Genomic DNA, 72,089 nt, shown 5'->3' with positions numbered 1-72,089 from the left:
TGTTCTTGGCAGCACTACAAATGATGCATATATGATCAGCAAAAAGCATGGAAAAGATGCAAAGGATAATGACATATTTTACTATTATGTTTGTTTTTCTTCTATTTTGTTCATTATATACAAAATTAAAGGTGGGAGCCCCAGCCAGAAAGCAATAGCTTGGTACAAAGTAAAACATAAAGACTATCCAAATAGCTGGCTAAAATAAACCAGGAAAACAAGGAGAAGATGAGCTGCAACAACACAGAAGAGAGGCGTAGGTAAATAAAATAAAATAAAATAAAATAAAATAAAATAAAATAAAATAAAATAAAATAAAATAAAATAAAATAAAATAAAATAAAATAAAATAAAATAAAATAAAATAGGAAGGAAGGAAGGAAGGAAGGAAGGAAGGAAGGAAGGAAGGAAGGAAGGAAGGAAGGAAGGAAGGAAGGAAGGAAGGAAGTTCTTATCTTTCCATGGCTGTCATAAGTGATGACAAAGATTGTGAAAATGGATTTGAAAAAAAAATAAAATAAAAGAAAGTTTGTATTTCAGTGGTTAATTCTCATGTCAGCCTCAAGAGAAATTCCTAACAAAAGTCTCTAGAATACTGTAACTTCACTGCAGTCCTGCTGGTTCCCTCCTTCATTTGGCTGCTCAGGTGTCTCTGCTATAGCAACACTACCTGCTGAACACACTTTCAAGTCATGTCTAGGAATTGAAGCCAGGTTCATGTGTAGGATGAGAATTTCACCTCCTGTGTGGCATCTGCTAGATGGTGGCTCCTGGTCACGGTTACAAGGCTGCACATCACAGATTCTGAATACTGTATGGCATAACTTGACAGTGGAGATAAGTAGGGTTAGGTAGAGATAGTAAAATATTACCTATCATCTACTCTGTAGTAGATTAAAAATACAATAAATAGTCTACAATAGCATCATATAAATTACTGTAGCCTGAAAGAGCAAAGATGGAGCATTTCAGATCACACAGAATCACAGAATCACGGAATTTTCTAGGTTGGAAGAGACCTCAAGCATACAGGTACACTGAGATTTACGGAAAGGGCTTTGCCTCAAGTTTTGGTTTAGTTTCCACTTTGATTAATAGCAGCTCTCTTCTACCATCAGTCCTACAGAAAGCTGATGAAAGCATATATACAGCCTATTTGTGCAGGGTCAAAAATTTTCTGGTCCACCTGAAGTAGAGGCCTATCTTTGTTCTGAATGCTAATGAACAACAGATTTTGGTGCTGGCCATTCCTGTGAGAGTTGAGAAGTCCTGCAGGCTCACTGGGCAGCTGATGACAAGGAGGAGCTAGGAAGGAGCTTTTCCTGAAAGTAACTTGAAGAATGAGCTTCTTGGGGTCTCCTCTTTCTATTCAGATGCCAGTTTGAGTAATGACCCCAAAACAGAGTAGCCATATTATATCTTTAACCAAGCACTATTTACCAGTCTTCTAGCCAGAATTTTGAAGTTGTTAGGGAAACAGAATTTTCATCCTTAAAAACAAAACCTCCATGAAGCCTACAAAATTCTCTTCTACTTTTAGAAAAAAAAATGGTTTTAAAAGGGGGGGAAATAGGAAAAATTGTAGTTTCTGAACAGATAGAGAGAGAGAATATAAACTCTGTTAAAATATGTTCTATTACAAAAAAAAAAAAAAAATAGAGGAAAAATATCCAACAGTTCTGACTTATTGTTTCAGTGATTATTTTATACTTCTCTTTCCAAGAATGTTTTTCTCTCTGTGAATTCACCTAACCACCTCTATGGGTTGTGAAGGAGGATTTTGTGTATGCAGGAGCCTCATACAGCACTGTTCATGTCAGTGAGCTTTAGAGTTTTGATTCCAAGGAATTATCTTGATAGCCATGCTTTTGATAAAGGCCTAAAGACAGCTTTTTGCACAAATTAATTAAAAAAAAAAAAAAAAAAAAAAGAAAAGAAAGAAAAGAAGCTGAAAACAAGCATTGCTTTGCCTTATTTCTTTGAGCCCCTGCAAAATAACAGCTTCAAGAGTTATCATTCGGATGAATCCAGGAAATACACAGCACAGTAAGCACTCAGGTACTTTTCACTGTCTACACTTCTACTTTGCCTTCTGAGTTTCTCTCACTATTTCAAAGCATGAGTGCCATCCAGCATATTAAATAGGGAGTGAAAATAATGCAATCACACTATTTTTAATGCTTTTTGTGTCTTGTAGAATCATTTTAATCTGTCTTTTGTTATTCATTCCCCTCAACTGGATTATGTTACTCTGAAATTCTGCACACTCCCCTCTGTATTCAAACCCAGCCTATCCCAATGTAGAGAAAGAAAGAAGAGACTTGGGATTTCTGGCTCTGACTTTCTACATGACCTTGGACAACTCAGCACACAGTTGACTGATTTATTTTTCCCACCATCACAATTTTTAAAGACTTTTTTTTTCTCTGATGTGTTGATATCATGAACTGAAATTACATTATTGTCAGAAAGCCTGTCACAGGAATTTGGCAAAGCAGCAGAAATGCATGAGACTGAAGTGCTATAAAAAACCCTTAAAACAGCATTGGGGGCTATTCCAGTTTAGGGAAGATTGCTCTACCAGTGCTCGTCACATCCCTACTATGCATATAAGGAGGGAACATTGTTCTCCAGATTTGACAAAGTCACAAACCATAAATTCTATAACATAAACAGATAAAATGTTGAAGCTTTTTAAAACTCCTTTCTCAATATAGATTGCACTTATAGCTTTCTTTTATCAGCTCAGCACTTTCCACATACACACACAAAATTAAGGTGATTGTTAAAGACTTATAGGTTAAAACCATAAATAAAAAAAAGTCAATAGATAACAGTAATGTATCCCATCTCTTTCTTTTATCAGCCAAGTGTGAAACACTGGAACAGCCATTGAACATAGGTTTAATTGAATCACAGTTGCTTAAGCAGTCTCAGGAGGTGATAAGTGAAAAAGTGTTATGCATGAAAGAAATAGGTTTCTGCAAGCCAGAAAAGCAATATGGCATGAATGTAGTAATAAATTGTTGGTTATCTACTAACACCAAATTGCTATCAATGAAAATTATCTGTGAACATTTTAACAAGGAAGAGTAAACAGAAGATTTTACAACAGGCACGATTTTTTTATTATTATTATTTTTTTTTTTTTTTAACTAGTGTCAGATTACCTGGAGATCTGGTCAAATTATTTACTGAAGATGATAATTCAGTGAATCCAATTTATTTCATCTTGAATAAACATTTCCTGGCAGATTGCTGGTTAGATGTTTTTATGGCTGCTTTCCAAATCTTCGGGTTATGAACTTTGCTTTTTTGTAAATTTATTTTTCTTCTGCAAAAAATTTTGCAAATTTTAAAAGTATTGAAATTCAAAACTCAAGCTAGTACATTTGCTTTCCTAAATCATATGGTACTCTTTATGTAAAGTCACTGAATCTGACTAAAAGTTTATAAGCTTACCTGCAAAAATCTTTTCTATACTTTTAGGTATTTTATTCTTTGACTTAGTTTCTGGATTAAATCCTGACCTCTCTAAAGCTAGTTATTACAGCAAGAGCAAGGCATCATATTAAATATCTTACAAATAATTTAGAAATGCAATTGAATAAAACAGGAACAACACTTAGAAATAACCAGAAAAGGATGGCAGCAGGTAAATTTGGCAATACTCCACATTTGTGATCTCACATTGCCTTTTTTCCACCAAAATATGAAGCATTAAGGTTCCAGCATATCTGACCAAGAGTATCAGAAGTATCTAAAGTGGCCAAAGTGTCAGAAGTAATTCAGTTCTGATGAAATTGAATGGGAAACCATTCCAAAAATATCCCTGTGATCCCCAGGATGCTGTAGAAATACTATACAAATCAGAACAGGACTTCTCCTTTGACCTGGAGACAGACAGAATTTATTTTCTTTCTTTCTTTCTTTCTTTCTTTCTTTCTTTCTTTCTTTCTTTCTTTCTTTCTTTCTTTCTTTCTTTCTTTCTTTCTTTCTTTCTTTCTTTCTTTCTTTCTTTCTCTTTCTTTCTTTCTTTCTTTCTTTCTTTCTTTCTTTCTTTCTTTCTTTCTTTCTTTCTTTCTCTTTCTTTCTTTCTTTCTTTCTTTCTTTCTTTCTTTCTTTCTTTCTTTCTTTCTTTCTTTCTTTCTTTCTTTCTTTCTTTCTTCTTTAGTTTCCTTTGTAAAAAAATGTTTTAATCTCTCTTTTTATTCTGTATCTTGAGACTCACTTTATCTTTTTTTAACTTATCTAGGTGGTAGTATAAAATTATAAGAGTTTCCAGCATAAAAATGTATATTTACTATTCAGACTTACAAAGTACATACTTGCATAATGGAACATTTTATAACAAAACTGTAAATTAAATATAATACTCCTCCATGTTACTTGGACCCACCTCTCAGTATTCATAATCAGAGCGAATATATTAGGTCTTTGGGGAACATGAGATAAAAACTGTGCCTGTTTTCACATTTATGTATTTAAACAGAGCTTGTATTTACGTTCAGTTTAATGATGAATAGCTAGCTGTTAGAACCTCATGTGTAAAAATATAACATTTCTGAATGTGTGTATGTTAGCAATAAAGTAGTCTCTCCATCACATGTGGAAAAAGCAAGACAAAGCAAAATCATAGGCATGATTCTTGCTAACACAGGTTATTTCCCTCCATCCCATCTCTCTTCCCCAGGTATACTTTGTTGTATTCGATGAAACACAGGTACTTCCAGAAGGCCACCTGGTCCTTCTGGAACCAGCCTCTGTGATCAACCAGCCTCTGCAAGGCAAGGATGGCAATGCTTCCCTTAAAGCACTCTGATCACATGTTTCAAGAGTGATAAGATGAATATTTAAATAATAAAATAAAATTTTCATTCTTGATCTGTACAATTTCTTTTATCTATGGGTGGTTTTGTGTGCTCAGCTAACAAGGGACTTGAATGATCTTTTCAATATAGAAAGTATTAATAAGAGATACAAATCATTCTGTTGTGAGAAAACTAATTCTTTTTAAATGCCAACATGGAAGGACAATACCCTCAATACCCTTCACCAAATACAGAAAACTAAACAGGAAACCAAATTCAAAAGTTGAAAGTAAACACCTATTAAGTACTAATTAACTTATCAATTAAGATTAATCAGCCAGCTGCAGAGCAAAGCCAACTACCCTGTGTATGAAATTATTATGAGTGTGAGGAAAAAAAAAATATGAGGAATCTGGTGCACAAAGGTGGATCTCAGTTTTGAAATAACCGGGCGCTGGGGAATGCTCTGCAGGCAGTTGTGGAGCTGCCTCTTCTTTTCAAAGGAATGACCCTTTCAAAGAATGACTTGCTTTTGACTGCTTATAGTAGAATACAAATATCAGAGCATGGCAAAATGGTAACCATTTCCACTTGAGGTTTATAACCCAGATGATTATAATATAGGAGAAAAGATCATGCTTATTTTATAAATATATATTCATATATTTATGAATCTCATATGAAGGTAAAAAGGAGATAAATATGAAAAGCAAGACCACTAGGCTTTGAAGGTACTTTGTGTATATATGTTGAAAAAAAATCTTTTTTTCCAAACAAATCTAGGACTCAGGCTAATGCATCTCTCGGCCCATAAGCAGTATTTACTAATTTCAGGGCTTTTTCAACCATTTACCACCTGTCTGGTAATTTGTTTCACCCAGTTTTGCCATCTAACAGTTAAACACCTGCTCTCAGTGGTCCCTATGAAGGTTCCCTATGAAGGGAGAGAGACTGATCAGCCACATCTCCTCTTGGAAATGCTGTTTCTAGGAATTGTCAAGGAGCATACCAATGATTCCTTCTTAACATAATCACTAAGGAAAGGCTGGATGGTTACACATACATGTATGCCTTACTTTTAGGTGATGGGAGCACCATGAGGTAACCTCCAACAATAGGCAAGTTTAGGGTCAGAAATGTCATCCAGCCGTATACTACTTGTATGGAGAGAAAGGTTCCTGCACCTCTGGATCATCTGTAGTCCAAAAGGTTTGTTACATTCCTGAACCGAGATGCAGGAGTTATTGCAACAACAACTTTGGACATGTAGGTGGTCTGAATATGAATTTGCTTAGTTTATTATGCTCTGGGAAAAGTTAAAGCTTCTCTTGTTTTTCTTTCACTGCCTTCTCCTACATACACTGTTTCAGTTTAAGGCTAGAATATTAAAATGGTACAGTGTAATTAAAATTATACACATGTTTTAAAGAACTAACATATTCAGTGTGAAAAGAATGGAGATCAGACAAGCTAAAGTGTCAGAGTATGTTATTACTTTTCATTAAAATTCAGGTTTCTGAGAAATGACACATTTTGAACATTGATTCAATTGATTTATTTCCATCACTTGTTGGTGCCAATTAATTGCTGGCTGCATTAATGAGAAATTAGATCATTTTAATAGAAAGATCTAAACCCAGCGTTCCATTACACTGTTAGAAGCCCTTCCAGTAGTCCTGTACTTAACTGTTAGAACACTAAAAAAAATCTTAATGGGAATATTATCACTGACTTCAAACAAGGCCAGCTGGTACTCAGTTGTAACAGAACTGGCCTCAGAACAAGAAAGTATCTTTTCATGATTGTGCTTAACAGAAATTCTTTTTTTTTTTTTTTTTTTTTCCTTCCTTTGACTATCCCAGTTCTTGAAGATCTGCGGTTTTGTTACGGTTGTACTGTAAGTTTTGTGGACCCCACCAGGGTGGTTTAATTAAACATAAAGGATACATTTAAAGATTAACTTTTGTTGTTCTACTAAAGGTGCTTCAATATTTAACTCAATTTTCAAAATAAAGGTAATTGTTCATAACTGCCATTGTTGATTTATAGTGTTCCTTGGTTGGATGGGTTTAGAAGAAGGAGATGCAGAAATGGGTACTAAATTCATTAAGGAAAAGAAAGTCACATTCAAAGGTGAATACAGAAGGGCCTTCTTTGTCTCTCTTAGCTCTTTTTTGCCTTCTTTGGAGAAGGGATACACTTACCTGCTGATTCCAGATGTTATTGGAGGCTGGAGGCCTGTCTTTTCATTTCATCTGAAATGAAGTGGGAAGAACCCCAGCCCTAACTACTACCTGTATGAGTTAAAACCTCCATCAAAGTCGTCAGGCTGCACAGTGTGGGTTCTTCACAGTGCACGTGAGGAAATACAGCTCTTTCAGGGCTGGGTGGTGAAGACGCACAACATACAGCTCTGTTATACAAGACAATGAAAGTATTCTTCATAACAACCTGTGGCAGAACAGTTTGATTTCAATTCATTCAACAGAGTTTAAAATGCGTAGAGTAGTCCCTCTTCTTTGTGACAGTAAGACAAAAGTCCAGATTTCCAGTCTCCTTCCCACCACCCCAACCTCCAGCCTACAGGGACAGCTGCAGGGAGGAGCCAGCCAGATTCCTCTTGCTGTTTTGTTTGGATTTACTTGGGATTTTTTGGTAGCTGATCATCCTCATTCCTCCCAGCCCATGAACAATTATACTGCCCAGTTTTTATATTCCTCCCACACACACTCCTCCCTGGATATTTTCTTTCTCTTTTCATATACATGTATTTCCTCGTGACAGTTATTGAGTCTTCCCACCATTACCTCCTGACAAAAATGAGCCATCACACAGGACCACTCCCATATTTTAGCCTTTGCCATCTCTGTGCAAGCTGGAGGTCTGCTCAAGGAAGAACCTTGCCAAGTGGGAGCTAGCCTGGTGTGGCTTCTTGGCACTGACAATGTACAACAACAGTAAAAAGCAGCTACTGCTTAAGGGGAAAATCTACTCTTTTGGGTCACCTTTTGGACCAGTTCTTTTTCAGTTGTGTGGGACATACAATTAGGTATGCTATTTTGAAAAATGCAGGGTAATTATAATTTTTGTGCGTAGACTGATTTTGAAGCATGCTGAGAATAAAATCATGATTATTCCCATAAATCAAACATTTTGCTGGCTGAGAGGACTTTAGGTTTAAGTATGCTCTGTTTGGGAAATGCTGGTATAAATACTAATAACTGTACAAGAGTAGATAACAGAAAAAAAAATAGAAACCTTACTGTTCAGTTTTCCAATTAAGTTAGTTGATTTATTCTGAAAACTTTAAAGTTTAATAATTCTTGTCAGTTCACAATCCTATTACACATTAGTAGGTAGATTATATCTGAAATAAATTTAAGTAGTGAAAATACAGCATTCATACATCACCGTATCTAAGAAATCGCATTTCCAACCAGTTGAAGACAGAAAGCACATGAAGATATTGAAAAGGTTAAATGCTCTTGTTTAACTTTAGTAATACCACCTAATTTTAAAGTCTACAACTTTGGGGAAAAAAAAAAAAAAAAAAGGAAAAAAAAAAAAGAAAAAAGAAAAAAGAAAAGAAAAAAAATTCTTTTAACGCCATGCATGCAGATCTATGTTAGTCACAATATCTGTGTACTGTAGATATTGTGTACTGTAACATGGTGTTTTGTTCTAAATCATGTTTCTCTAGTGATGATTGAAATAATAGCTAAGAAAGAGGTTCTTAGGCTGGGCTTATTATTTGATTGCTAAGCAATAATACTTTCTTGCAGTGATTGTAAGAGAGGAAATATTCACAAAATCAATGTTCTTAGAGCACAGCAGAAACAGCTCATTGATTCTAAGATATCTCAATGTTTCACCCTCAGCTATTGTGTAACAACTCTGGAGTAGTCCTGCACTTGTGAATTCAAATGGAACAGCCAGAAACTACTTATTTTGGTCTGACTCTTTGACAGGCTCAGCACATGTTCAGGTGAAGGCCAGCTCCTGCAGGGAAGGCAGAAAAAAGGGCATGCTCAGGGAGCCTGGACAGGGCCACCTCCTCAGCACAGGCCACTCAAGCAGATGAGCCATATTCCTAAATACAACCATACCTTGAAGTGGCCTAAAAAGGTGTGGGATTAGAAAATGATTAACTTGGACAAGGAGGAAACTGCCAAACATCTTGCTTCTGGGACTTGATCCCACAAGGAAATAGGAAAGAAAAAGATGTTTGGATAAGGCATATCCCAACCCTTGTAGGGCACTGCGGACCATCGGGATAGAGCTCCAGCTCACTGCTGGTTGCTCTTGAAGATAATCAGGGGTGCCTTCGCTCAGCCCTTGGAGAAGCAGCTGCTCTCAGTGGGTTACTGGAAAGGCTTTATTGTCACTACTTGAATCAATGCCATGAAGCCTGGCATGGCTCACCAGGGCTGGCTCCTACCATGGCTGCAGCAGCCTGCTTGCTTCAATTTGCACTTAATTCTCACTGAAACTTAGTTAGCAAGATTATTTTGATTTTAATGAAGGCATTTCTTTTCTAATTTGGTTCAAGTAGCTGAATTAAATCATGGATGCGGTGAAACACCCAGGGAACCCTTTAGGAAGAATGAGTACGTGAGAACCTCTGCTGCCCACCCTCCCCACATGCACGTGTGTACACACACACACACGTTATTTATGACTTTGTTTCCACCTGCGCTGACATAGCTGGGAATTTACAACGACATTGAAAATGTTACAAGCAGTAACCTCATGAATTCCACATTTTACTGAGCTGCATTATTATGGAACATTTGTCACCCAGCCAAATGCTATGTCAGCCCCATAATTGATTTACAGCAACATCTGTAAGAACATTTGAAGAAGAGGGGGCAACTAATGTGCACACTTGAATTTTGTCTTTCAGTGAAACTAATGATGGTAGGAGATTCACAAACAGAAAACACTAGAAATAAACAACGTTTAAAAATGTATATGCTAGACATTACAAGAAATAAAAAAAAAATGCTTTACTTTTCAGACAGAAGAATAACCACAGCCATTCTAGGCATGTTTTAACTTAGCTATATAAAACACCTGGCCCTAAAAATGTGCAGACCTTTTTTTTTTTTTCCTGAGGAAAATTTGAAGCTTAAACAGGAAGCCCACATAGGCTCAAAACTCCTTTGTGAAAGACCTCATTAAAAGAAAATATAAAAAAATAAAATAAAAAATCCACCAAATTTATATAATAGTTACTTTGTAATTGCTATGAACCATATGAACAAATCTCTGCTTTTCCATTTAAGAATGTTTTGTGAGGAGGAAAGAGGTCCAACACTACTGGAAAGATGGAAAGGTTGGGTTGGAGGGAGGAGTGCCTTTCCCAGATCACTCTTCCCAGCCTCTGTGCCTAAAATAATTTTTCTGTTTGCTTATCAAACATATCTTCTGCGAGACAGTAAAGAAAACAGGGAAGACAGCTGATGATATTTAGAAAAGCTGGGTATGATTTCCATCATCCTGCAATACAGTAATACTTAAGAAAAAATAAAGTTGATCAAATGTCATAGACTTCAGAAAGTTTGCTCAGAATCCTTGTAGGAGTGAGACCTGTGTGATACAGCCTCTTGTTTGCACTTCACTTTAATGGGAGTGCTGATGTGGGCAGTGCTCATGCAGCTCTTGAATGCTGCTAAATGTTGCTGGTGGTGTGCTGCAGCAAGACAAGCAGGGGTGGTGATGTGTTCAGAGAGGCCACTTGGTGCTGGGAGTAAAACCATGCTGGGTTACACAGGAAGATCAGAGACTACCTTTCTGTAATTCTCCAGATATATGGAGACTGAAAAAAACCTAATCACACAGAAAAATATTAAGCCTGACCCTATGGCCATAGAAACTTGTTGAGTCAGAACTGGAAGAAATCAGGACAAGAAACAGGACAAGAAACATGCTCTGTCAGCAAAGAGAATCAATCCGCAGGGACCTGCAGAAGTCAGATCAAATGGATTTGGAAAGAGGGATGTGTGGTGGGAAGAAGACAAGTGACAGCTCTGCCCACAGGAGCACTGCACCTGCGCTGTGCTGTGCTGATAACCTGCAGGGCTCTGTGTTCTGTATTCTGGTTCTGCACAGAAAGGTGAGAGCTTCTTGGGAATTTGAAAATAAAAATGAAAATTATTTTGCAATAGCAAGTAATTTCAAAGTAAAAAGTCAAAGCATTTCCATTTTCCGAGACATTTTTCTTGCTCTGAATTAAGCAATTTAGCAAAAAGAATTCTGTGGCTCAGTGCCACAGAGTTTCTCTTTTCAATTTCATCCCTTTTTTTAAAGAAAAAAAAATAAAACTTACTTTTTTGAGTGAAAATGCTATTACTTATAAAACTGCTAGGGTGTGCTGGTAGGTGAAAGAAGCAGAGCTGTTACAAGCTACAGAGCAGTAAACAAACACATTTTTAAAATGTTGCACTTCAGAACCTTCGTTCACATTAAAGCATAATTTTATTCATTAAGTTAATACAGCTTTCTGATTAGTCATATTTTCCATCATTGCCATCATTTTACTACTCTACCTACTGTGTGGTCACAGTTATGTGAAATTTAATTCATCCTAAGTACTATTTTACACATAGGCTTTGTCCTTGTGCCAAAATCCGCGAGCAGATTAACTTTTCCCTGCTTACAGCAAATACCTGCGAAGCCGCTGCAAGTGCCCCTGATACTTTCCATTCTTCAGCTTACACAGAGGGCTGTGTGAGCTAATTATGATGAGGGCCATGTTTCCCCTTTCCTGAGGGAAGGTTAATAGCAGAAAGAAGTTTACACTAATAAAGAATACGATCAGTGCGTGGCAGAAGCCAGGCTCTGGGCAGTTGGCTGCCATAGCACTGATGCTCTCTAAACGCTGCTGGCATACAAACCCACAGCAGGTAGCAGTACAAGTACAGCTTGTTTTAAGCCAGCAGAGGAACTAGCTTCAGTTATAAGAGCTGGCTTGTTTATATGTCTTCTACCACTTACCCAAGCAGTAGCTTCTTCATAGCTGCACTAGTGACCCCCAGCTGTACCCTGCTACTGAACAAAAGCCTCCTTGGGAGATGCGTTACCATTATTATGCGATACCAGTGGACTAAGTTCTTTTTTGTGCTAGCTCTCTGGTTTTCAGCTTTGTCAGTCAATAGTCCACAATATCCTTCTGCTTGTAGTCAGGTAAGCCATGAGCAGAGTGAGGGAACTCTTGATACAAAATAAAAGAATAAGTTTTCCTGGTTATTTGTGAGAGTGTGAAATCAAAATGAGATTGAAAAGCAGTATCAAAAACTCCTAACCAGTCTCGAAAAAAAGTGTGTATCTCTCTTCATACGCAATTCTCCCTACCATCTGGAGGGCCCTTTGTCACCAGCAATTCTGCCATATGTGGACTGAGCATCAGAAAAGTTTCTCACCAAGTATCTCCATCTCAAACGTATTCTGTGTCCTGCAGAAAATGATATAGTTGCCCTGTTCAATAGCTGACAGGGCAGCTCTAACTTCTCAATAAATATATTAAACTTTGTTACAAGGGAGTAAATGGTAAAATCTGCATAAATTATCCCCTTGGAATAAAAGGATTATTCAAAACCACTTCATGATACAACAGGAACATCAGTCTTCCTCTCCTACATTCACTTGAGGGTATCTGTAGATCTGACTTACAGCACCGTGGCATGCTAACACATTGGCAGCAGGGCAGAATTAGATACTACTGTCACATGTGAGCACTTCTACAAAAAAAGAGCATGAAACCCCACCACTGTTGATGAATGGAAGATGGAACCCTTAATTCTCCATGTTATAGTAATGCAAACTGGAAGACAGAGGCATAAACTAAAGCTCAACATCAATGCCCATTCCTCCATTACAGTCTTTTTCAGTAGTTTCTAAAATAAGCAGACTGGACACCAGGATTAGAGCCAAAGGTAATTTCTTTAACTATATAGGAACTTATGCTTTTGCATGCTTTGGCTTCAAATGAAGTCAAAGCCTCACTGTTTGAGGAGACGTTCAGTTGGACTCAATGATCTTTCTAGGTCCCTTCCAAATGAAACCATTCTTTCTATTCTATATTGCTCGAAATGGCTGTACGATCAACACCTGAATTTTGATTATCTAGCAGTGGACCCAGAACATAAATCACAGCTTCTACATGCATATCAACAAAGGAAGAGCTGACAATATTTAAGGTGTATTATACATTGCTATGGCAAACAAGGGGCTCTTCAGACCATGCTGCATACAAGTCTTTTAAAGTAAGGGCATCAGAGCCTACATGATCTCAAAGCTTGATTTATATTCAGGTGATCCGATTACCTCGGTCAAGCAAGTAAAATCCTAATTTCCAGTGTGAAAATTTCACATTTGAAATTTGCAGGGCTTAAAGTTATTAATCATCCATTTCAGAGCATGTTTTATACAGGTTTTCAGACTGCAAACTCCTGCATTGCATTTGTTGGTAAAGAGTCCACAGTCAACAATCAAGCAAGCACTTTGAAGTGACTGTACCAATGTCTCAAGAAAACTGAAGTACTGTAACTGAAGTCCAGAACCTAGAATAATTTGTGCTTCTGTTCTCTGTTGTGTGGGAAATAAAATCCTGGAGTCGAGTCACAATGCCTAAATTTGTTTTACAAGCAGTGAACTTAAATTACTACCGATTTTACTTTCAGGTCCTGTCATCCCATGACATTCTTTAGTCACATTGACCATCAGTCAGTGGACCCCACGGAGCACATGACTCTGGGAAACTATGCACTGCACCAGCAATATTTAGTCTTGAACACACACACACACACACACACAGAGGAAATAACAAATGGATCGTATTTCTTTTGGACCAGAAAAGGGGAATGTAGATGCAGTAAAACATAATTCTCCAGATGACACGCCCTTTGGTACATAGCTGCCTTTGGCATTTTAGAGCATGGAGAATGAGTGGAACTAAATACACAAGAAGTAGGGTAAAGAACAAGGAAATGCATGCATTATGTTATAAATATTTTATATTCTGTCTCTTCAGTTATGCATTTACTGCATATTCAGACAAAAAGCTTTCTAAAGCTGTGACCTAGCCTGCCTCCCCATGCTTCCTCTCGTCTCCTCAGCACTGCTGACTTCTTGCCTTGAACTACACTGTGCTCTGCAAACCGAATACATTTGTCCTAGCTTGCAACCACAGTGACAGGGCAAGACAAGAAAATGGAAACAGAGTAGTGTGGGTTATCAAAGAGGGTCCCTAAAGGACATGGGAGCAGTACCAAACTGCAGAATAAAAGGCAGCCTGGGAAATTGGAGACACCCTACATCTTTCAGTAAGATAGGATAGGGCCATATCCTGTGGCAGTGGAACAATTGAGTCCTAATCCTAAGGCACAACCACCCTCATAAGCACTTTTTGCCACACATAACTGCACAAAGACACTATATGGCTTTAGTTCCCAGGTGTAATGCTTCCACAAAATATAATAAAGGAAGGTATCTGGTAAGCGCCTCTTCTAAGTAGAACCGTATATACAGGAAGTGCACCTCATAATACACAGATTTCCTCTCTTCACTAAAGTGAGGCTCTCCCCACCACTTTTCAGATAAAGAAATGTCATACAGCTACTAAACAAAAATATTAAATTAGTCAGACACATTCTCTGCGGTGAGAGTCTGCATAGCTTCCGAACCGAAGACTGGATGCTACAATTTTGAACATATAAAACCTTAAGAAACTCTACAGTAATTCAGGACACAATGCTGTGGCTTAGATTTTATTTTTTTTTTTCTGTAGTCAAGTCTAAATGGATCGTGACAGTGCCACAATGAAAATTAGTTAGGCCCAAACTTTCTGCTGAACAATATGGCTGCTTTTCTAATTGTGGCCTCATTAGACTAGTTTAGTTAGGAAATGCTTGCTCCAGAGAGATTTCAGTAAACAGATCAGTCCAGTTCTCTCTTTAAAGTGTTTATTCAGAGCTTGCAGAAATCTATACCTCATCAATTGTTTGTATGAGTTTGTTGGGTAGAACATTTTGTGTAATATATTAAGAGCATACTGCCCCTAAAGAGCATTTTACAAGTATTAATGTGAGCCTATAACAAAATTTCAGTTGCTGCTGCTGAAAAAGCTGCAAAATGTCTATCCTGCCATTCAGCAACACTTGTTTCTCATTCTAAGGCTCTTCTAAGATTCAGTGTAAGCTTTATTCATTGTTGGCTGCAATTTATTTTCCCATCACATCAGCTTATGATTTAGTTTTCAGCTGTGTAAACATCAATCTACCAGCTCCCTAACCTCTGGATCTTCAGAGGAAAGAGAATGAAGGTAACACTTGCAAGTTTTTAAAAACATATGTTTGGTTATATCAACAGTTTTTAAAAGAACTAGTAAGTCATCACAGCTATCTTGCAGTTTACAATTACCACCGTATTTAAGCACAATAAACATGAAAACTCAAACTAGCAAAAGGACTTATGAACATTCATTTCTGAGTATTTAAGGCATCAAATAAAATTGCAGTCATTTGTATTTTTAGGTTGCTAAAAGCAACCTGCTGATGGGAAGGGTCTAAAATTCAGGCATTGACCCTGAACCTCTACTTGGGTACAGGGATCCACGTCCCTGGAAGATTAGGATCTTTATACTCTTGGACAGAAAGTCCAAAAATAAAGTATTTAAGGGTGAAAATGAAAGGGATAAATAAGTGACGCTGCCTCCGTTCCCAACCTTACCCCAGTTACAGAAAACAAACTTAAAGCTTGTTTTTCATGACGGACCTTTAACATGGAGTCATAAGTATAAACATTAATTCTGGAATGAAAGATGTACTTACTTTTAAAAACTTTTTTCTTTTTTAGATATGTCAAAAAGCAAAGCAATCACACACCCCTCCAGCTTTCCTCCCCTTAAAAAAGCTGGGATCAGTGGTGGGAAGAAATGATCTCGAGTTACTGACTGAATCAAATTTAAGATTTCTTGCCTTATTGACTTATAGCTTTGTGCTTAACTCAGGAAAAATTAATCTCTTTCAAAACGCACTTAATTATAATCAAATACCCATATCAATGTCTGTCACCACATCAGCACATCTGGCAGCAATGAAGACAAATTAACAATAAGAGTCAGAAAATCTGGCAATATGATAAACTAAGGCACGCAAAATCCATTCTCTTCACTTAGACCACCAGTGACTAAGGATGGATTAACTTCCTGTCTCTAATACTGGCGCCTAAATTAAAGGAAAATTGCATCGCAATCTGGGTACCAGGTTTCTGGCTGCAAAAAACAAAAAGCCCTTAGCTCAGCTACATAGGCAGTGAAACCTTTGCTCTAGCTTTAGCCATGTCTGTGATGGCCTCCTCTAACAGCTGCTTTTAATTTAGTTTAAAAGAAGTGATTTGGCAACCATGTAAGTTTGCACCTTCAAAGTAGACAGATTTAAAAAGCCAGTGTCCTGTAATGTTAACCATTTTGGAGTCTCACTGTTTTAATGCAGTGATGACAACAGGATTCACAGCCTTTTTAAATAGTAGACATCTGTAAATAGAAATCTAAAATAGAGTGTTTTCACTTAGTTTTAATTACCATTTTAGAGTAAGAGAACCTCTTTCTCTGACTTTGTATAGTTAAAGGCATTGGGTTCATTACTGCAAATTTAATCCAGCAACAATTTACAATTGCTCAACTTGACTGAGCAATTGAATGAAGCACAGATCTCATCTATAACCAGAAAAGGGCTGCTGAAAAAGGAACAGAAGCGTGAGTTAAACCAAAGAAAACATTATCTTGTACTTCGATTACCTTTTCATGTTGGGCATGCAAGTGGTTGCAGAAGCAAAAAATAGGAAGAAAGGGTATGGGAAAGCAAAGACTCAGACATGCACTGCATATTTGGCAAACATTTAACAGTACACCACTTAGAAAAGAGTGATGGTACCAGGCAGACTTCCAGCACTTTTTTTTTTTTTTTTTTTTTTTTAAATTTTCTAAGTAACTTGATATGGATTTGTGCATATCCTCCACCAGATGCATGCACACTAGTTGCAGGCACAGACAGTGATACAGTCTTGTGTGCATGAAAACTGAGAATGTGTGCATACATAGTTGATTGTGGGAATGCAGAAAGTGGAAGATTTGCATATTTATTTTGGCACAAATAGATTGAAGCTATCTTACCAACCACCAGGAGTTGTGGCAGGACCACACCCCCTCTTAGAAGATGAACACATTTAACACAGTAAATCCAGAAACACAAGTTTCAGGCAAATCAAGGTGAAAACATGCAACAGAAGGCACCTACAGATGCAATACTCCTTTTCTCTATCTACAAACAGAATTCACACTTCTCATTCTTCATACAGTAATGTGGGTCAGAGACCACATGGCAGCATAGTTTATTAGAAGTAATGTGCAAATAAGATGCATGATACCTGCAAACAGCATGGAGTTTCCATTTATAAAAAAGGTGTAAGTAACAGTACAAAATTAGAATGCTCACTACTCATTTCAATAAAATGAAGTCTGACATAGAAATACATATGCTGTATTATTTACACCATTAATTTACAAGATATTATTTGCATAAAACAAAGCTATAAAATAATTAGAAATATAGTATTTTTATAAGGAATGCTTTCCCTGTATAAAAACTCAGAGCATTTTGGCAATTTTGTTTTATTTGAATAAAAATGCATTTATTTGTTCTGAGTTCATAGCATCATGTGGTTTCTTTCTTCCCTTCTTCCTTTCCTTATTCCCTTTTTAAATAAAATTCCACACTGAGGTAGTAGTATGTCAAAGTATTTCTTTGGTTCCAGATATCAATGGCAGGTCTGAAAGAAGCTATGTATCCAAATCACAGGATTGAAAAGTAGAAGTCCTGAAGTTTTCAAATGACTGTTTGTAAGTATAAATGCTATCTTCTCCTCTAGAAACTGTCCTTTCCTTTCCATCTTCATCTGCCTCTGAATCAAAGTCCAACGAAGCATGAGGATTAGTATGGGAGGTTTTTGGTTGGCAACTTGCTGGCTGTCTATGACTTGAAAGAGAGTCCAGCTGAGGCCTCCATAAAGGCTTTCCAAATGTTCCTGAAAGACAGCAAATGTGTAAGTACAGAAACATTGATGCAGACAGATTTGTGTTTCACTGAGGGCTTCACATTAGAATGAAAGCCAAGGACTGACACAAGCAAAAGTTTACAAAGGTGAGATTTTATGTAACTATTATTCTTCCCGTTAAAAGAAAACCTAAGTGTGATCACAGCTATATGGCAAGATTCTACCACCTGAGACATTATAAACATTTCCAACGTAAATGACTTGACAGCCACACACGACGTAACTTCATTACCTTTGTTTTCATGACTACTCCCATGCCTGTTTTCTTTGGGGAAGGACAGAGACCAAACTATAAACAAATCACAAGATTGTTCTAATGCATAACTGTTCTAAGTCAGAACAGTCACTTTGTCCTGTTCTTCAGTGAACCAATGACACATGAAATCTGCAATGCAGTTCAGCACAAATTAAAAGAATAATTAGAATATGGTTATACAACACCCACCATCATGCAATCTGAATGCTAAAACAGTCTTTCTTCTGGCTAACATTTCCTATTAGTAATAAAGGTCCTGTCAGCCAAACTATGCTTTCATTCACACCTGTTCATTTCTCTGCCTGCAACTGGCTAGAACAGATATAAACCAAAGGAGAATGTCGCATTTCAGTTGAATGTCTATTTTTAAATATCTGTATTCACTAGCCAGAAAATAATCAGTGTTCCCCTCGCTCTTCACTATTAGTAAGGTGCTAGTGTTAACACCTCCACAAGAAGGGCTTTCTCTGATGCCCTAACGCAGCTGACACAAAGCGTAGTATCTGTGATACCTAAAACACTTTCTGAGGAGAATGTGTCACAGGCTCATTTTTGAAGCCATACTTCTAGTTTCGCCTATTTGCTACAAGCGAAAGTTTCAACTGAAATTTTAATTTGAGATGTTACTAAAAATGGATTTGGATGAGATCCATATTTGCATCAGTGATTTGCAAAGCAATTTTGCTCCTAACACAACATAAAAGGCTGTGCCTCAGCACCAAAGCTACAAATGAACTGTCTTTAAAAAAAAAAATCCAAGCTGTGAACTTTCTGCCTCACACACCAGCAGTGCTGTTAATGCCTTTCTTCATTGTGATTGTAGGGGTAAAAAGGGGGCTGGATTTGAAGACAATGATGCTGAAGAAGCAACTCCAAAACTAAAGGCAAGAAAAGTATCAAGACCTCTTTCACACCCATCTCCAAGATCTAACCACAGGATCTTTTGAGTGAAGAGGTCTAATGATAATGAATATCCAAGACAGTGATAATGCAGCTTGGGTTGGTAGTATCTCAGAAAATTGACAAGTAACTCTGTATAGGTTTTTAGGGCAGAAAGGGTGGTATGAACCCTCAAGGCTGTATCCTCACACAGCAGAGCCACTTTCTTTCTGCAGGACATCTGTGGTAAAGCCCTATCTGCAGAGTCCTACCACCGCAATAGTGGCAGGCAGCCAGGAGGCTGTGTGCAGTCCCAGGGCCTCTGCCAGATGTTGTGGCATCTGCAATGTTTTATGTTCTGAACATCTGGCTTTTGAAGGGGTGAAGCTTTAGAACTTCTACCTCCTTCCCTACCCCTGGAGAACAAAGAGCCCAGTGATACACATTCCCACAGGTTCCCTCGCCTCAGCAGGCAGATCCAGGCCCCGAACAAGTCTGCTGACACACGAGCCAGGAAAGAGTCGACAGTATCTGAGTGCACTTGGCACTCAGATATCACAGGCATGAAAGCAGTACGTGTGTTTATATGCATTTTAAATCAACCAACCAAACCAACCCAAAAAATTAGTGAGCTTCAAAATTAAAGCAACCGTTTTCCCCCTTCAGGAACTCTTCTGTCATTCACACCAAGAAAAAAGAAGAGACTGGAGGGGTGGACAGAGCATTTTTCTATAGTGCCTTACATTGAAGAGTAAATAGTTGTGGCTGACAGCATTACAATATATCCTCACACACTAGAGTCAGTCTCCTCACCTGCCCCAGCCCTCCTGTGCACCTTTTGCCTGGTAGGCAAAACTTCTGTTATGCCTGAAGTTTGAGAAGATGTACTTAAGAACCCTAGCATTTATGGAAATCTGCCAGCACGTTAAGATAAAAACCACACTGCTGAAGAGATGTGTAAATGCGAGCTATTAAGACATTCTGGTAATCTAAGATCTGCTCATTATGCAGTTTTACTGCAATCACTTTTCTGTTCCTGAGCTTCAAACGTTCACTTTGCTGTACCTAACACTCCTTAGAAGAGGCTCACAGTTACAACCAGGGGCGAATCACCTCACTGGGCTACCACGTCTGTGGTACAAGTCCATGTATCTGAGGACTTCTTTGAAGAAGGTCAATTCTGCTTCTGAATAAACCCCAAGCCACCCTCTCTGTAACACAGGGGAGGGCCCATATCCTGCCTAACTCCCAGTTCGATCCAGAGGGCACACCCAATTCGGAAGCATCCAACTGTACTGGTGCACTGCTGTGGAGATACAGCTTAATCATACAGTTCTGTATCTCATCATGTTGGACATGCCTTAAAAACAGACACTGCCATATTGTGAATTACTTGGGAAGGAAGGGGAGAGGACACAAGAACACATGCAAAATGTCAAGTACAACTCTCCAACTGCCTTTCCTCAGCTACTTCCCATCTCTCCTCTCTTCCTTTCAATAGTACTTGTATTCCACATGCTGTATTATCTTACTGAATTTGCTGACACCTGCTGAAAGAAACCCATACAACATTGAACAAAATTATTTTTTCACAACACTAGCTATATGAGCAAAGCACTATTGAAGAGTTACTTATTGTAGGAGGGGGAAACAAAAACTGAGAAATCAGATTTGCGTAGTGTTGCAAATAGGGAATGGCAGATGATAAGAACACCAACAGCTTGAGTAAAAACAGTGAGAAACATACCCATGAAAGTGCTGTTACTGATAATAGATGACGGTTCCAAACTTCTGTTTAAATCAAATTTGTCTGAGTTAAGACTTCCGCTTTTTAGTCCAGTTCCTTCATTTTGAGTATAAATGGAGGTAATCAATTTGCCACTTGCAGCCTGCATTCCAACAATGCCAACACATTGGTCAAAGGGATCTTCCAGTGGAGGCGAGTATTGGTAACAGTCCTTTTTCTTTAAATATCCAGACTCATATGGGTCCAGGTTTACTGTTCTTTGGTCAGGACTGCAACCTAAAGAAGATGACAATTTTTTTTATAAAGATTTATCATTGTGTAAAATTGAATTAGAATTATATTTTTTTCCAACTTACTTGTGCTGCAGGCTTCAAAGGCCTCAGAACCATACGTGTTTCCTTTTAAATACAAAGTCCCTGAAGTCCCCAGATAGTGGCATAGGAATGGATCTGCAACACCCTCCATGTCTGTTTCACTGCCATTATCTAGGTGGCAAATACCTTAAAAATATAATTGACATGTCAGCGTATGGTCTTTTATTAAGCTTCAATTTATGCTTTTTTAAGTAAATTCTGCTAAAAACCTAAGCTTTTCAATTAAATTTCACAGTATATTTAGAGCTTGCTTAAGTTTAACCTAACCTTTTGATGAAAAGGCTAATTCTAGAAAGCACTCAATTAATTAGCTTGACTGAGAACGTGTCACACTTTGCTTCATTATATTGTCAGAACCAAGGACTTGCTTCCTCTAAAACACTGGAAGCCAGGCTCATTTTCTGTTGCATAGCAGAGCACACTGCTCCTTTTGCAGCAGAGAGAGGTAATGATAAATTTATGGGTGGAAAAGTCAGAGGGAGTCACTGGCTGCTCCAACAGCTCTTCTGCCTTTCAGCTCAGCAGCCTGAAAGCTATGGACTTGCTCCATGGTCCTTGCTCTGCAACAAGGCAGCTCCTCTCACTACCTCACAACTCCTCCATTGACATCAGCTGACGGCATCTCTATTCCTAACTCCTTCCCAGTAAGATGCATTTTCCTCCCAAACTGAGGTATGTTTTAGATTCTTAGTGGCCAAATACATAAAAATACTGCATCTTTAAATCTACACTCACCTTAAACTGCTTGTTAACATTGACCCTAACAACTTTTCTAACAGGAAACTTTACCAATTATATTATACTAAAGTTACGCCGGTATTAGCACCCATCTCTACATTGCATTACAAGCATCCTTTTCAAGCTGCAACAGAGGAAGACACACAATCCTTTTTGAACACTCTTGTTTCAGAAATGTGAACATCAGTTTAAAGTTACCCTTGAGACTAGAGAAAAAGATTTAAGCAAAACCATAGTGTCATCTGGATGGACAGAACCAAGTTTCTGTTATTAGCTTGTTGATGCAAGCACATGCAATAAGTCTTATACCCTCTCTTCAACTTCGGTGAAGATGTTTCACTAGTGCTATTTCAATAAGTTAGCAAGACAATAGCCAAACTGTAGCTACTCAAGTGAGCTGGAAAATCTGCTTAACATTTCATACTTACCATTACTGTCCCTCTGCTGTAAGAAATACCCTCCCATGGAAGACGTGAGAAACTGATGATGACTGCCATTTTCAGATGAACCATATCCATCCTGCCTTTCAGCCAGCGTGCCCTGGGATGACAGGTAACTTGGAATGTCAGCAGGCAAATTTGTTTCATCTGTGGTGAAGCAAAACATGCACAAAAGCCATCAGCATACTTCAGGGTTTGTACAGCATTTTTAAATTTGTCAGCACAGTGCTGAAAGTAACAAGCAATTCACTCTTCTGAATGACTAAAAGCACATAAATGTTCCTACAACAAAGTCATTGGAAAGTAACCACAAACATATTTTTTTTTCTTCCTTCCAAGACTAACCTTCAGTTTACACACCTGTATTTGTGATGCTGCAATCTTCATTTCTCCTTCTGGTGTGGTAGATGATGACCACCCACACCAAGGAAGTGCCCACCACGCAGCAAACCACAGCTATGATCACAATGCCAACTGTGGCCCATCCATCATCATCAAGTGATGGAGCAATGTTTTGAGGAGAATCACAGGTGGGAGTAGGAATTACATTAAGACGAATGTTGCCTCGTTCTGTTCCAAGTGTATTAGACATTTCACAAGTGTACTTCCCAGCATCTTCTACATCTGTATCTACAATAATCAGTAACTGATTGCTTGCAGCAAAGAAATGTCTTTCTGTTACCACGAGAGGGCTGTCATCCTTAGTCCAGTTCAGTCGGGGTGGAGGGCTACCACCAGCAATGCACTGCAAGACTGCAGTTTCACCTTTTGTTACAGTTCGATCCAGCAAAGGCCGCAAAAATGATGGTGTTTCTGAAAAGAAAGAATAGGCTTTATGTGACCTTGAAAGAATCGGAATATGCCCCTTTCCTTCACAGCTCAAGAGGAAAAGCTAAATTAAATGCATCAGTAAGGGCTAATGAAGCTTACTGTCGTTCTGAGAGAAAACACTTTCAAGGAATTTGAACTAAGAGCCTGCAGTCTGCATGTTAGTTGATCAGATTTAGATGCTTGTTTTCCTTACAAAGATAAAATCACACACACTTAAGAGTGTAAAGAAATAGGTTAAAGATGGTTAACAAAACATCAGGAAATTAAAAGTTAAAAAAAAAAATCTCTAAAGAAAGACATCAGCCCATTTTTCTTTTTCTACATATTAGAAGTTGTTTCATCTGTATCTGAGAAATGAAGCATAACTATCCTTTATTACTGTGCATTATAATAGTGATTGTGTGCTGGAATACATATTTCTAATCTATAATTATGTGTCAATACATAATATTTCAGAAGATTATAATTACTATTCTATTCTTACTATGACTAAAAATAATGTTATTTTTAGTCAGCATACGATTTTAAAACTGCTCAGCAATAGTTCTGATCTTCGAGAAGACTTATGTCTTTAAGGATTGCCAATTTTTTACCTAGTACTGTTAACGTTGCATTAGCTGAAATGCTTCCAGCAGTGTTCTGAGCTGTACAGCTATAAACGCCTGTGTCCTCTATTTTCACGTCCACAATAAAGAATACGTCATCTTCAGGCATGACATGCATACGCCTCTTGCGTGCTGCAGGAAAATCTGTTCCACCATCTTTCTGCCAAGCAATCTGGGGGACAGGATGTCCAACTGCAGCACATTCCAAACGTGCCATTGCCCCAGCACGAATGGTTAAGTCCATGGGAATCTTCGTAAATGAAGGCAGCACTAAAGGAAAATTAGTGATACCAAAATGAATAATAAATCATATATGAAAGACATATTTATTTTTTAGCACAGTGTATTCATTATTTTAACACCCTTCTTAGGCCTAAAAAAGCAGTAAACCCATACAACCTGAATTTATCAATAGACAGCCAACAGAAAAGGAGGGAGATATGAAGTCTGCAGGACTACCAAGATCAAAATCTAATTCTGCTAACAGCTTCCTTCATGATCTTGCCACAGAAACTCTTTAAACAGTATAGACATACCCCCTGTGAAGAAAATATTAGTATTTAGATTAGTATTTTCCTGTTGTGTTACACAGACTTTGTCACATTTACTAAAAATTTGGTTTGTTTTTTTTTGCTATACTAGTTCAGCACAGTGGGCCCAGATGTAAAACTGGACGGTGATCTTGGAACCAGATACGTTTCAAGAAATCTCAGCTTATTAAGGGATCTTCTAAAAGATGCAGATGATGAGAATGGAAAGAAATATGTTTACATATCTTGATTAAAATGATTATATTTCAAATCCACAAGCAAAAAGTAACATACTTACTGTTTACTGTAAGTTTGGCTTTAACAGAGTAGGATGAACCAAAGTGATTTGAAATAACACACTGGTATTTCCCTTCATTGCTGAATTCAACGTTGCGTAGCCGAAGGATGGTAGTATACTCCATCACTTCACCACCCTGTGCCCGGAGGTGTGCATAATTCTCCATTTCAGCATCATGCAGTAATTCATTGTCTTTCTTCCATGCAAAAGTCATTGGGGAATCACTGCTGCTGGCTGCCGAACATACAAAACTCAAATTGGAGCCTTTAATTGCTGACTGGGTTTCTGGCTGGACAGTTATCTGTGGCTTAGGAAAATCATCTGCACGGAGGGGAGAAGGGAGAAAAAAAGTAACACCGAGGAAGAGAAAAATATATGTGAGCCCTGAGGACTCTTTTTAGAAAGAGTTTGTAAGACTTGTTTTTATAGGTTTGAGAGAAGAGTCAACTAAGTATTTATAAAATGGATATACAATGCTTTCATTTTAAGTTTTGTCAACCTTAGGGCATTTAAAGATGCCATATTTATGATTTTTTTCTGCCAAGTCATCTCTTATTGAAGAGAAAGCACATTTAAAAGCAGACTGCATGTACAGTTTGTTCAACAGAAGCACTGAAAAAGAACTACCCCTTGACATCTGTAAGAACTATTTCAAATGTCAGTCATGAAGCCTACCCTTCATCTTTACAACACCTGAGGTTGCTATGATTTTTTCTTTATTGAAAGCATAGTTCTTCTGCTATCAGAAACAGCAAGTTAAAGTCCAGGGTTTTCCCAAAACCCATACACACACACAAAAAAAAATCATGCACGAAAGTAATTTTTCAGATTATTTGCAGCTGTTTTGTATACCTTGCAAATGCAGCAGTGCTGAATCCCTTAAGAAGACTCCACACAAAAATATCAAACGGTTATTTTCTGGAGGTCCTTTCATGGAGAGTAAGTTACCCTAACAACACTTATGTTACTTCACACGGTTAGTCACCTTCTGAACTAGTTATTTTGTCAAATACATGTAGACGCATATACAAAAGGAATGGGCAATTAAATGCTTGGTCTCCCAGAAGTAGAAGGCTGAGAGTATTCCCAGCTCCCATGATGTCTCCTATCTACCAACAAAGGCTCAAGCCCAAACTCTGCACGTAGTGAAGGAAAAGCCTTCCTAAATCCAAACTACTCCTTACCACAGACTTGCTTGCACTGCAGAGCGTTAAAGGCTTTACCTCACCCCTTCGCCTTTTTATGTCTCATCTGCTTCAGAGCAACAAACAAAAGGATCAAAGTGTAATTTCCTTGAAAAACCTCAACATAGCATGTTGCAAAAGAACATACAGATAGCCCGTACCTGAACCATCTACAGAACACCTGGAAGTCTGGAGCTGAGCTCCAGCTACAGGGTAACATGGAAGTCCTCCTGATCTGGGACTCCTGATCTTGATGTGCATCTTAAAAATCTCCCAGGCCAGTTTTACCATCTCCCAGTTTTACCTCCTTTATACCTGTGTATTAATCTGTCCCCAAGACAGATTACAGCATTTGCAAAAATACTTGATACTTGCATTGACTTTGCTCAAAGATAACTTTAAGAAAACATAGTATATACTTAAATGAGCCACATGAAACTACAGCAGGACATATTTCACTCTGTTTCAGTTGTATTATCAATGGAATAACAATATAATTTAATGTGGCAATTATTTGGGGGAAGCTGTGAGAAAGTCACTCAAATAAGCAGATATTACAGAATACAAAATAACATCTCAGGATAAAATAGCAAACCTGGTTTGTTTGTTTGTTTGTTTTTTTGGTTTTTTTTTTTTTTTCAGTACAGCATGTTTATTTGAGTACATGTATCACACAAACACAGTTACACAGACGTATCACAAACATACACTCTTTCACTTTTGAGGAATATATTTCTTACTTTATAGAAGCCACTCGGCTATTATATAATGGATAACTATTCCTCACCTAGGCTATACTTCTTTTTTATTTATTTTTTTTTTTAGCAACATTAAACTGAATTAATTCAGGTCACCAAAGCATCTCTTCTACTTTTCTTCCACAGGTATCTTTGGTACAGAAACGTTTCATGATTTGTTTCAGCTTGAAATACATGCTTTTAGAAAATATAAATTATATGGTTTTCCTATTTTTTAGCTTCACAGAAGCTTGTCTAATATGTGTCTTCCTTTAACAAATACAGGATGACTCCCTCCTGTCTCCTGTTTTTAAAAGTGTAACTTCACATGATTTGAAGGATTTATACACTTACACAAATAATATGTAATAGATTATTTTAATTTCAATCTATTCCTCCTGAAAACTCTATAAAAGCAAAAGTGGTCATTTTAAACTTATAATGCATGTACATCCAAAAGTCTAATGATAGCACACTTTTAAAGATTTAATAAAGTAAGCAGTGAAACACCCACTGATTTCATTAACAGATTCTTGTTACTTCTGCATCACAGTTACTTTGTGTGTTAAATGTATCTACTTACTCTTAATACATCCCTCTTTGCCAACACATTTTAAATGTTTTAAAATTAATTCATTACAAATGGCATTCAGCAACTAAAAGAAAGATCGCTGTCCCCTGTGGTTTAAAAAATAAGAGATATATATTTAAATCCCCCAACTGAATATATTGCCTGAGTTTCTCATAAATAATTATGTATTATTCATATATACTTCATTAACTATCGAACAATCAGTAATTTCCTGCACTATGTCAACTTCTACTTTTCAGCACTAGCTAAATTATGCACTATGTACTCATTAGTTAACATTAATATATTAAAACATTTGAATGCTAACATGAAAGGATAATTATTTTTTTTTAATGTATTATTTTATATTCTGTGCCTGCTTTGTCACTAAAAACAGGATATGTTTAGAAATAGCAAAAATTAAGCAATCCGGTTTGCAACAAAATGAAAGTTATTGAGAAGACAAATATGATAACTGTTGTCTCCAAAGAATATAAAGTTTGAATTGCATTAAGAGAAAAATCAAATGTGCACAACAAAATATGACATCCTGTTAGCTGTTTCCTGTGATTTTCCAAGATCTCACATAATGTATCAGAGTATTCAAATACACTTGTATCTTTGCTCTGAACTCCTAGTTATTCTCTCCCTCACGTACATCAAGGTGATAATGAATGCTACGAAACATATGAAGAGATATGTTATTTTAAGGCAAATGCTATCACCTCAAATTCTCACACTGTCAAGTAAGAATATTTTATTGGCATTCACTATCTGGTATACTGAAATACAAAATATTAGTAGTACAACTGTGGAAATTGGATGTTTCAAAATACAGTTGAAATACAAGCAACAACTTGGTGATTCCAAACACTGTTAAAGTAGACTTCAGGCACACACAAAAAAAGGTCAGAATATGGCTATTTTACCTTCAAATTTTCTCAGCTTAGGAATAACATCAAATCTGATGAAGTATGAAAGTAATTTACAAATAAACAAAACCACAAACAGCATCTTAAGTTTGCCAAAATATGTCTCACTTAAAAATGATAGTTATTTAAACAATATCAATCCTTTAAATCTAGAAAAGCATATACATTTACCACCACAAACTGTTGAGCTTTCGCTTGTACACTATGCTATGTTCTATATAAGCTGTACATGAAACAAAAGTCAGAAAAATGTCAGTTTCCATCTTGTAGAAAGCCACAAACTTTTTTTCTACATCAGAGTTTGGGAACAGAGAAGAAAATGTTAACAAATATTAAACCCTTTCCATTTTACTAGTGAAATAAAAACATATCAGAGAAACCACAACAAAAAAATTGATTCATTCAGCGAATTTTTTTTCTATGAAATGAGGAATAGAGAACATACTCACCACAGACAAATCCATCAAGGCTGACGGCAAAAATACTTCTGCCTTTTAGCAGCTGAGGATGGGCACAACTGGCATTTACAAAGCTCTGAAAGTTGTTCTCTGATAACCACTGTGGTAGCCATTTTAACTGGCAGTCACACAAGAGACTCGATGTGTTTAAGTGCCTAAGAAAAAGCAATTACATTCAAAGACAGTTTGCCTTTTTTTTCTTTTAGACAGGTCCTTATGAACACAAGTCAATACAAAGCTAAGCTTCAACCTAAATACATACATTATAAGAGAAAGATACCAATACTATTTAAGAGAAAGATACCAATACTATTTAGTTCAAATCTGATTACTGTATTGTCAGGACTTCAGTATTTTACAAAGCAGATATGTTATCCTCAACTCCTTGTTTCTACTACATACATGATTCCAGGCAGTTAGGCACATTTCTAGTGTCTTGGGTACAAAACTGCCATCAGCAGTGGAAGACACAGAATGGGCTCTTAGGACAACAGTCCAGAAGGCTCTCTGAAAGTTAACATCAAAAAAAATCTGAGGCAATTTCCTCATATTCCATTTTTTTCTCCTCCTTGGGGAAGGATGGTTAAAAAGAAGATGTGGTGATGAAGAACAGTCAGTGGTGCAATAACAAGTGTAGGAATGATTATCAGCTTACCTAATTTACATGAATAACTACATTCACAGAGAAAGAAAAAAAAAAAGGCAGAAGAATAAGCCAAAGGTATATTCTGTGTATATATAATCAATAGGTAAAGTAGGGAGAGTTTCAGTTTCAGCTGAAAACCTAGAATGACCATTTAAAAAAATAATTAAAACACAGTCAGTAATGAAACTCTTATCAAAGTCTGCAATATTACCTACTCTTGGAGAAAAAGGAAAACTAATTTATGGATCCAGCAAGAAAAATAGCTGTAAAGGTAAATGGAGACATACTAATTAACATAAAATTCTTGTTTTTTTTTTTTTCTTGAAAAGGAAGAAGCTCTGTGCTATCTTTTCACCCTAACACTGCAGAAACAAAAATCCAGGGATGTCAGCTGACCATTTCACATCTAAATGAAACAGGTCATCTTTCATTGAAGTTCTAAGGGCATTCTTGTTATTCTCAGGAGGCAGTAAAAGCACAGTAGTTTTAGCTATTCTGATGCACAGGATACATGTCATATTGTTTTCAGATTTACTCTCTAGGGGCCTTAAAATAAAACAACTAGATGGGAATTTTTATTAAATAACTGTACTTCTGAGAAAGTAAACATAGCTGTAGACATACATATTGTTTAATATAATTGTCTACATATTGTTTAACATAATTGAGGTGCACCAAATGTTTCAGAAGTAATAGGGGAACAACAGCAACTTCTCAGTAGTTACTTCACTGAAGTGTTCATTGACCGGTATCTTCTAGCATCTTACATCTCCTGGAGCAGTGTTTTAGCCTGTCATTCCATCACATCTGATCACTCTTCAAATCATCTCCATCAAAACCCGTCAGACCTGGGCTCCCACAGCTTCTCTTTTGCCAAATCTAGCAATTGCCCTGCAACTGGCTAGCTAAGTTCAGCAAATTAATCAAGTAATACAACCAGATCCAAACTAAGGAAGTGGAAGGCAAAAACTGGCTGGCTATGTGTAGGAATATGGCTGCTGCTTTCTACAACTATGCCACAATATGAGTCAAACTGAACTTTAAATGAACCAAATACGTAAGGTTTCTTGATACCCTCTCTACTGTGCCCAACACGGTAATGGTAATACTGGAGAACACAAGCGAGAGGCTCCAAGTACTCATAATAAGAACTACATCATTTTGCTATTCTCCAGTTTGTTGCTGCAGTACACAATAGAGAAACTCAGAACAACAGATCTGACTACAGAAGACTGATATGAATAGAGGAGGAATAAGGAAGTATGAACTGTGCTCAAAACACCAGGAACAATGACTAAATTTTTCTCTTCAGCAAAATGCAGCTATAAAATCTAATGCCTCGATCTAGAGAAAAAGAGAGGGGAAAAAAAAGCTCACTAAAAAAAAAAAATACAGTCGTCCCATTGACCGCTTCACAACTTTTGTGAAGATCTGTCCCTTTGCTACTACAGGATAGAAGGACCCAATTATAAGCACTGACAACCGGGTCTTTACAAAAGAATTACGTTACTTCATTTCACTGGTCCAGTAAGCTTCAGCTCAGCAATAGCATTGCTGATGTTATAGCACATTACATCAAAGTCTGCCTTACCTAACATCTATTAGAAATCAGCCAATTTAAAATCAGGACCCCGGACACCAAATGTAGCAGAAAATGAACATTTCCTACCCTACACTATCTTACTTAAATACACTCATCACTTAAAAAGTAAAAAGTAAGAAAACTTTGACACCTTCAGATATGTTAAAATAAGAGTTCACCACTGCATCAGGCAACGTCTCACAAGGCTTTTTTATTTATATGTTTATATGGATATACACATTTAATAGATGTGACATTTTTAGACAGAAACTTACAATTCTTTGAGTTTCTTCATTTGTGAGAATGCATTTCCTTGAACTGACATAATTGCATTGTTACTTAGATCTCTAAAAAAAATCCAAAAATATAAAATAAATAAAATATAAATATAAAAATCATTAGGGGAGGAAAGAGTAATTTATTAAATTGAATGTATTTAGAATGAAGACTCCAGGAATAGTTTGCTACATTACTGATATACAAATGATTCCCTAGCTCAAAAACCAAAGCAATAATATTAAAGAATTTTATAGCATGCTTAATACACGTAACACTTTCTGCATTAATATCAAAGCTCATATTCAGCAGATTACAAAATTAGAAGAAAACTCTTAAGAATACTCCATCATCCAGGGTAGGAGTGTTCCATTCAAAGTCATGAGTAAAGCTTGTCAGTCCTATTTTTGTTTCAATTAGTATCAAAATTCGTTTTTTCCAATGTTGGTTTAAATATGAATATCTACTACTTACAGGTGTTCAAGTGCATCCAAGCCAGAAAATGCTTTCTTTGTAATGGATCTGATCCTGTTTCCTTGCAGTATCCTGAAAAATATTAAGAATATAATGCAAAAAAGATGGGAGCATTTTTGGAGCTAAACAATTGCATTTGTGACATTTGTTTCTAAACTTGGACTAATTAGCACCATTCAATCTTCCCCAGTGCAGGCAAATGTCTCACCTTTAAAATATACCCATTTGTTGTACTCAACATCTCAATTTTACAATGATTTTAAAAGATGTTAAAAGTATAGAATTCAGTGATATAGGTTACTTAAAAGTATACACATAAGCATCTTTTTTTTATTTGTAGACGTGCATTTGCAAATTATATCTTTTTTGCACAGAAACCTTTTCTATTGGATGCTGCATTACTTTATTAAAGACTATTCCTGTCACTATGCCTCTGTAGTATTTGATAATACACTTACACTTCCTATATTATAGGAAACCCTCATTCTTTCTAAAATGTTTCTATAAATAGTACAGCATTTAAAATTTGAATGTATATTTCAGATTAATTTGACTTGAAGTCTGAAAGTTCTGTTTATAGAAAGGAAAATTTTATAGCAAACAAAACGGTAAGGGAGAAAAATCATCTCAGCTATGGAAAATATAACATCATGTTGGACTGGCCCCTTGGAACAGGCATAATATAAGGTTTTGTTTTTTTTTTTTTTTTTTTTTTTTAAGGAATCAGACAAAATATTGTAGCAGTACTCACAGCTTTGTAAGTTTATCCAGACCAGAGAAGGCACCATTCATATCTTCAATAGTCCATGATATTTCATTGTTTTTCAGATCCCTATTTAAAGGAAAAGGGTATAGGGAGAGAAATCAATGAGAACTATCAGTTATGCCTTTTTCCACTGAGAATTAGAAAGATCACAAAACCAAAGCTTTGAGAACTGTCAGAAAACATACCCACATTCCCCCATTCCCCTGCAAGGTTTTTCAGATATGGGACTATCACTGAAGGAACATCAGATCAACTGCAGCCCCTTTCAATGAAAGCACATTTGCACCTTTTTAAGTTCTTAACATTAACACACAGAGAACACACGGATTTATTAATAAATCATTTTTATATCCTGTAACGTCTACAGTAGTAGTTAAATTATCTATGAAGCACAAAGATTAGAGAGATTTGTGAAAAGATGGTGTCTCAACAAAGAATCAACAGGGTAGGGCTAGAGGAGAACAAGTCTAGGATAAGTCTACTACCTAATTCCTACACCATGTCAATGTAGGCAACTGACAAATCTCTGACTACATCTTTTTATGACCCGTATCTCTCCACATACTTAAAAAAAACAAAACAAAACAAAACAAAAAAAAACAACAACAACAAAAACATAGCACACACCAAGCGTATGAGGAATGAATATACCTCTGAATGTTAACAACTATTTCAAAGCCTAGAGGGAAAAGTAACTATTTCATTGATCTAGGTAACAGATGAATTGGTGATACAGAATTGGAAGAATCTAATGAAGCAGAATATTTTTAGATTAATTTACTTCTTTATTCTCCCTTTAAAAATGCTATTTCAAAAAAAAAATATATATATATCAAATGCTTACAACAACTGCTCTATCAGTATAAGCATCAACATAAGAAGCGTTGAGTTGTGCCACCCTAGCTCTACCACGATGGAAAACATTGATCCAGTTAAGACACAACTGTGACCCAGGATCCCAAAAGCTGTGGGTAGCAGTGCTGCCTGCTGCCTTTGAATTTGCCTTTACTCTAATAATGCCACAGGAAGTTTGTCTTATAACTACCAGCATGCATTGCGCACAACCTTAAAGAAAGAAGTCTTCCCTTTCACAACTACTCTGAAAAGAATAACTTACTGAAAAAAAATGTATGCTTATCTAGGAAAGTTAAGAAAAATTTGTGCATTATTTTAATTAAAAACACACAAAACAAAACCTTTCTGTGCACTGGGGTTTTTGTTTATTTGTTTGTTTCCTTTTCGTTTTTTGTTTGTTTGTTTTACATCAAAAATCAAGTCTGTCAACTTACAAAGTCTGTAGACTGGAAAGTCCCCGGAAGGCACAATCAGCAATGTAGTTTACTTTGTTGTTTCCAATATATAGTCCAACCAGCACGCTTAAGCCAACAAAGCTTGAATCATCTAACCTTGCTAAATGATTGAATGTCAAATCTCTGCAAGTTCAAGGAAAAAAGGACTTTAATGTTTATGTTGCAGCATTTATTACTCAGTTCAACCCAGGTGATTCTTTCAGGCAGGGAAAATGTTCTTTCCCTTACAACTATCACAAAATCCACTACACTATTTTTGACCATACAGCTTATGTAGCATTTATGATTATTCACAAATTACTGCAGGATGAATTTCTTTTATTTGAAAATGACTGTGTTACAGCTTTCATACAACTGCCACAGTGAAATGAAGCAGTCATGGTTGGCTTCAACTTCTTCCAACAAAATGCAACTGTCTTACACACAAAAAAGTTGCTGTCACCTTGGAAACTTTGTTATGAAAAATTCACAGATCAGTGGTAAGAAGCTCATGCTTTGGCATGTACCCAGGTTTCAAAACTGGAATAGAATAAAAGCTACTCACAGCTCACTGAGTTTTTGGCAAAATTCCCAGGCATCAGGACTGATCCTGCTGATGGCATTTTGGCTGAGATGGAGCTGCTGCAGCATCAGCAAGCCATAAAGCCAGCCTTTCGTTACCTCTGTTAAGTTGTTATGGTCCAGCTGCCTGTACACACACAAACAGACAAAAGTCCTAAGATTCAGAAACTCAGTGCTGTGCGTGCTTTGCCATGGGTCCACATCTGACTTCACAACACCAGCTAGATAGCTGCAGTCACTGTTTACATTTAGAGTTGTATGCATGCATTCAGAGTATGTTATTTCACACACGTAGTGCTTAATACTAACTGCTTTTCAAACCACACCAGAACAGTTTATTTCAAAAACATCTTTAAATCTTAGCAAGCAATTCTGTTCTTTATGTGCTATTCCGCTTAATATGCTATCAGCAGAATCTATGAAAGTTGATACTTACAAGACTTCCATGTTGGTTAATCCCCAGAAAGCACCATCCATGAGCCTAGTAACACCATTTCTCTGTAATTTTAATGACTTCAAAGCTGGAAGTCCTTGGAAAGTGAGTCCATCTATTTTTTTGATTTTGTTGCGATTCAGCTCCCTGCATCAATAAATTTTACAGTTATAGCAGAGCAAGTTTACCTGCATACCAACAACCTTTCCTACGTCCCTGGAAACAAACCTTATTTAAATACATGTCTTGCACATAAAACAACAAAAACGAGATGCAATACAAATTGAACATGTTACTGTAGTATGTTATGTTTAACTATTTGAATACTGTTCTACCTTTCCGATACTGAGGACAAGTACTTGATAGGTCCTTGATGTTCAGCTATAAAGAATACTTGTATATGTAGAATGTTATGATTAATCCTGTTCTCAAAAGTGAAAGTAAATTCCTGGTGTCTATCCAGAAGTAGAGTTGTAAATTTGGGCTTGTAATTGCAATCAATAATCCAACCTAGCCAGTATTAAATACGCTGCACATTTTTTCTCTGTTAATCTGGAGTCAAGCATTCTTCCCTCAGTCTCCACAACTAGTTACGGATAGTTTCTTCCCTCTTTCTCAGTGGTTTTGGCACTCACCCTCCCACCACTACACACACACCACTTTTAAGTCAGAGACTGTAAATGTACCCAAGTTAGTTATAAGTCATAACTAGCTGGAGAACTAGCTGCAGTGATGGTAGCACTCTGTATTTTCCATTTCCCTGCTCTTCACAGCATTTTCTTGGTTTTGGTCCGTTTCAACCATAACACCTGCATCAACCCCAAGCAGATTTCTAAGCTACGTGAAAAAGGAAATCTACCCCCATGCAATCACAGAGAATATTAACTACTTTTATAATGGTGAATTTTAAACTAGCTACTCTTTGCTAAATTAACAGTTTTCTTGTGATCCTTTTTTTCTTAGCAGCAATTGATATATGAAGAGACAGGACTGTACAATACTAAGAAAAGGCCCTCATATAGCAGTGAGTGATCATTTGCCTCTTCAAGATAGTCTTTGGTCTATCAACCTGCATCCCATCAAACCAAGAAGAATCCTCTTCTTCCCTCCAGGACATAAAGACCTCAATAATTCTCTCTATATACTTATCATTATACAGTTACTATACAGTTATTTTATTATACAACTACATTATTACACAGCTATTTTGCAGAGTCTCGGTCTTGGAATAATTCAACTTTCCTCTCACGTGTATACAAGCTCTATCTGATAATAACAAATACCTGACATAAAACCCTACTCCTCAGTGTCTGACCATCCACAAGCTGTAAAGAACATTCAGTAAGTACAACCTTCAATTCTTCCCACTCCTCCTCTGAATACCTCTTTCAGGTGGTAATACACTTTTTCTGCTTTCATTGCAAATTAGCTACCTGACATAATTGGATCTGCCTACTGACTGAATTGTGAATGGGTAGAACTTTTGTAAATAAGAATATTACCAACTTACAAAATTTCTGTTGAATCTGAAGATCAAAAAGTCTACTGAGATCATTAACAAATCATGAGCTTTTTATGACTATTTTCACACACTTCTGCAGAGGCTGAAGTCAAACAAAGGTTTAACTTAAAAAAAAAAAAAAAAAAAGTTTAACTTTAAAAAAAAAGTTTGACTGTGTCTTTCCTGGGTGCAAATGCAGTTCCCAGTTCCCAAAATTCCCAGTGCTGCCAAGCACCCTAACACTTCACTGTTCTTGTGACCTTTTACTTTCAAACTTATTATAAATTATAAACTAACAGGGTTTTTAATTTTCAACTCTTGACTAACTTATATGGAAAATAATTATTCACGATTTAACAAAGCACAGTTCTAGCCCATCCTCTTGTCAACTTACTACACTCAAGTTTTCCAAAAAGTGGAAGAAGATGTTTCCCCAGCCTCTTTCATATTCAATAGCCTTATCTGTTATTTATTAAGCAAAATATTTATAGACTGCACTATATCAGTGAAATCGATGGAGATCTATTTGCTTGAGCATATTGCTTATTGTCCTACCTTCTGAAAGCAAATTAATTCCCTCCATTTAACTATAATGGTTGGACTTGATGATCTTAAAGGTCTTTTCCAACCTAAATGATCCTACAATTCTAAATGTTTCTATAAAAATAAAGACAGACTGATGTAGTGAATGAAGTAAGTATATTTCACTATTTTCCAATGTTTTCTTACAAAAATACTATCACCCTTTCTCCATTTTGTCTTGCCCTTTTTTTTTTCTTTTGAAAAGCAAAAACAATTTTAACACAAAGACTATTCACATCTCACCAATATATAAAACTAGTTTTGTTCAGTACAAAGCTGTGGTTAGCAAGGGTTGTAGTAATATGTTTTCTGTGTCTGTCTCACTCTGCATCTGGTTAAATTAAAGGCTAAAGTTCAAGCACTGCCAGTGCTTTGGAAAATCTGAAAACAATTAGCCAATTGTAAGTTGCACTTACAGGTGCTGCAGATGGGAGAGTTTAAACATCTTTTGAGGGATTGCTGAAATTTTGTTCCTGTTCAGTTTCAATACTTGAAGTGTGGTAGACAAATTGTCAAAGGTACCAGGCTCCATGGAGGTTATTCGGTTACTGTTAATGTACCTGTTGAAACAATGTCTAGAAAGTTAAATTTACAGGTATTTAATAATTTTTTAATACCTAATAGTGAAACACAAAGCTCTTACACTGCCTATTCCACGATAAACTCAATTTCATTAATCAGAGCTCTTGACAACTTAATCCACAGTCAAATAGTATTTCACCACCAGTATTTTCGCTCCACTCTACAAGAGTGTATTATCGGCAGATGATAGCATGTTGCCAAAATATATTATGTTGCAACCCCATTACTTTATTCTCAGCATAGCTTTGGCTTTGCTGCATTACTATAAAAAGAATTAACAGAAATTCAAAAAGTCCATAAGACCCCATGTAACTCAAGACTTGACCAACCCCCACAACTTAAGTTCACTTTGCTACATAATTATCTCTCTCCAGACACATCTATTTGTTTCATCTTCAGATAATGACCTTCACCATGGACTAAAACACTTCATTGCACCAACTGATGTATTCAAATTTGCAACTGATAATAAGATCGGTGCTTGAAAGTAGGAATATTTAGTGGGTATCTAATTAAAAAAAAAAAAAATTAGTGCCTCAAAACACAGCCAAAAATTTCCCTCAAGATTTTTTGAAAGTAATCTGAAAAGAAAAAATGCAATACTAGGTTTTACTTACAGATACTTGAGCTGTAAAGAAGGAAATGAAGATATCTTTAGCTCTGATATGTTGTTGTTGCTCAAATCCAAAGTTTCTAGACTCTGAAATGGCTTCAGATGTTCAGACAAAATGTTGGCAATCTTGTTACTGGTCCTGAAATTTAAGGACAGTAGTTGAAAGTCTCTTGTCATTTTCAGAGTAGAACTTGTTAACTATGCACCACTTACAAAAATTAGTATTTCATTTCCCTGGTTGTTCTCTAAGCAGACCATTCATTTCTAGTCATCCCAAATCCCAGACCAGAATGCTATAAATAAACGTGTTCATCAACAGTTCTTAAAAAATATTCCCAGGACACTGGATGTAAAAAAGTACTTTCATCCAATTACTGCATTTCACAACTTTTAAAGCAAGACACGAAGCTTTATGATCATTTATTTCTGAACTATGCAGAAATATCTGGTATTTGCACTGAACAATATATCACAATATTATAATGAAATCAGGTATTATTTTTTTTAACCAAACTAACATCATAGTAGCCATATATTCTCCTTCTTTGTTCTGAAAATTCCTACAGCATGAAAATCAGTCTGAATTTCCATTAAAATAGAGCTAGATGAGATGAATGACAGTGTGCCCTCCCCCCCCCCCCCCCGAAAGACATTCTATAATTTTGCAAATAGATCTAGTATTTCATCCTGCAAATTTTTCTAGTGTCTTAGCAAAGAATAAAACTTGTGCTTCTCAGAGCTCTTCACAGAGGGTCTGGACTTCACGTCTGGTCAGGCTTCAGCAAAGCATCACACCCAATTCCACAACATAAACTGCAACTACTTAAAGACATGGGTATTCTGGTCTACTATAAAGAACACGCCTACTTTTACTTCCAATAAAATGTACTTTTTCCAGCAATCCTATTTTGTGTTCATATACAGCAACTACCAGGCTTTTCATTCCAGTTGCATAATGTGCAGAATTGTATGCATACATCAGCAACGTGAACAGGGTTACTCGTTTGGGGTTAATGGTACATAGAGGAAAAGTGATCATGATTAATTAAGCAAATGTAACCCAAAATGATCCTTGCTACCTTGTAAGTTCAAGTCAGTTCTTGCTGCAGTACACTCTGTACCTAGTATAATGAATGACCAAAATTTAGGCACTCTCCCCAGCTTCGAGAGATTGCAGGCAAATGTGATTTCAGGTTAAATTATCAACAAAAACATTGATTCTGGAAAGTGTTTGCCTTTATTGGAAATAATTGCTCTGGATTAAATAGTAAACTACTCATTTAGGATAAGCATGGACAATCCTCACATATGCAAGGGAGGGATTACTACTTAAAACAAAAAAATCTTGACTCAAAAATTAAACCATAAGTTAGATTAATGGGCCTTCTGACCACATGTGGGAATGGGTAAGTGATCTTGCAGCCCCTCCAATGCCGCCCTTGTATCGTGTTTCATTCCTCAGGCTGTCTGGTAGAGCTACCTTTTTTTTCTTTTAGCTTTTTTTTTTTTTTTTTCAACTCTTAACTGAAAGTATTTATAATAAATGGAAACAAATTACTTTAATAAAAAACAACAACAAACACCACCACCATGTGTCAGTTCCACTGGCCAAATGAGACTGTGAGCTAGATAACAGGTCATAGAGAGTTGCCTTTATGCATTAGTTTGTTTATAAGGTAATTACTAACAAGGTATTAAAACTGCCAATTACTTGAGTGACGAATAAAATTTTCCTTGCAGTAAAAGTGTGCTCCAGCAGAAGCCAGCAATTTCCTGAACTGCACGCCTCCTAAATTGCAGTGTGAAAGTGTTCAGTTATAGACATGGCTTACACAGTGCTGTCTTTGTGTCAGCATTGCTTCATAAAACAGAAATTCCTTACAGCTGGCAGGATAATAGCCCCTGTATTACAAAGTTTAGTTGGACCTAATGGAACTGAATAAAACTCTTATACAGCCTTCAGATTAGCACTTAAACTAACTGGCAAATTAGCTGACACAGGCCAGGTTACAACAAAAACAAACAAAACAAAACAAAAAATACAGCTTATTTGTTTCAGGGAATGTTCTTTCTCAGTGATGACAAAGTCATATCACGAGGAAAAAGTAACTTCTTTTGTTCACTGAAACAGAGCTACACATCAAAGTTCTCATCCATTTCACAGTGAAAATCCAATGAGCCCCCACTGTACCCCCCTGCCTAGTAGAAGGTACTGAAATGCAAAATATTAAGTGCTTCCCTTCTTATTGCCCCAGACTGTTTTCTCTTGAAAAAAAAAATTCAAACACCCTAATTCACACTTAGGAGATTACCCAGCACTGAACATATCCCAAGCAGTTCTACCTTAAGGTCCAACTTTAGTGAAAATGAGAATTTAATTCTAATTCGATTTTTCTTCACGACATCATTTAAGTAAATCAAATAAAATTTCTATCAGCTTCCTCATCAGTGCCAAATACACATCAAAATTAGTCAAGAAGGACATGTTTGAAAATGCAAGCATGCTTAATTGTCACAACACAACCAAACAGCATCCTCCTGTCTTGTCACAATGACGTACATTTGCTCACCCTACAAAAAAATTCCAGTGAAATTTGCAGTTGCTGTGCTCAGACAAAGGGAGCTGCACATACTACACGGGTTTCATTTTTCACATCCTCAAGGGAAGATGAGAGCAGACGGAGATCCCCCTCCAACAAGCGAACCAGTGCACCAAGTTCTCACGGAAGCATGCCTGTGGGAGTCAGATCAGTTTCTTCATATGCACAGGAAACACAGCATGCTGCAGCTTCCTTACAACTTTTCCTGATTCAGGTGAAGAGACAGGAGCACTGAGAAATATAGGCAAAACCACCAACATACCTGCATGAATTTGGATATATGTCTCTTGCCATTTGAGTGTCTACACTCCAACTTACAGGAGAAAAAAATAAGTGCATGCAGACTGATCTAATTATTCTCACACAAGTCCATGTGAATAGCATCTTAAGACAGAATATCAGTTTTTCATTAGGGATATGAGAAACCCTAGCTTTTCCTCTCTGCATTCATGACTTTAGCCATACCACTAGTCCAAAACATTTATAACAGCCCTATCAATCATGATCTCAAGATTCATTTCATATAAACAACAGCTACAACACATTTGACATATTGACTTGTACTTTCCTTGCCTCTAGGGAAATATAAAGCGGGACGGCAACTGCTGTATCCATTTTGTTAAGGATCTAGTTAACACTACTTCAACACATTTCTTACATACTGAAAAAAACATTTTTTAAGATCTGAGATAGTATAACTACGAATCTTTTGATTGTCAAAATACAATGTGTTCAATTTCAGAGAAGTAACTATGTAAACCTACAAATTAGACTGCTCATTGCTCTCATTCTGTAACATGGAAGCTGCAACTCTCATAGATTAAGACCTGAAGCCCTATCTTTTCTTTCTAAACAAAACCTCAGCACAAATACATATATATATATATACATATATATATATATATATATATATATATTCCTGCACTCCTTTCTCAACCATACCTTTCTTCAAGATAGATCTTGATCTGCTGTGTTTTGAGAACCTCTTCATCTTTTTGTCCTACACCATGATCCTGACAAGGAGCATGTGTATGAGTCTGGAGGTGGAGCAAACTGGTAAAACTGCAATTGTCTAGAAAGACAATTTTGGAGAGCTTTGTCTGTGCAGACTGTTTTCCAAAGTTGTTAGGTATAAAGCAACTCTGTTTTAACACCTTTGTAATTCTGGACTCAGAGTAACTCCAGTCCCCCAACTAACCCCTGGCTGAAACGATATATTAAATTTGTCTTAGGAACATGCAAATGCAATCATGCTGGAGTCTCTTGTTAAAGACTATGAGTATCTGTAAGGAGAAAAAAAAAAATGTTCTGCTAGGGCCAGATATGTCTTTCTGAGCATTGCTGAAGCCAAGATGCTGGGGTTCATAGATGTTTAGTTCGATGATCTTGTGTTTACACAGCCTCCAGATTAGAGCTGGCTTGGAGGCAGCCATGTCAGCACAGGCAAAGCAGACATGACTGTCCACATCCGAGCACGTACAGGGTGGTCTCCATTACGCTGCAGCACAAAGCCTCCTTTTTCATATTTCTTTAAATCTTTGTGGTTGCTCCAACCTGTCTTCCTTCTGTTCACCCAGTGGTGTCATACAACTGCTGTCATACAACTATTGCTTCTTGAACTTCCCCTCCCCCCTCCCCCCAAACTCCTCCAGACTTTTGGAGCTCTCACAAGAAACAATGATGTGAAGACAACGAGAAGAAAATTTAACCAAAAGATAAGAAATAATCTTCTATTACTTCATCTTGTAAAGATGAAAGATCAAGATTGTAATAAATTTCCTTAGAAAGTGTTGGAAGACTCATGTTTTGTGGCTTTTAGAATGAGGTTAGAAAACTTTAAGGAACGCATACCACAAAAAAAGTCTCTATAATAACTCCCCTAAAAGAGAGAAAAAAGATTACATTTTTCCACGGATTTCTACACAGTTGACTACTAAAATTAGACAGAACTTAATGAACAATTGCATATCTTAAAATATTGTAGTTGCAATTTCAAGCTTAACACTCCCCTTACAAAAATTCCCAGATGTGAATGAATAGGACTACAAACTTCTCATCACCAGACATCCAATTAATTGTATTGAATTAAGACCCTCCAGTTTTTAAAATCTTTGCAACAGTTATATATGGTGAAAAAAAAGGTTTCACATGAAATATTTCTGAGATGATAGTGCCAGAAATAGAGCCAGGAGCTGGCTCACTTCCAGTCCTACTTGTAAGTCTACAAGTCTGCTGCCCGGTTGACACACAGGCTCCACATGTTCCTTGAAGCAAGCAGGTCTTTCTTCTGAAGGCCTCGTTCTTTCCGCATTCCTTGTCTGTTATTGTTCTTTCAGGCCAGATGTCAGCAAGTCTCTGGTTTTATTTTTTGTGCTTTTTGATATATAGTCGTAGCTTTATAGTATAAAACCAAAACTCAGAAGACTACAGCCTATCAATTCCTTGTCCAAACCTTGGGAATTATGAAACCACACAAACTGAGAAAAGGTGTAGAGAAAGATGCAGAATAAAACTACTCCAGGATTCAGAGATGATTTCATCATCAAAAAGAAAACAGAGTCAAATACAAACTTCCAAACACTTGATACTTTACAACAATTCTCTCCTGATTCCAGTCATAATATCAGTACATAATGTAAGTTTCCTTCCAAACTCTTCTCTTGATACCCTGGCCTCTTCCCATTCCACTTCTTGGCCTTTCCAAAATAACCATGTTACCTAGCATGTGATAGCTAAATGAATGCATAAGCTCATCACTTTATTTTAATGAAGGTAAACAAAAGCAATGAAAACACAGCCATTTCAGCAGGAGCTGACAATAGAAATAACCCATTGCAGACTCGCTGCACTCCATGATTGTTTATTAATGCTAAAATCTTACAGAACTCTAAGTATGACCTAGATTAAACCCAGTGTAACACCCTCCAATGTTATAAACCACATTCTTGATCTGATTTATGGACTCATTAAGTAAAACCATCTATCCTTTACTTTCAGAGACTATTCTCCCTTTCCTAGAGTGCACTGAAGACTAGGCACTTCAGACTGGCCGCCCTTCTAGGTCCACTCCAAATCTCAACTGTTGAGGGATCTTCTCCTTGTCCACTTCTATTTCACTCAAGGCACTGAGTCACCACATACCACTCTTCCTTGCAATAACCGTCTACCACATCTCTATGCTATAAACCCAGTACTTGGCATCTCAGTTCATTCCAACTTTTAATGGTAAAATTTCCTGCCATTCTTCCATTTTGTCCCATGAGAATAGTGCTCTCTGTTTTTCTGATCCATTATTCTTTTTAATTCATCTTTTTCTTTAACAGTGTTTCTCAGAAAATCATGCCAGTTTTTCCACTGCAAATAGCTCATAGAATTTGCATTCTTTTCCATTCTCATTGCAAAAGCATTTGTCTAGGCTCTCACTACTTTATATTTCTGCTACAACAAACTCTGAGTTTCTAGATACTTCTTCCCTTTCCCATCATTCAATCTAATTGCTGTCATAAAAATCTAGTTTCCATGTCTGCAGGTCTGACTAAGGCAGGTTCCCTTTCAAATTCTTTCATTTACCTCCTCTTAGTCTCCACACCAAATGTCAAAGACTGCAAAAACTAATTCCAGTAAGTTTCTTTGCTCTAGCTTTTTGCTCACAACTTCAGCCCAAGTCACACATGGTTTACCACCACTCTCATTTTTGGGACTTCCTCCAAGTTGCCTTATGCCTGAAGCCCAGTCTGGCATTCCTCTATCCCTTTTTTCAATCCTTCTTCAAAACAAACTCTTCCAGGCAGCATCCAAATCTTAATCTTTCCCATAATAAAGTGGTAACTGAAGAGATGACAAGGCTGTAAAATATTTGACCAAAATTTTCTTAATATTGGGAGCCAGACTTCAGTTCAGTATGCTAGATTTATAAACACACAATACCACTTTCTCTGGCAAGCATAGAAGGGAAAGGCATCCACTCCTACTGAATGCAAGCTTTCATTTTCAAGACTTGCATCTAACCTTCTTTCTTGTGACTGCAGCTTTCTAAATATGAACTAAGATAGCGTTCTTCTGAATTCCACATACAGTGCTTTTCTCAGCCTACTGCAAGATGGCAGTCTGATTTGTCATTCCTATTCTTATTCCAAATAATCCTGCAAACAAGGGCTATGAAAAAATATGTCTTTACTGAAGGCACTTTACAAAAGCTTTCCTCACTGAGATACTGCCAAACAATGAAAATTATCACTCTTATTTCCACATCGGCAGTTTAGCAGATGTATAAACTATTTTACATGTTTGCTTCAACTAATTCAATTCTACTTCTCAAGATGACTGTATGAAGCATGATCTGGAATGTCAATATTTAGATATACATTTCCCTATTTTAAACAGAAAAGGGCAAACAATATTACCCAGGGAAGTGGTGGAGTCACCGTCACTGAGGATGTTTAAGGAAAGGTTGGACATGGTGCTTAGGGACGTGGATTAGTGGGTGACATTGCTAGTAGGATGATGGTTGGACCAAATGATCTTGAAGGTCTTTTCTAATCTTTACGATTCTATGATTAAAATAAGACTACTACTAAATAGAACAAAGGATTAATCACCACTTTTTTCCTGTAAGTACATTTGTGCATAAAATTAGATAGGTATTTTTGCTGCATGTCAATTAATCAAACTAGGATGAGATAGCACACATATTAAGAATGAAAAACAGTGATCAGTACATGTTCATGTACTGCTCCTCCAAAAAAAAAAGTGGGTGCAACACCCTCTTCTCATGGTAAAAAGAGTGGAAGAAAACACGAAGATGCCAAAAATACAGACGAATTTACAGATCTTTCATCATAGTTCGCCATCTTATTTAGCAAAGATCTGAGAAGCCACTTCCAACTTAAAAGAGTTAGTTTAGTTAACATGTAAGAGTGGAAAAAAAAAAAAAAACACCTTTTTTCAGACTACATATCTGAGTTAAGTGGTATGGAACACTCCCATTTTTATTACTTATAAGAACCTGACATTGCAATACCATAAACTACACAGAGTAAAGATTTGTAACACAATGAAGTTAGCTCTGCCTCCACTGCCTGAAAGCATAAGGCTTTACCAATCTCAGGGAACAACTGTGTTTTAAGTGGAGCAAAGCGCGCTGTCCACAGAGGAAATTTTACTGATGACTGAAATCATGATTAATGAGCAACTAAGCAAGATAAAGGGAAGAAGCTAATATAGTAAGACACAGAGATAAAGCTAGGTTATTCAGATAATATAGCTTTAAAACTTCACAGCTTGCTTATGCAACCTAGTATATTAAACTTGCAGATCTTCTCCAGTAAGTTCACCACGGCCTCTGCACAGATTAGGTGAGCAACAAGCAGAACCAGCCTTTCAGAGCAAATACCAGTCTGCACCTGAAAAAACTTTTTAGGCATTCCCTGTTACTTTTTGTTTGTTTTGCCTTTTTTTTTTTTTTAAACTTTTTTTTTAAACTTTTTTTTTAAACTTTTTTTTTTTTTCCTCCAAACCTTTGTTCTTGACTTAGATAACTTTGCTGCTTTATTTTCCCTGTAAAGATGAGGACCTGGCACTTTTTCAATATAGCAAGTGACTTTTAACTTTGCTTTTCAGAAGTACTCCTTGAACAGCAAAGGCCTGAAATTAAAAATTGAATAATTAGTCATTTTAGAGTGGCTCACCAGAAAACTACATTTAAGTTAGAACAACTGCTTACTATGAAAAATTGAGATGCCCTACAGTTAACTGACTATTTACTTCCTAGTTCTTTTCGCCCATTTTATCTCCTGGACATTTTTTTTTTCATTTACTTTTTAAGCATCCAGGATGCGACTTCATGTGTCTTCAAAGCATTTAAACTCAGCATATATCAACAAAAAGATGTTACAAACTGAATGCTGTCGAAAGTCTACTAAAAACCAACCCATGGATTCAATCTAGCAGCTAACAGACAAGTGTACACGTTTCAAGAAACCTCACATTTCAAGATACTGTCGATGTTCTTTATCATCTTAGATAAACTGAACAGCCATGTGGTTCCTTGTTTCAACTGCCCTAAAGGCTTCCTGTGCAGATGGGTTTGAAGAACCCTCCCAGGTAGGAAAAAAAATAAAAATCTACAGTGTTGCATATTCTATATGCCTCTTACTAAGTAAGAATGTAAAACTTGAAAAATACTGTTGAATCATTGCTCCTTTGTTCTGCGTCATGAACTTCGTATTTTCCACTCTGGCTTACTAAAACTGACTATGTGTGTTCTAGATTAACATGATCATTTTTTAAAACATCAGCTACAGGAACACTTCTATCTAGATCACCTGTTCCACATATATTAGTGCTTTTAAATCAAAAAAAATCTATTCATCAAGATGGAAAATCTCTTAATTATTTAAAGCACTTCATTTAATGCTAGCCTAATGTTAGAATTTCCCTATATACATGTTGTCATTTAACCTGGCTGGCAGCTAAGCACCGCACAGCCATGGACAACACAATAGAGACTTTGGCATGTATGTCTTTTCAAGTCCCTGTTGCTGAGATGATTATTGTACAGCATAACCTGGGTGTAGGTAATAAGAAACTTTTTTTTTTTTTTTTTATAATATTAGTTACAGTTCTTATATTTTGATAAGAACAATAAAATTTATTTGGGGAGGCAGAATACTCTAATACATGAAGTTGTTCCATCTCTCCGAAGTCACTGACTGCTGCCTTCCATTTTCTAAATCACTCAAAATACAGTACACTGACGATGCTGGATGATGTTCACAATTTATTTATTTATTTATTTAAGTTCTACATATGAAAGAGCATGAGTTTACAATTTTCAAAAGATATTAACTGAAGTAGACTCTGCAGACAAATGATAGTTGGTAGTTAAATGCCATACAGGATTTTCATATAAGGATGGTGCACTTATATTACTCAGTTTCAATTAATTTCTTCAGCTTTAGTTGCACCGCTTTGCCCTTAGGTTAAAGCGCAACCCGAAGCATCTTTAAATGCCCTTCATCACTGACTGTTGGGAGGTTCCCAATTATTGTGAGTGTAACCCAATTTAATTCTAAGTAATCTTTTATTAAACCAAATCATTTCTTGAGCTCTTAACACACCATGAAAACATATACTAGACCCACAGGCCTTTTTCGTATCACATACGTTATGCTTACGCATGCATACACAAAAATGACAACACTGAACAAAGCCTCAGTCTTGTATGATCATACCTTGATTCTGGTATATAGTAACAGCATTACCTATTTCAAATTAATCAAAGCATAAAAAAGTCACACTCAAACAACATTTGTTTGTTTTACTTATGTGGGTTAAGTATCTCTTCCCAAAAGTGGAACCAAGACTTCTTAGTACTTTGAGAAGGCATCAAGTCTACTGCAGTAAGCTCAGATCCTGTGTGCTAGCATGTTTTTTTGTTTGTTTGTTTGTTTTTCCCTCTAGGAAACCATTAAAGAGCTTATCTATACTACAGAGACACTATGGAAAAGTTCTGGTAAGTCTTTTGAACATTACTAGCTTACAACCAAAGCAATCGTGCTGAAACATACTTGATTTTAGTATATACTACCTTTATACCAGTACATATAATGGACATCTGAAGTGTAAAAAAAAAAAAAAAAATTAAAAAAATCACTTCCACTCTTCAGAGTACAAATATAAAGAATCCGGATTCAAACTAGGTTCAAAACTTTACAGCAGTGAAAGACCTAATAGGCAAGGTTTTCTTCCCATGTATCAATATCATGGATTCTAGCAGGTTTTCATGATCAACAGGACAGAATTAGTATATCTAATAAGGAATACCATTAGAATGGGAAACAATTTGAGAGTTTTGCTTGTTTTCCTAGAACTAGAAAATCTGTGTCTGGTAGAGAAATGGGCACTGAAGAGATCCACTTATCCAGAAATAATGGAGAATAACTCATTCATTCTCCCCTAAGTAAAGAATTTTCTAACCTGACTCCCTGCCTGCGGCAGGGGGGTTGGAACTAGATGATCTTTAAGGTCCCTTCTAACCCAAGACATTCTATGATTCAAAGCAATTTCTACATCGATTTAACCAATTTCAAAAGCACTTCAGGAATACAAGTTAGGAAACATCTAACTTATTTCAGGTTCTATAGGTAAATATGGCTACATTAATACAGCTACATTACTGTGGATGGCATCCATACTCTCTATATTTGTGGTAATCAGTTAGCAAATCTAGTATTCCCTCCAAAACCTGATGTTGACCAGCACTTGGAGTGACCTGGCTGCCTGCTACAGCTACTGTTCTGACTGGTGAGCTGGAAGTCCCTGGAATCGAATGCCTCAACTTCTCTCTTTCTGCCTTCTCTCCCAGAAGATAGTGAAAGACTGTGTGTCTAGGCAGAAAGAAAGCTTGACATTACAGTTTCAAATAATTGACTTAAATGGTCAATCATGCTGAAGGATATTATCAAACTTTTACAACTAACAATCACTGTAAAACAGGCAATGCCCAAGTACATTTGCCAGACATTTCAAAAGGAACCTAATTTCAGACACCTAAAAAGTAGTTTGAAGTAGGTACCTGGATGGGCTTTAGTGGGCAAGTCATCTGAACTCAGAAAAGACTTCAGGAAGAACAGTTTTCTCCATTCATTCTGAAGAGGATCTACAGTTCCCAACTCATCCTTACCGTGTTGAACTCTCAGGAATTTAGGATAGGGAAGATAAGTCCTACTCTTTGCTCTGTCCAGCAGGTATTTCATCTATTAATGGCAGGGAAACCATGACAGCTTCACAGCCAAAGGCCTTCAGAACAGATTTAGCTCAAAGTACCACCCATTTAGTTCATAGGAGTTTCCAGATTCCCAGAAGGCTCAGCAGCTCTCCTATGTAGTCTGATATGATACATATTCATCACATTTTATCTATGCAATGAGCATGTTAGATGCATCTCCAGCCATATAATGAGCCTACCTGCATTTGCTTGTATATTCCTTCACACAGACATATAGTCTTTCCAGGGAAGCGGTGGGGGTGTGCGGGCCCAATACCTTTCTCTCCCATGGTATTCAACTCTGTTGGCATCCATACAAAACAAGAAGTTGGCATCGATGTTTAATATTACCAACAGACTTTGACCATGAGACTGGGAACATCTATTGCTCCAGGTATGTTTACCCTGCATAATTCAGCAGTATGAAAATATCTAAGCTAGATAAATATCAATTAGATAGCTAGAAGTGAGGTAGCTCCAGAAATAGAAACTACACTAACATGATAATCCACCCATGCTTGTTTATACTGCTAAAAGAATTCAGACATTCAGTACGGTACCCAGATACCTGCAGTATCATTCACTGTAGACATACTATCAGTGCAATTCCTTTTGCAAGGCAAAAAAAATCTCGCAGAACAGGTAAAATTAAGTCTCCACTGCTGAGTTGACAAGTACTTTGAATAATTTTATCCACTTCACAGAAGAAAGTTTCTTGACCAGTAAAGATTTTGGCCAGAAAGGAGGGCACCATTTTCACAGCATTTCTTGAGGAGACCTTGGAAGAAAGAGCTGGCTTTTCACTGACAGTAATGAATGGACTTATACGTATCTTATAAGAAACATAACCAAATCAAGTTTCAGAAGACTAACCACCTCTTTTCCACTCCTATGTGAAGCAGGAACAAAGACTCAACAAAGAAACAGTGGTTTGTTTTGGAAAGGTTCCATAAGCTCCTTTGATTTTTAAAGTTGAAAACTGCAGAAAGTCATCGGAAGTGTATTTCAAGCAGTTATTCTTTGAAGAGCATAAAAATTATATTCTAATTGTTCCATATGCGTTTCCTTCGCTTGACATAAGTATCATATTAACTCAGTTTGATACAACCCCTCCAATAACCGAATACATTTTTTTACCTCTTAAAAAAAACTATCATTAGATAGAAATATCTGCAGATTTACGAAACTGGTTTATTACAGATTTTTTTTTTTTTTGCCAGACAACTGCTGACTATTTATTCTTATTTACTTATATCCTTTTTTTGTAAAATTTCTGTATAAAGATGTGAAGCCTTATAATTTTTAACCTGTAAGAAGTTTGAAAAATAAACCTTTGCTAAAGGAACAAAATGCTTTGTTTTTGGAACAATGTAATACCACTCTAATTATCCATGCCATATGCAAATTATGTAGAAAGAATAAGCAATTGTTTTTAACTATTACATACTGACAATTGTTAGCCAATGTAAAACTTTAATGTGGTTGAAATAGTTCTTTAAGTACTTAATCTCAATGAATCTTTACAGTGGTCATACAATTAGTATTAAATCTGAGTTTGGGCATACCTATATTCAGTAATCTCCCAAAACCATACAGAAGTAATTGAAATTTGAATAAGAACAAGCTATCACCCAACCAGACCAACTTTAACCACACTGGTTGTATGAAAACAACTTTTAGAACCTTCCCCCCCCCCCCCCCCGAATGTGTCACAGTACAGAAAACAGATCTAGTAAAGTTTTTTTTTTTCCATGTTTTACCACCTGTGCAAAAGAACCAAGCTAGTAACCTATGGATATGGAACAACCAATCCAGCAGCGACTGATTTTCATTCTCTCAAAGGAAAACAAGAATCTTTGCACAGCTGCAGAAGGATGATTTTAGGTTCATCTAAACTAGTTAAGTTTCCATGAAAAGGACTAGAGGTGATGTTAAGACAAATTCTCAAGTTTGTATTCATCACAAATAAGGCAAGACGGTATAAAACTTTATTAAGTTAATATTTCCAACCTTGTGGTATAAAGAACCTTAACAAGGCAAAAAAATGAACAGGAATACATTCTTTATATCAATGAAATGCTTAAACTACAGAATGCTATGCCAGTGTAAAAATAATGCCAACACTAATGCAAAATTGAAATAGATGATACGCTTAAATTCAATAGTTATTTGTCAGACACCATCTGCTTTTTCTTTCACTCTTTTCTGATTCTGATCTGTAAGAAACCACATCAGTATCAAATGTCACTTAGTTCTTATTCAAACAGAGCAGTCCAGACACAGCGGCTGCACCAGCTGACTTAGCTGACCTGGGCCTAGAGTAAAAACAAACCCCTATAAATCACCAGATGTAAGCAATTGAATAGTGATCAATTTAATTAGCTGAACAGCTTTCTGAAGTTTACTGTATTGTTTTAACCCTTCAGGCTTCTTCAAAAAAGGTAACTTGCAATTTGTATTCATGAGTGGGATTTAGCCAGAGGGCTACATATTACCAGGCTTAAACACTTTAGATTCCCATTGATAAAACTCAAACCCCACACAAGAAAACATGTTAGCTTTTTTTCTCCACCTAACAGTAGGATACAAACATTTATTTTTTTTTTTTTTTTAAAAGCATTATCCTCAACATTTTGGAGAAATTAGAACACAAGAAAAAAAAATAACTTATTTCAGGTGAAATGCTCAGGAATAAGATTTCTTCTAAAAATCACGAAATTTGGTTTGGGGTCCTATACACCTTTTACAATTTTATGCCTGTATTATAGATACCACATCAGGCAACCTATTATTTTTTTCAAACAAAGCAATGAATGTGTACATAATTGTGTCACAACCATATGTATTAACCACAGCTGGAAAAATTTTATGCCACACATAAGAATGGTCACAGAAGGACATTTTAAAGATATTGACACAACATCTTCTAACCTAGGTATTTGTCCTAAAGCTGCGTGTCAAGGGGATTTCCCCACACTGCCCACTGAAATTAATAGATTTCTGCCATGATTTAACGCAACTGGGATTTCAGCCAAGATGTGTAAAACAAGAGTTACACTCTATTATTAAAGTCTGCACTGTATGAGTTTACGTAACATTTACTAATGTTTGTTCAGTGCCTAGCACAACAGGGCTGAGGCTTCTGGGCACTACCACAACATAAATTTATTCTAATGCAGTCTTTGTATCTGAGGGAAGCATAAAAACTACAAGGATTAAGCTCAATTATACACATTTTAAACAACCTGCTAAATAATATGACATAATCAACTTCCTAACCACAAGCCGCTCTATTTCCAATTATTTTACTTTAATCTCTGCAATGCACGTATTTCCACTAACCCTAGAGAGTTAGTTCCACTACATAGGGACAAGAGCGAGATCTACTTACAAAGACAGAAGAGTTATATTTGCAGATACTGGCCCCAGATTTGGAATCATCTCCAGTTCATTGTTGTTCAACTTCCTATTAATATTAAAAAAAGTGAGTTAGCTTTAACGTAAATCAGAAGTATATACATTGGATTTATTAAATTGCTGGTGTCAACGCAAAGTTTGAAATTAATTCCAGTTTCACTTAATGTAAAATATCAGAGCATAATTGTCAACCTATTATCCCAAGTTACTGATATCCCAGTGATACAATTAACATATACAAACCATTTTTTTAAACTAAGACAAATTGACTTACACTTCCCGAAGACTATGGAGGTGATCCAAGAAACTGGTCTTGATTGAAGATAATTTGTTGTGACTTAAGTCCCTATGAGGTTACAAAAATAAACAACCTGTCAGTTTTGCCATAAAATATTGCATATAGCAAGACAATAACAATCAAAAATATGTTATCATTCATTTCCAAGTACATAAAAAGTTATTTGTTTTATATTAGTAGAACTAGAATAGAAACACATTTAAATTTACAAGGTATATAAGTGCTAACAGTTTGATCACTGCTGACAGTGTCAAAGAATTTCCTGAACCTTTTAAAAGAACTGCTCATTTTGTGTTTTGTGTGCGCCTGCATGTTTATGTACTGAAGAAGCATGAAAAAACACCTCAAAATGTTGACTTATACACATCAAAAAAAAAACTCTCTTCCAGGCAAAGTATCTGGCTAAAGCAACCTGTTGGCTACAAGGAAAATTCGTAAAGACTCATTGCCATTTCAGCCTTGAGTCAATTATTACACTTGCACCATCTGCTCTTCTCACTTGCTTCTGCAAAGCAACTCACAAATCTTCAGTACCTTAAACAAGAAAATATATACAGGAAGGCCTAACTTCATCTTGAATTTTAAGGTGTCTGTGCACTATTCACATTATCATTGCCTTACTTGCCCTTGAAGCTCTCGGCTTGTGCCACTCCCCACTGAAGATCCCAAAATACAAATTGATGCAGTTTATGAGAGCCCATGTTAGAACCTTTGCCAACAACAGTTTGCTGTGAAACAGGCTAGGGTACTAAGAGTGCAACACACCTTCTTGACCATTGTCAGGGCATTACCTTCCCTACAGACACTGTGTATCTTCACCATATGGCCTCTTGACCATTTGAAAGCCATCATGAAGCACAGTCCTAAGAAACATTTGCTGTGGTCTCGGAAGTACTGGGAACATCACAGGAAAAAAAAAAATGGCTATACAGTAGAAGACAGAGAAGTTAACTACAGAAATTCAAACTTGCAAGTCTATAGAGATCCGCGCAAGCAGTACAGATTTACATCTGGCCACGTTACCACAGCTAGCCCTGCTTGAAGACCTTCCTCTTTTTAGTCATCCATTCCCACAACCTGCAAGTTCCTGCTCCCATACTACAACCTGTCATTACCTTATCTGCACTGACAGCGCTGTCTGCAAAGTGCTTGCTGTACATCCTAACACTCAATTTTTAACACAAGCCAGGAAACAAAAGTTCCACTATTCTGAAGGAGTTCTTAACCTCACTTCGGTGAGACCCCCAAAGAATTGCATCTGCACACTTTTTCCCTGTGCTAATTGAGCACTGAAATCTGGAGCACTCAGCAACGCGCCTGGTTGTGATAAAAGCTGAAAGTGGCTTGGAAACGAGGGTGCCGAGCATCACTAGAAGGGTCTGGAAGCCAATGCCTAGGCCAACACCAAGACAGGGCCTCATCAGGCCATGCAGAAGTGAAGCACATTTCCATTTGATTCTTGGGGAAACTCCCATAGTCCCACACTTTTTCTGGAGAACACAATTCAGTACATGGTCGCCTATGCTGAGAGTGCCAAGCGCAAGTCTGTGACTGTCACAAACATGCCTATTCTTCATCTACAGTCTTGGAAGTGATGATACCTGATAACCAGCATAACCATGCCGCACATGGATCAGAACTGGTTTAAACCAAGCCAGCTTTGCAGTCTGTGTGTTACTCTGCTATACGACTAAGCCCTGAGCAACTGTGGATCTACAGAACTAGTTTCTCATCACCCACCACCACAGGTCCTTGGACACAGATGTAACACTGAGACCCAGCCAGGTACTTAGGCTTCTTAAACAGCGCAGGGAAACAGCAAAATCGTGCTTTAGCCTCCCCCGTTTGGTGCTTTACACAGTACTTTTCCAGTATTGCCAGGACTAGGTATCTGCTTTACAGGACTCTAGCAGCATCTTCCCTACTATGCCCAGGACGCAGGCAGCCAGCCACCTGCCCCAGTCCTCACCTACGGCACCAGCACAGCCTTGGCAGGAGGCTCAGCGACTGCCCACTGAGACCCCCACATGAGGGAGGACTCGGGTCACCCACTTCCCAAGTTAGCAAAGGATAGGCAATGCCACCCATCCCTCCCCCTTTTTAAACCAGTCTAAGTTAAATAATAATAAAACTCAACAACCACCAGCATTACAAACCATCCCAGCCACATGCACACATTACCAAGGGTACCCCAGCACTCAGCCACTCACTGCAGCAATGGATCAGGCCCAGGGAGCCAGGGCGCAGCTGCCCCAGCCTGGCTCTGTCGGGCACAGGGAGGAGATGAACGCCACCTTTCCCCAGCTGGGGCACTTCAAGAATGCACACAGGGCAGAGCTGCAGGTGTGTAAGGCGTTTTTCAGCACAAAAAAAGCTGGGCAGGTGCCAGGGGGAGCCACCTAGAGAAGAGGCACACCCTTCACCACATTCAGGTGGCCACGGAAGGATGCCTTCTGAGATGCAGCTCTGGACTCCCACACCTAAAATACACCTGTGTCTTCTTCCAGGTGTCTAAAACCCTCAAGATTTTCCTCTTTAAAAAAATGGAAAACCAATACAGTGTTAACGTTTTCAAAAAAAGCCACAAATGTTAGTTTCATCACTATGATTTTGAGTTCTCCTGTAAATGAGGTTAACCACACTTGAGTTAGAGGACTGCATCTTTCACTGCTTAAAAGTCTAGTGCAAACATTTGTCTGGCCATAGACTTGAGAAAAATCCGTTTGTTTAACATTTGAAGACATCAGCTGTACAGGTTTGATATTCTCCTACTGCCTCCTGAAATGTAAATACTGAAAAAATACGCTGTTACAAAAGATCTAGGTTGTAACAGCAATGGGAATCTAACTTGTTCCTTTAAAGCAGACAGAGTAGAGACGATTTTTACCCTTCAACTTCACTCGGTATTTGGCTTTAGCCTGTAGGGATTATAAGAACTATGCAAATAAACAGCCAAAATTTAGTGAAGCCATGGCTGTTAGTGCCTAATTTGTTACTGCTCTTCATACTTTAGACAAGACTTCAGAATCAGTAATTATTTCAACAAAGAGCTTTCAACGTTAGTGCTAAAAACCTGCATTTCTTCATTTCATCCAAAAACCCTGCAAAAGGTTTATTTAAAACATGTTTGCCTAAAGGACCCACCAGACAGTAACAGACGTGAGTAGATTTGTTCTGCTGGAGTTATAACATGTTTAAAAAAAAAAGAAAAAAAAATCTGGCAGAGTCCTTAAACTATAAAAATCCTGCAATTACAACCACTGCTGTGCATGATCACCACACTGGAGCCAGACACTTTCACTCATAGCTCAAGCTCACATCCATCTGGAGTCTATCAAGGCAACCGTGAGCGTAACAACTTGCACTAGGTTTCAAACTATTCTTTCGTGTTTGTCTTTTAACACTAAAGATTTTAACACTCTCAGATTTTCCATATAGCACCTACTTTAAAAAACACATCCATACAAATTCCTTATTCCTGGTTTACTCACAACAGGTTGTCAAACACAAACTGCACCTAAAAAAAAAAAAAAAAAAAAAGCCGAAGCAGAACTGTAACAACAAACTCCAGACAATACTGAACTGCATGTTTCACATAGCTGTATACATGTTTGTCTACCAATTGTTGGATAAAGGATGCATTGGATTTATTTTTGTAAATATTATTTCAGTACTGCTGACATAGAAGCTTCAAGAAAAAAAAAAAAAAGCCTTACAAGTTACATTTGTAAGTTAAATCAGAAAGCCTGAAAGTGAACCAAGAGTTAGAACATTAGTAAAAGACACGTATTGTAAGTGAAACTCAAGCCTAAAGAAGTTTCTGAGACTTAAAAGCAATGGATATGAGGCATTTTAAGATATAAAACTCTAGCATCCCTGTCCAGAGCTACAAGAGCATTTCAATTCAATGCATTTCTCCATGTGCCTTCAAACACATACAAGGAAAAGATTTGAAAATGAATCAGTATTTTCCCTTGCTTAGAAATGAACACTGACAAAGTACTAAGATTATTACCACGCATTTTCCATTTCTGAATTTTCCTTGTCTGTTGAAACCACATTACAAGTGAGGAGATAATCTCCTCTGTGATTTCTTCTACTTCTAGAATTTCAAAAGCCATTACAGATGTAATAGTGAATACCCTCAGAAACTATATTTTTATTAAGAAATTCTTTATAACAATAAAAAATATATATGCCTGTTCTTCACCTCAGATTCTAATGAAAGCGATCAAGTTTTTAAGGGATTGTACCTACTTTAAAAAGAATGCCACAGTTTGAGGCCCTTTAAGAACCTGTTTTATGAAAGAAAATATTTTCTATACACCATTCCTTTCATATGAACACCTTTCATAACTCAGCTTCTGCATTCAAAAACTAAAACATAACTCTGAACATCAATCTTTATATGATAAAAAAATGAAAGGAAGGCCTAATGCATAAAGGGAGAGGGTGAGAGTTTCTTCACACATTTTATAAATATAACTTTTAGACTCTAACTTAATTTACAACACTTAGTTACAATTATCATCTTCTTCCTTAGAGAACTCCGAAACCTGAGCCCCAAGTCAAATTTTAAAATGCAAATCCAGCAACAGCTTCTTAATCAGTCCCACTGGGGCCTATAGAGCTGCTAATTCAGCAGAAATCAGGAAAGCTGAAAAACAAAAAGCCAGGCTGTAGCTGTTTTAAGACACTGATCCAAAGTGACTCATAAATCAGCTTGCTATGTTCAAGTTTTAGTCTGGAAAATATTGAAAAACAGCTGTGAAAACCATACGGCCCTTTTTTCTGGCAATTCTGGTAAAGAACTAGAGGATTTATAAAATGTAAATACTAAAGATGTAATACAAACACAAGTGAAAGCCATCTTTTAGATTTTCCCTTCTGTCTTGCTGACAGTTTTTAGCATTCCTAGGTGAACCTGGCAAGGCATACACGACAATGCCTCTGAGAATTTGCAAACATTGAGGACACTGGCCAGTGTTCAAACTCTCTTCCTCCCTCCACTTCTGGCTATGAAACATCAGCAGCTCTAACGCAGCAAAACGTTCTCTCCATCTCAGGACACACATAGTAGAAGTAAATTGAAATCTGACTTTAAAACCATTTGTACACGAAGTCACTATAAATATTTATCTGTGGATTGTTATCATCTGTGAAGGCAGCATTAGAAAAGATGGTATTTATGGCTAAAGTCACAGCAAAGCTGGCAATTATACCCTGTTTACACCCCATTTCATAAAGCCTTTTACGTACAAAGCACTAGCCTCACATTTGCTACAAAAAGGGGGAACATAACTCAGTATTCAGGTTTATCTCCTGATTTCCCCCTTCGCCCACTAGAATGTCACACAGCATTTTCCACATCATAAACTCTTGGTTTATTTCACCAGAGGTTATGAATACAAAAGGAAGTGGAGACTGAAACAGAGCTTCAAAAGCCAACTTCATCAGATGTCCTTTCTGCCTGGGTGTGTAGACAGCTGGTCAGAGGAAGGTGTTAAGTCCAACATGGGCCTACACCTTCACAAGCACAAGAGCTTTCCCTACTCAAACACAAGAGTTTTCACCTTGTCGGCTGAAAGAGTGGTGTAAGAGTTGTTTTCTAAAGAGTATTGGAAATAATGCAATTAAAGTACTAGCCTTTGGCTATAAATGCTACGGACTCCCATGGAAAACACAGTCACCATATACCAATAAAATTCATAAACAGTCTTTTACAATTTGTAAATGCATAGTTTGTTGCAACAATAATACAGGCTATTCAAACCTTTTTTGCGTATGTAAAAAAGAAGAGCGTTATAATTGTACATGTTGTGCAATCAAAGCTCCAAGCAGCTGAGTAGCTGGAGGTAACAGGCAACGCCACACTCCTCTTGGTCCTCTTATTCAGAAGAGGGGAAAGAAGAAAGAGCAGGGTACTTCTAAGGCATTTGACACAAACAAAAGAAATATTTACACAAAAGCAGCCAGACCACATGGCTTGGTGACACCTACAAAGATGTACTCCTGTGAGTTTAAGACCAAGTGACACAGCTGTCCAATGAGTAATCACAGCGGGGTTTCTTACAACAGACCAAAGCTTATTTATACAAGTGGAACTTATTTTCTCACACTTTTAAAGGAATGTGAACTTACATAAGGACAATTTACACTACCAAGGGAATTCTAATTAGAAAAACCTCCCCTGTGCTAACAAAAAAGCCCTGCAATGCGTTTTATTGTCTCTTGGTAAAGTAAGTGGAATAGACAAATTTAATTACTGCTAATGCAAAATACTTTTAAAAACAGCTCTACAAATGAAAGTTCTGTGACTTTTCCATTTGTTTTTTGTTTAGTGGCCATCACATCTGAATTTTATCTTAGCAGCATTAAACTAGGCTCAACTATGAGATTCAGCAGTGAAGCTTAGCTTAGCATCAAAAATACCTTAAGTTTAGTCAGAAAACTTCAGTTTTCAGTTTAACTTCAGTTACGTTAGGTAACTGAAATAGTTCAAAAGAACAGGAGGGATGAAATCTAATAAGAAGCAAAACCAGTTGTTGAATGTAAAGCAGATCCGGTATTTGATTCATATACTTCAATCACATAAGCCAAAAGAAAAAAAAAAAAAAAAAAAAAGTTTCTTTCCCCTCACACTTTCCTACACTGCTCATGGAAACATTCACCTCCTGGAGTCACTCGTATGTTCAGTTCCATATGGTGTCAATACAGCCATCCACATTTCATGAGTAAAGCAGCATGACCTCCAGACGAGGCAATTGAACAGAATTAGCCACAGCTAATTGAAAGTCTTCCTGTTTACTTTAAAGTCCTTATCTCGATCTGCTTTGGAAATGTAATAGAAAATTAATTCGACTAATATAGAAGATACCAGAGTGACAAGAGATTAAAAACAAATGTGCGAAGTCCCTCAGCACTTTTCAAGCTTTTAGAAAGCTCTCATGATTTATGCTTTGTCCATAAAAGTTTGTCACTGCAGGTAAGTTTTCCACACATGGCATTTCACTACGTGCTAGTAAGTTTCATAAACCCGTGTCACCGAACCAAACTTGGCGAGGTCCTGCCCTAATAAAGTTGTTTAAACCAAAACCATCAGTGAACGAAGCCCAAGAGCTGCACAAATAAAACCTAGGCCAGTATGAAAGTTTGGTTTTTATTTCCTGACTCAGAAATCGATTTCACTTGGCGATTTTTGCACGTTCCTAGAGAAAGTCATTAGAACAACTTTAACTTTGCTCCCCTCCTCCTTCACGGGGGCCAAGGCGAGCGCCGCCGGCCGGGCGCGGAGGGCTCGGGCTGGCCGGAGCTCGCTGACAGCCGGCCCCCTCCTGCCCTCCCTCCATCCCTCTCCTCCCTCCCCACACTCGCCCCGCTCGGCCGCAAACCCGACATTTCCCTCCCCGACCCCCTGCCCTGCTCGGCCGCAGACCGAGGCACCCCGAGGGGCAGAAGATGGCGGACGTGCCCCCCCCCCAAGTACCGAGCCCCCCATACTCACAGCTGCACCGCCCCCCGCGGCAGCCGCTCGGGCACCCGGCTGAGCTCCAGGCGGCTGCAGGCGACGAGGTGCCCGGCGCAGCGGCAGGGCACGGGGCAGCGGGCGGCGGGGCTGCCCCCCAGCACCGGCGGCAGGAGGAGGGCGAGGAAGAGGAGGAGGAAAAGGAGGAGGGCGGCGGGCGCGGCGCGGTGCCGGCGGGGCATGGCGGGCTCGGAGCCGCTGCCCGCGCTGCTCCCGTCCGTCGAGCAGCCCGGCTGACACAGAGCCTCTCAGCGAGGGTGCATGCCCCGGAGCCGCCGCCGAGGGAGGTGAAGGCGGTGAGGGTAGAGAGGAGGAAGAAAAAAAGAAGAAGAAAAAAAAAAAAAAAAAAGTGAAGGGAAGAAGGGGGGAGTGGGGGGCACGCAGCGCCGCCAGCCACTCGGCAAACTTTGCAGCGCCTCAGCCCGCCTCCGCCCGGCCGGGGGAGCCCCGAGCGCGGCGCGGCCCGCCCCGCCCGCAGCCCCCTCCCCCTGCCGTGTGACAGCAACAGCCCCGGGCCGCCCCCCGGCCTCGCCCCGGCTCGGGGCGGCGGGGGCAGGCGGGTCCCGCCGGGGGTGCCCGGGTCCCCCTTCCAGCCCCGGGAGGCGGCTGAGGGCCGGGCCTGGCAGCGCGGCGGGCCCCGGGGCCTGAGGGGGAGCGCGGCGAGGCCGTGCTGCGCCCGGGATTCCCAGCGAGCCCGCTTAGCGCCGGTCGGAGCGGTCCCGGAGCTGCTCCGGAGGCCCCGGCAGGTTCCCAGCCAAGGCTGGGGTCACTGGCATGTAAAAGGTGAGGTGAGGTTAACTCCTGCCTTCCGGGTCCTGCGCGGCTAGTCCAGACACAGTAATTAAGCCCATTATGTTCCCCACAGGATCCCAGCTCCAGAGGTTCAGGGAAGTAGGCAGGGCGTACAGATTCCACATCTCTGAGGTAATCTATGTAATTTAAGTAAATACCTATTGTTCGAGTCCCATATGGAAGCCCGGACCCTGTAGTGGATGCAGTTATTGGAGACGTCGCACGCCCCTGCTCAGCAGCAGCAGAGCATCAAACTGCGTGGACCCTGCACTTTGTGTCCCACCTGTACATACGCACATTGCACCTAAGAGATGGGAGATGGCCTAAGCATCGTGTCCTGCAGCACTGAGAGACCCTTACCTCCATTACCAAGATATGTAAGGCTGAAACTTTTTTATTGTTCCCGTAAGTACCCCAGGGAACAGGTTACATTACAGAAACAAAATTACATTTTATTTTAAGTCAGAAATCCCAAATTTGCAAACCAAGCAGGCATGCCGTAACTAAGAACACTCACGTGCCGCTGTCAGTGCAACTATTTCAGGTGCACAGGGTACACAGAGCGATGTGGTATTTTCTCAGCATCTGATCAGTTGACTGCTGGTGGTCCTTAAGGAAAATATTGCAGAAAAGCAAACAAACACTGCAGAAATAAACATTTTTGTACACGTAAAAGCAAAGAAGCAAACAAATGAAACACAGGATAAAAACTAGTGTATATTTGCAAGTTATTCTAATTTATTTCTTGTAAATGAAAACTATCTTGGGAACATTGGTATGCCATAATCATTCTTTTTGCAGCCTTTTTCTTCCCTTCAAAGCCATTAGGTTGACATTAGATTAACAAAGCCTGTGAAACAGTGAGCTGTTCCGTATCCAGTAGGAAAAAAGTGGACAGTGCCAAATTCAGATTTTCAAACTATACATCATTAGCAATCTTCTGTTTCAAAAGTGCTAGCATTTGTTCTAACTGTGCAGTTGTCTCACACCATTATACAGGAGACACTTGAACATGTTGCATTCATTGCTTAGGCAAAATAGGCTGTATTTGCTAGTTCTGCAAAGTAGTCAAAATTCAAGATGATGATCCTTATGTCGCACCAGAGAATTATTGCACACCTTACTAAAATTAAAATTGATTTAAAGTAACCAAGCTCTGTACTACAGTTCCCGGAGTACACAGCGAAGTGCCTCTTACTTGGGAAAAGCGAGCTTGTCTTATCTTGAGTGTTGGCAAGGGCAGTGATTCACTGGTAAGTGGCAACAGAGTCATTAAACTGTCAGTTTTAACATACAAGGGTAAGAAAAAATACAAGCAAAGCATTCTGTACTTAGTTTATGATAGCAGTGAATAATATATCTGGTATATATGTGAAGTATGGAACAAGAAAAAATCTGAGAAAAAGCAGGGGAAAAAGTGAAAATACTGAAAAGGGCAAGAACTTTTGTTATTTTGAAAACCATTCATGCATTCATGGAATACTGTGCCCTTATAACACACAACCTAATGCATATTTAGTGCTAGTAATATATGAAGCTGTTTTAAATTAAGAAAGGTAAATCAATTCAGAAAATTAAGCCATTTGTCTTTGCTGCTTCTTTTCTCTGAATACTCAGAAAAGCATTTTAAAACTGATCATATTATGAATCCTGAAATGCCTGTATGCCTTCAGAGCCCATGAGAGGAAGTCTTTCTTTCCACAGGGAGATTTGTTCTCTCCAGAAATCTCAGGGACCAATTCTGCAACTGATACGAACGCTGCAAGGGCTGGCAGCCCCCAAACCCAGGGGTCTCTTCATCATTAGTTTTAATGAGAGTGCAGTATGATTGTACATAAGCAAATACTAATGGGAGACTTCCAATATGTCTTCTTCATGGGTTTGGCTGGGCTATATCTGCCCTAAGTAAGCTTTTATCAAAATGAAAAGTCTCGCATTCCCCCACCCTATTATCTCTACGTGTAACAAGGCTTCTTAGCGACCCTTGTTTGTCATTGGAATTAGTGTAACTGCAAAGTCAACATGATGAAGAGAATGATTTGACTACAAACCCATCAAAAACAAAAACAATCACCCACCACCACCACCTTCCATTCTGAGCTGGAATAATTCCCTCTTCCAGTTTTCCATGTAACTGTACAGGGAAGCTTATCAGTCGTGATGGTTGTTTAGGCAAAGACGGGCCCTCTCCCAGGCAGCCAGAATATAGGTCAGCCTGAGGGGACGCTGCTGAAAAAGGGGAAGCATGGCTGCAGAGAAAAAATCTTGTAAAACTAGACCCTCAAGCTCTCTGTTTGGCTAATGAGATTTGTTTTCTCCACAAGACTACCAGCGTGGTAGCCTGAGTGAGTTGGGAGTGGAGGAAAGGAAGTTACACAGTGAACTGTAAACCGTTCATTGGGATGTTATGGGTGTTATGGGATGAGACTGATGATGTCTTTTTCTTTCCTTGATTATTTTAAATCAGATAAACGAGCATTTACAGATTCAAGTCCAAACATGTGTTGTTTAAAAGATGCATTAACTTCAGGCAAAAGACACACCCATAAGCTAAGTATGATTTTTTTTACATATCATTAGCACATTGAAAATAAGCACTGCTTTCAAGTAACCTACCTCTACAAGAAGAATGCCTCAAATGGTTTAGCAGATGACTGAAAGTAAAATCAAACTAAGATCCTATACATTTTCTGTTATGTCTTAAAGTTAGAATGTCTTTTACCAGTACTAGGAACTTTAACAATTTGATTAATCTAAATTCAATTTGTTTAGTCAGTTTTCAAAGGAGTCAAGCCACTTCAAGAGACAATTGCATATAGTTCTATTCAGTTATGTGAAGTTTAATTTGCAGAATTTATGTCAGAAGGTCAAAAGGAGTGAATGATTCCACTTCCACATCCAATAAATGATTGTGTTCATTAAGGACATCATAGTCTCCTTGTGTACTCCTTGATTACCAGGTAATCCAAAACTGTGTCTACTATTTGTTTCAGATATTCTACTTTTCATGGGTAAATAAAGTGAGTTAGGTAGTGTTCAGCAGCAAGAAGCAGAAGCAAAACAGAACATTACTTATGCTTTGACACATCTCAGTTCAGATAAAGTGAGATAGAAATCAGTGGCCCATCTATCCACCTTCCTATCCATAAATGCCCCTGCAGGAGTATTGGCAGAATTAGTGTCCTGTCTATTCATTCCTAAATCTTCCTAGTGACATTTTATTTCTAGCTGAAGATGTTTATGACTGCCTATTTGGGAGAAGGAAGTAAGAATTCATCCTCAGACAACCACCACTCTCTATTGCAGGTTCCCCTTACTTAACCCATTTAAAAAAAAAAATAAATGAAATTGTAAGGCTAGTAAAACTTTTTCTAAGGCCACAGCTGGGGGGAGAGGTTGACTGTTGAGATCATTCTGCTTTGAAAAAAAGAAAAGAGAAAAAAAAAGTAGAGCAGAATGCAGAACTTTTTTTTTTTTTTTCTTTTTTTTGGTGAAGACTGCTTGTGTACATGAAATAGCTTGCAATAGGCAATAGAAGGTTTTGCCTCAGGCACCTGTCTGGAAGTTGCTAGAGAGTCCCACAAAGAGTCCCTCCCCTGTTGGAGCAGAAGACCTTTTTCACTTTTTGTGTATATAAACAAGAATCTCACCCCACATCATGTGATATTTTTCATGGAAATGTTTCTAAATACAGAGGTTTCCCACCCTCCTTTTCGTCTGCCAATTTGGTATAGGAATTGATATTACTTTTAGTTAATAATAGCATTAAAACTTTATGACCATTTATTTCAATTCCTGTGATTAACCATTGTAATTTCACTTGCATTTGCGGAAAAGCAATATACTGTTCTTAAATAATTTCCTAGCAATTGTGAATCTCCTACTAGTGCATCATAAGTCTACAGTGAATATCCCAAGGTGCATAAAGGAATTTATTTTTGGTAGTAATTAAACTTGACTTTATGTGATCCAACACTGAAACCATGAAAACCAAATTATGCATAATTTGAATGTACTGATTACAACCAGAAAAACCGTATGAACTCTTTCTGAAAACTTTGCCTAAGGCAGAAAATGTTCAACATTTATAGAATTCATCCAAACACTGTTTGCCTCCATTACAAATAAACTTAAACATCCTAAGGCAATCCACATTAGTGACGATTGTTAATGTCTTCAAGTCATGTCCTGCATGGGGCTAAGTGGGAAGTTAAGTGCATGATTGGAAGGACAATTAAACAATCAACATCTACAATGATGTGACTTCAAAGGGGAAAAAAGAAGAGTTAGTTTTATGTCATTAAGGAGCACTCAAGTTGAAATGTTGTCAATTTGAATAAAAATAAGTAGAAGTAATTTCAGGATAGTGCTACTGTAGTAAAACACCTGCCAGGTCTGTTCTACTAGTTGTTTTAGTACGTTATTATTATTTTTTTTAATAATCTTTTAAAATAAATAATCGTTTTGTGGTAAGAAAGATCAAGAAGTGGCCAAAAGGGGAATCTGAAAGACATGCTCAGTCAAATGTAGCTGTGTCTCTCCAAGACACAACCACCTCCAGTTCTTCCCTCCTCCCCTCCTTGCAGTGTGTGTGTTACTGCAGCTGAAGCATTAACACATTCCCTTCTGCAGCGGAGATGGAAATGTCTGCCAGAGGAGAAGCGTGAATGTTTGAAGGCAGTATTTGTTTAAATCATCGTGGGCAGATATGGTACGATTTTTGTCAGTGTTCTGAGGCCTCCAAAATTAAGTATGCACTGTGTTTAGATGTGTGACTCTCATTGAAGTCAGTGGCTATATGAATTTCACAGTGTGAAATCAGTGGGACTCAAGGCCTAAATCTTTGAAGAATTTAGGTTTAATTGACTGTTCCAGAGGGAATGAGCTGCAGCTGGGATTCATCTTGTGTAATTTTAGCAATTTAGAAGTTTGGTATCTATTCTAAAGCAGTTGTCTTGGCTCCTTCTGTAGTCAGCGGATAGAGGAAGACACCTCCAGAGAGTGATTACTACCTTTCTAAAATGAGCAATCAAGGCATTTCGAATGAATCAGCCTCTGGAGGTTTCTCTCCCTCTCCACTGAGTGGAAAGAGCCTTATGACTAGCTGAGATTAGATCCTGTATTTTTAGATGATTCCCACTGTATGCGTTTACACATACAAATTAAATAGCTAAATAGACTAATACGTATATATATTTCTTAAACCTTTTAAACTGTAGGTATCTTTAAGTGTCATTATAATAGTAACAAGCAAAATTTCTCGCAAATATGAATTGGTGTAGTTTTTAATTTTTTTATACCCATATAATAGTTTGCTTGTGGTCTACTGGTGTAACAAGTTCTATTAAGGATTTATTAACATTAAATTAAATGAGATTTAGTAAAACTAAGGGACAGTGCTATACTTAAGAGAAGTATCATCCGAATACAAAATGGGGACCCTGTGAAAAGGATCTAAATAGCGTATCACAAACTAAACAAGTATGTGTCAACAATGAAACATCACAGAAGGCATTTAGGATATATCAGTTGGAGTTTTCTATGTGAGGGAACTAAATAATGACAGTTGGTCTGGTGAGGGCTGAGGTGAAGTATCATATCCCATTTGGGGTCAGATATAAGGGGAGGGGAGGAAAGGAGTGGAGTGGAGAGGGTTACAGAAAGCTGATAACAGGCTCAGGAGGACACAGTTTATAGCTCTCAAAAATGAATACCCAGTGTTGCAGCACAGCAAGTAGCACTTGAGATTTTGCACAGCTATCCCGTTGCTATCATTGGGAAGCTGGTGAGTTATAGCAGACTGTGTGTCATCTGGCCTTACTCCCCCCTTTCAGCTGTCTGCCGCCTGTTGCTTTCCCAATTATTATATAAAGCAAAATAAGCAAGCACTGACCTGGTAAGAAGTAGGCCAAGCAGACATTGCACCACTTACTCAGATGCTCAAGCAGTTACTTGCAATAGCCATGTTTACCAATAAAGTCTTGACTTTGTGAGCCAGAGCATCAAAGAGCAGGCTGGATCTGACAGCAGCAAATACTGCGTGCTGATCTGCACGGGCCAGGCGCCAGCTAGAGCCCAGCAGGAGCTGCAGAAAACACCAGCACTGTGCACCAGCTGGCCAGATTGGTGAGCAACCTTCTGCAAAACTCTCTTTGTATTGATCTTCTTAGTATTAAATGGGGAGAAACTGAAAAGGATACCATTTTCGTCACTCTGACACCTTTTATGAGTCTTACACAAGCCAAACTTTGTGTGACCTCTTTGGCATCTCTCACATTAGGGCAACATGGTTTGAGAATCTTCTGAAATGCAGATAATACCTTCCAAATAGCCTTGCTAGCTGTCAGCTTTCTAATCCTAGGTGCGCTGCACTGACTAATGGCCATGACACTTCTCTTGGCTTGGGCCCTCTGTGACTTTCTCAGGTGGGTTTTCTTCCAGGACAAGTGAAGAGAACAGTTACCAAACATTTACACAAATGTTTTCTGTTGTGAATTTTTCCTTTGTTGTTTTCCATCCCGGGTCCGCAGCCTAGACAGCTCCTCTCACTCACTGTTCCCTTTCCTAGGCCTCTTTGTACTCTCTGATCTATCAAAGGAAATATTTAGGAGTGTGGAGAGTTGCACATGTTGAATCTCTGTCTTTTTCTGGTTATTTGCTGTCATTGCCAGACAAGAAACTTCTGGTTCAGGGACTGTCTGTGCAGTTTTGTCCTCTGTAGCTGTTGCTGCCTATGGAGAAGAACTAAATAGCCTAAAAGGGTGCAATGCTTTAGCAGTGTTACAAGCTAAATAGGTCAGTGTCTCACTGGGCTGTTCTTTTTGGACTGTACCTGACCTGAGTAGTAGAAAAAGCAACCTTATAGAGAAAAAAAAAAACAGCATCCTACCACAACCTAGGTGGATAAGAAGACACAATATAGGTTTTTAGGTGCCTTTGCCGATGTGTGCCATGTCAAAATCAAAGCGATACTAACATCTGATCAGGCTGGGCATAAATCTGGCAACAGTGGTTAAGAAACCATGGCTTTGGCTTTCATTGAATTGCAGATACTCTATAATTGAGTTATTCTTTCAATGATTTATAAATCAAAAAATGTCTTCTTAAGCTTGGCTAAGTTAATTCTACAGTACAATTTTCCCATTTTTGTGAAACAAAAGCTAGAAAATAAACAGGAAGAGGCTTGCTGATCATTTTAAATGTAGGGAAAATTACATCTTATTTTAATCATAATGAAAAAAATCCACTGCACTATTATTTTTCATTCTGATTTTTTGTTGTTAGAAAAAGGCTGCTAATGATAAACACAAAATTACTTTCCTAGAATTTTGATAATTTCATACACACACTCCCTGAATACCACATGTGAGTAATATTTCAGTTATCCGACTGATGTCACTGAGATGGAATTAGAAGTGCTGAAATTTTCAGTGATGGATATTTCACTGCAGCTGCGAGCAATGTGTTCCTCAGAGTCTAATTCTCCTGAGGCAATGTTAAACCCTTGGACTTCCATATTATTAGTAAAATAATACAACTTTAAAATACTATCAAAAGAGATCTAGCCAAGAAACTTAGTCATGTGTATATTTCAGTTCGTATATAAATTAAACTCTTAAATTATAAATATGTGCTTTTTACCCATATATATGGCTATGTGTCATAAAAAATAAACCATAAATTATGTTAAAATGAAATCAACAAAAAAGGGTATTCAGAGATATTCAGAGTTAAGACTAAACCCATAATCTCTTGCATGGCTTTTGAATGTATGTTGTTATTTTAAAAAATGGCAACAGTTAAAGATTAAGTGGTAGGATTTTTTTTTAAGCATAGCTGTCTGACTTTTTTTTTTTTTTGCATTTTTTGTCTCTTAAACTTACTATAATGCTTTCCAAATACTTCATTCTCTAATTTATTTTCTTAAACGTGTTTTTTTTTTTTTTTAAATGAATTATATGTATCTACTTAATTTTAAAATGCATTAGAGAAGCTCACATGAATGAGTAATTCTACCAAAGAAACTATTACTGACTACTTTGCAAATGCAAACAACCCTTTTTTGCTGTCGTTATTTAATGGCACACACTGATCTCCAGAGCTGTCTGAGTTCCAGACTCTTGTAAAAAGCCCTGATTCAGAAAAGCATTTGAGCATGTATTTAAGAATAAGTCTTGGATACAAAACTGAAAGCCTGTTGGGATGGATGGTGAGCATGCCTCCTTACCGGAACTCTTTCATGAACTAGGATCTAAGTATGCAGATTTCTGGTGGAATAGACCTGACTACAGTCGACAGGAAAGTAGCTGCAGCTGTTCAGTAAGCACGGGAAGTCTGAAGCTGTCTCCAGCACCTCTTCTTCAGCAAATTGCACATCTGATACACCAGAGGACTTTTCTAGATCCATGGACAACTTTTCAAGTTGGGAGGATGGGGGAATGCTGTGCAAACAGAGTATCCCTGTGAGCAGTTCCTCATAACCGTTTTCTCAAGCAGTTGTGGCTGCAGGTTTTCCCATTCAGTGCCACTACCTGCTCAGACCTGCCCCTGCTACCCTTTCCACAGCGTGAGCACAGCTGCCTGTGGTGCCTTGCAGGAAGCTAGATATTACTTTTTTTTTTTTTTTTTTCTGAAGTTATTTTTAACCTGGCTTTGTTCATTCATGTAGCTTGTCATGCAGCCCCACAAAAAGTGCCAGGTGTCATGATATGGAACAGGGAGCCAGTAGGAAGAGGTCCTGACTGTACCTTAGGCTGTTGTTACATAGCAGTAACAACATATGAAAAAAACAGCATATGAAATCAACTGTGGCCTGAAGAATCTGATTTATTATAGTGGTAAATCCAGGTTTTGGGCACCGAGTCTGAGATTAGAAACAGCATAGTCCTTTTAACCTACAAACTTCACTCTGCTTCTTAAATGCATTCAATTTCTTTCCATTAGTATCATTGCCCTTGAAAAGGTGCTGGCTCAGATATTGTCCCCCTCCATTGGTTTAACTTTGTGCTGGATCACATCTGATCTATCCATAGCTCACACAAATCTAGCATAACATCCTAAAGATAGCATTAAACTGTATATTGTCCAGTTTTGCAGAACACAATTACATGGTCACACCTGATCTGGCTCCGTTGTGCACTTCCATTTACTCCAGAAATGCAGAGGTCGGGTATTACTGATCATGAAACCAGAATTACAAGAAAAACAACCTCATTTTCATAAGCCTGATAGACATTCATATTGCCAGCAAAAAATGTATAGAGGCTCAAAAATTGCAAAATAGTTGAAAAGAGTCCAGACAACGTACATCAGTGCTTGTACTGTAAGTTCTTCTTCCATTTCTAGTGTTGCAGAAGCTTGTCTAAGCCACAAAGTTTGCATGTATGCTACAGTTCTCTAATGCACATTTTTAATCTTGCCTTCTTGACTTGAAGTTAAAGCTCAGACCCCCATTTGTATGTTATACCTGTAAATTCATATATAAACACACATTTATACACATATACAAATATGTTTTATATGTACTTTAACTTTCTTCACACATGATCACACATATTTAACTTCATATGCTGCATATGTTTTTGTTAGAAGAAGGAGCACAGTCAGTTCCCAGCACAGGTAGTGCAGCCTTCAGCTGAGACTCTATAGCAGCCTCAGGCTCAACAGCCTGGCAGGAAAACCTGCAAATCCTGCTGCATCCCACAGGTTTCTGTGACTGATAGAAGCACCATCTCTGCTGGGGCGTTAGAAGTTCCCAAAGAAGGAACCTTTGCTTCACTCTTTCAAACTCACTAAATTGTTACACAACTGAATTTTCAGTCTTTTTGCTAGACTTGAAATATGTTATTGCCACACACAGACCAAACGAGCTTCAAATAAGGGGTATAACACTGAAACTAATGGGAGTTTTATTACCTGGCTTTAAAGAGGCTGTCATTTCTCTCCAAGGTTGCTAAACTGTCAGCTTTTATAAATTTTGTTCTAAAACAATGTTTATATAAAGTCCAAGTTTGTAGGTAAGGGAACTAGTGAGAATTATGCTGTTGTATCCCATAGTTAACAGTACAGTGATATCTCATCGTATCTAGCAGTGACCTTAAAAACAGTCCTACTGCTGCCATGGATTCAGTGAATTGTTCTGTATTTGGTCCATTCTGGGAACAAAGTAGAATAGTCAATACATATGTGCCATGAAATCTGATTTTTTTTGTTTTGTTTTGTAATTGATCTGTCACAGCAGCTGGAAACTTCAGAAAAGAACAACAAAGGGACTGGAGACACCAGAGAGAAACGTCCTGTAGGATGTCAAGGCTTATATTTATTGTTCTCATTGGTGATCTCAAAGAATGGACAAAAATGAGAGGACAGCAAATAAATGCAGCCTGGAGATATTAGAAACAGAGACGAGAGGTAATTTCAGGCTCTGTTCTGCAAACAGTTATGCACATGCTTAATTTTAGAAGTGTGAATGATGTTTTAATTCCAAAGGCAGGCTTCTGGGTTTGTTTTCAGAAGAAAATTAATCTAAATAGCCAAATCGATATAAATAGGGAATTGTATCCTGAAATGTAGATTGCAGTAAAGGAGAATAATTGGAAGGCAGGAAAGTTAACACAAAAGTAGGTGTAAAAGTGAAAGATCCAGTAAGCATATTTCTGAGCTTACCAGGAAGCACAGACAAAAGACTCAGTCCTGGCTCACGCAGAACATTTGACATTTTCTTCTTGGTAAATACTTGCAAAGATGTGGATGGGAGTGGCCTGCTACTTAAAAGTTTAGAAGTCTTTACAAGTGATTATGTTTCCTTGTAAAGAAGCAGTAGAATATTCCTATATTACATTGAATAATAATTATAACTGG

General features: G+C 37.7%; 1 protein-coding gene across 1 annotated transcript; it reads right to left on the bottom strand.

The window, feature by feature from the left end:
• Nucleotides 1-17,649: 17,649 nt before the first annotated feature.
• On the bottom strand, nt 17,650-60,619 carry LRIG3 (leucine rich repeats and immunoglobulin like domains 3; the record flags this gene model as incomplete). The annotated part of the gene is made up of 19 exons (XM_084287150.1): nt 17,650-17,894; nt 20,807-21,082; nt 21,163-21,306; nt 22,347-22,505; nt 22,719-23,171; nt 23,783-24,064; nt 24,623-24,943; nt 28,496-28,659; nt 31,008-31,079; nt 31,483-31,554; nt 32,234-32,314; nt 33,538-33,681; nt 34,103-34,246; nt 34,556-34,699; nt 37,052-37,195; nt 37,835-37,969; nt 52,589-52,663; nt 52,889-52,960; nt 60,417-60,619. 19 exons carry the CDS (start codon nt 60,617-60,619, stop codon nt 17,650-17,652), a joined length of 3,330 nt encoding a protein of 1,109 aa, XP_084143276.1.
• Between the last annotated feature and the right edge of the window lie 11,470 nt (nt 60,620-72,089).

Source organism: Netta rufina, assembly GCF_964035555.1.
Source record: "Netta rufina genome assembly, chromosome: 1".
Taxonomy (NCBI): domain Eukaryota; kingdom Metazoa; phylum Chordata; class Aves; order Anseriformes; family Anatidae; genus Netta; species Netta rufina.
This window is presented reverse-complemented; position numbering and strand designations above follow the sequence as displayed.